Raw genomic sequence first — 72,089 nt, forward strand, 5'->3', positions numbered from 1 at the left:
TAAGTTTAAGAATTGCAAGGACTCTTCTAAGTAGTACTTTTAGTATCACATAATCAGTTGTAGCAGATAATAGAATATCATTGGATTATTGTTTATCTCTTGTATGCAGGCAAATTTTGTGATGGCTGTAAGAGAACTCATTAAGACACCTTATGGGTTCACCTTGCTCTGTAGCATCTTTTTTCCCAGCTTAGTAGGCTACCCTGCTGGTGATAGAATGGCACCCCATATTCAGGTTTTGGTCCTATATTTAAGAGACATCCTGGACCCCAAATCTTGTTTGCTTCATGTCTACTCAGCATTATTCAGTAGATGTTTTTCAGCAGCCTTGCCACAAATACTATGTTTCAATTTCACCTTTTTACCATATTTTTTTCTAGTAAATTTGCCAACAGTAACAGAGCCTGAAGTGATTCACAGAGTGTATCACAGAGCACCACCATGAGGTCTGTCAAACTGTTCTGTTTTAATGATGGATCTGGCTTTGGAAAACAAAGAATGATCTTCCCCTTAGTTGCTGTCATTGATGTCACACTATATTACTTCCATCCCATAGTTCAGGGGATACTATTAGTTTCCTAATCTGCACAGTCTCAACTTGATAAGGAGCCTCCATAAGCATAATCTTGACCTTTTCCTCTAATTTTTATTCTTTCTACATTTCTTCCTGTAACTATTTCAACAGCTGTTCAATTTTCAAATACAGTAGTAACTCAGCGTCCTTTTTGTCTTCTATTTCATTTTTTAGGTCTTGCTCCTTTGTATTATTATTTTTCCTGTCCTGATAAGCAGCTTCTTAGCAGGTACCTAGACCTTTTAAAATAATTCCTTTCCCTTTTCCATCCTTTATGTGCCCATTGTCCACTTTTGCCTGTTCTTCCTCAGCTTCCCAATCATACCAGTTATCACAAGTACATTTTTCTGAAAATTTGGGATTCAAGTTAATTTCATTACTCCATAAATAATCTGTGATATTACTTGCCATACTTTTGACAATCCCAATTTGTTGCAGATGAATGAAAGGTTCATCACCTAAAAGACCAAAGCAGTAATATGTTTTGTTGAGGTAAAATAATAATTTGACAGAGTTCAATACATCTGACAGAGTTCAATATATTCAATGGAATTTGAGAAAATTTATCACTGTTTTACCAAGTTTCAATTAAGTTTCACAGTGAGGCCCACCTTATTAATTACTGCATGGAAGAAACACACAAAGGCATTGAATTAGAGTCTAGTTTCACACAGAGACCAGAGATGCAAAGGATAAGGAAAACCATTCCTTTGAGTCATGAGGCTCAAAATGGATCCCATTGCTTTCTCAACTCCTTAAACAGCCTAGGTTCAGCTAGGTCCAATCTTAGTCACAGATTTGGACAACGGTTTATATATCTGTACAAAGTTTATACTAATTATTATTGAGTAGATTCATAGATTAGTAATGTTTCATTAGTATTAATTCAGTGTTATCAGTTACTTACAAAGATCTGTTGTGAGTAAAGGTATTTTTCCATCTTGGACAAGGAAGATCTCTTATTTTCATGTAAGAAAACTCAAACATTATGAGTCGTCCCTACTCAAGGGGAGAGTAGTTGGTATGCTGCATTTCAGGGAGAGCTCAAAACTGTGCTTATCCTGATGGGAATATTTATAGAGTGAAGTAGTTGGCTGCTAGTCACTAATATAGACACATTAGATGTCTTTATTTTAGCTCTACACTCTAGTTTTGTACTTTGGTTGTCTTTCGTTTTAAGGGCTTCAAAGCCAGATTTCAAAATATTTTTCCAAGGCACTTGACTCCTTTGTACGCGAGACAGGAGCTTTCCAGCTCACAGGTTCACCACAGGGTGTGAGGTTTGCTTCTCCTTAGTCAGCCTGAATAAAAATACAACAAGGGGTCAAGTGCATCTGTCACAAACTCTCACACTGCTCATGGACTAAAAGAGTTGCACTGATTAATCACTGGAGTGCCTGGGCATCCTGTGGGTCACGCCACTGTTCAAATCAAGATAAATATCAACAGTAAAAGTGAAACTCAAGAAGAAGGTGGGTAACTGAGCAACTGGAAACCAACAGGAGGCTGTATGCCTGGTTGGTTCTTCAATGGTTGCTGAGAGATCTGCTCTGAAATTATTAGCTTCAGGTAGGAATAATGTTTCTCTGGCATGTGCAGTTGCTGCACTGGTTGCTCAGAAACTTTTTTAGGGGAAGTGAGACGAAGCCTCCTTTCTCAGTATTCTGAGACTTACTTCTTTTACTTACATGGTATTAAGTCAGAAAATGTATTCTTCATTTTTATAACTTATATAATCCTGATCTCCTTTCTGTTTGGTAAATGCTACTATTCCTCTGCAGGACATATCAGACCACTAGTACTTCCAAGTTCACAATGAACATGATGCTCATATTTCTGTTGGCATTTTAGAGTTGAGTTAATTAACATTTTTATAGGAGCAATAATTAACATTTTATGAGCTGGATTCCCTCATCCCTTGAACCTACTTTGGCTTCACTTCATACTGGAACATATAAGAAGGTTATGTTGCAAAATGCTAATGTTCAATTTGGGTTTAAGGGCAAAATGCACTTCATAAATGCTGCTGAATTGCAGTAATAGCAAGAGCTCCATTTGAAGGAAAAGAAATGGCAGGAAGCCCTTAGCACCAATCCAAAATGCTAAGTTAACACTGAATAATAATTATTCTATGAATGTTATTCTGTTTGCTGTCATGTTGGCTAATATTGTCTTAGTGATATGACAGTCCCTCAGCTATCTGAATCAGTGTTATTTTATATTTAGTTTGTAAGCAAATAGGGGCAGGCCTCTGTGGTCTCCTGACACTTCTAGCAAAATGGAGTTTTGAGTAAAGTGCCAGAGTGCTATGCCAGGTCAAAATTTTAATCATAATAATTGATCTGTCAGAATATTTGAAGAGATGTCTGGGAAAGCAGCAAGTTTTAATGCTGTACCTAGGTAAGTTTCTCTCAGTAGCACTCCAAAGTTTATCCTTTCAGTCTGCAATAGCATTGTTGACAACTGCAGACAAAGAGATCCAGATTTCAAGAAATAATACCAGCAGGAATATTAGTGCCTTTTAAGACATAGTTACTTGCATTGTAGAGAAAATGCAATTAATTTGGTTTCTGTTGTGTTTGCTTCAGTTTCTGTAGTATCTATAGTGGATTTCTGTAAAGTGTTCCACTAATTAAATAAGAGCAATTATTGTCATTAGTTCTATTATTAAAGAATGTAACTCAGATGAAATACTATATTATCCAAGTGCAGCCATGGTGTGTTCTTGTACTAGTTTTGGCTAGGACAGAGTTAATTTTGTCACAGTTACTATGGGGCGGGGGGATGGAGCCTGGATCCATATGGGTATGTCTAGGCTATTTATTATATATCATGCACATCATCTCTGGGAGACATGACTTCTAGTGGAAGAAAAAGGGAACATTATGTGGAATCACCACCATTTTTGTTCTTTTTTTTATCTGGGGAGAAAAGTGGAGTAAAGAGTGGTGGGGTGATGTCATGAAGATGGTCCAACTTGGAAGGTTTGGTAATCACAGTTTTTCCTTGTTTCAGGCTTGGGGGAGAAGTATGAGTACAGATAATTTTTCTGACATTATTCATCATTGTCTTGAGGGAATAAAACACTGGCTGTGATAACCGCCACCATTTTCTCCTTTGTCTTGGGAAATCATGTGTTGCTGGCTGCAGTAGCATTGGATCAGTTGGAATTGCATGGGCATTTTTTTCATTAAATCACCCTCTTTTAAACACTGATGTTATTAGTATTGTTGATGTTAGTGTTTGTTTTCTTAACTCAGTACTGTTTTTCTAATAAATCATTATCTCAACCCATAATCTCTGCCTTTTTGTCCCTTTCTCATTGGAGGGACAGGGGGAGGCAAGTGGCCACTTGGAGCTTAATTTCCAGCTGGTTTTAAAAAACAACTATTCTTAATGTTTTTGTGAACCAAGTGACATATTTTATTAAGATTTCAGTTCACAGATATGTGTACTTATAGCTACACTCTATCAAATATTCTTCTTTATAAAAACAGCATTCCATTGCCAATCCTTTTAGTTCTGTGGATTTTGGTTTACTTGTGAGGAGTTATCTGATCTATGTTTTGTTCAATATACCTTTCATTGCTGAATAAGAGACATATCTCATTAAGGAAAAATCTTATTTTTTCAACTTTGAGATTTTAAAAATAATTTAAATTAAACTCATGAAAATTTAACCTGTTAAAGATTTATCTACTGAAGATTTAAGTCTTTGCTCTTACATTTTGCAGAAAATCTAGAGTAGTACTGGAGTCTTGCTCAGCTACATCGAGTTTTGCATCAGATGTCTCTTGCAATCTGTTTTACCTGTCTCCTGATATTGTTTGAAGTAGTAGGAATACTGCGTGTCTAGAAAAATGTGCAGACTGTGGCATAGTGGAAAACAAGTGTTGTCTGTATTATGTGCTGGAGAGATCACATAGGATGCAGCATGATGCCATTTAATATGTGTGGTTTACGACATTTTCTTGGCTCCAGCTGTCTAGGACAAATGTTCTCTTTCAAAATCCCCTTTACTTAAGAAACCCCAAGGGGGCTAGATGGGACAGCAAAGAAAAGCAAATGCAATATATGTCCTTATTTCTAGTCAAAATGTTGTGGAATGAAAATCAATCTAGTTTCTGCAGCATTACGTCATGTGCAAACATTGGATAATTTGTCAGCTGAAAATAAAATAGTTAGGTAACAGGTGTGATTATTGGTGGCACCGGGGCAAATTATTTACTCAAAAACATTGACAAGTAATTGAATATTTCAAAAGTCTAGTTCTTTAATCTTCACCTGAGTTGTAATGCTATCTTAAGAGGTAAATTTTTAATGCTATACCTAATGTCTACACCTACAGACATATAGCATCAGAAGCAAATGCAAAAATGCTGATAAAACAGAAAAGAATGTATTTTGAAAAAGAAAGTTAAACTGTTTTTCACAATAGAGAGAAAATAAAAGTCACAAATAATTTAAAAAAAGTTCAAGGGGGAAAAAGTCATCCTTTTCTAATGAGGTCTAATGAATTTTTTAGCTGTCCTTTGCGGCTTAAGATAACAAACTTAATGATGTGCCAGCAAGTAATGACAAAAATGGAAATACAGTCGTTTTTCTACATATTCTTATGAGAGAAAAGAGAAGTAAAGCTGTGTTTATGTAGGTTGAAGGTATCAAAACACACCTGTTTTGTGATTGTAAAATCCAGGAGCAATTGAAAATATATGCCTTACATAGTTTCTTGTTCTGATTTAATATTTCAGCACTGTTCCAATACTTAGCACAAACAAAATCAATTTGCTTATCATTAAAATCTTGATAGACTTCCTCTGGGAAGGTAACTATTTTTCTAAGAGAGTAAACACTAATACCAGAACTGGCCTAAATGCCCAGCTGTTCACAGTCAGACATTTATAATGGTTCTAAAAATATTTTGTCTCCTGCAACTTGAATAACAGATTACAGAAGGTATGATGTATAAAGAATTTCAGCATTTTGGCTGGGCAAATTGGCTTTCTTCTCTTCCATCTCCACCTGGTGATTATATTTTGAGCTGCATATATAGTGATTGTTGAGAGATCAGCATTTCCTCAGATATTTATGTGCCAGTTTAATGGCACAAGAGGTTGACTGGTACAAGAGGGTTGGGCAACCAGTTGCTATTTTGACTGCTATACAAGTTAGCCAAATTTAAAGGGATTATAGGGTGTAGAGATAAGTGGATCTACTAAACATGTTTGAAAGTGCACCATCCATGTGAAATCAGTTCTGTTGTCACTCACCACAGAGAAGGACTACATCTAGGATACCTGACAACAGAAGAAGCCAATCACAAGACATCTTCAGGTGTAATGTCTGGAGGCATGACCAGGTATGTATAAATTAGGTAGAAAGTCTGTAATGGATATGGACCTTAATCTCTTATTTTCCCCATTTCAAGTTGAATCTTCTCTTATGAGTGCAGAATGGCAGTCTTGTCGTTGTTGGATTCACTGCTAATGTCAACATAGTAGGAGCTATAAATTGATTAACAATGTCTCTTTCAATCAGCAGAAGAATAAAGCCTACTGCAAGAAGTGTATAACCTGCCAAACTTATTCCTGTGTTTTCAGTCCATTTAAATAGGTCAAAAATATGGTCATCATACAGTTTTCAGACAACCATAAAAGGATCCTCTGGAAGTCATCTAGCCCAAACTCCTTTCCAGCTTTCCAACATTAGAGAAGTTCAGCTGTGGTTACATCCCTCCAAGTCTTGGAAATCTGCAGGATGGGCATTCTTCACCTCTGAAATGTGCTCAATGCTATATTATGCTGCTTGTAAGGAAATTTTTACCTATGTTTCCTTAACAAGCCAATGTGCTGTTTGTGGCCATTGCTACTTGCAGACTGGCTTGAGGAAAAAAGCTGTAATGTGCACTCCCTGTGGTGAATGATTTTCCATAGTCTGTGGTGTGTGAACTGCCAACTGAGAGTCTTTGTCCTAAGTCAGGAGCAAAGCTGCACTGGGCTGAACAGAAACTCAAGTTGCAACATCCAATTGTGTTCATCAAAACTGTGGTAAGGTCTGGAGAAGCTCACCAGGCATACAGACTGACTGGTCAGCAGTGGATTTCTTTATGGTATGTCCTGTCGGCTCCAGTGATGTTTCTGATGTGTAATGTGAAGATCAGATAGAAGTGTAATTTTCTCTCTAACCAAAGAATATATCATAAGTTTTCTTCACATCATATTTTCATATTTTTAATGCACTGATTCATGAGCCAAGAGGGGGAGTGCAAAGAACAAATACCATACAGACACATAGCAGGGACACAGTGAAAGTCAGATTACACCTTTGCACAGACAGATTCAGATTTTATATTGATGAGGATTAGTTTGAAGTGTCCTGTAGAACACATGTGTTATGTTTTGTAGGACTCATGCTTAAGACATTCCTAGAATCAATGGTGAAAATATTGTGTTTGTTCATAATTGCCATATACTTATATTATGGGGTAGAATTTAGTTTAGCTGGTATTGTAAGGCCATACTAACTTTGAAAAAGAAAATGCATTTTTGTAGATATAAAAATACATTGCACATATGGGTTTGTACATTGTCAGCAGTTTTTGTTGCCAAACCTAATTTGCTAGATTTATTGTACAACTTGGTGTTTACATAAGAAATATATATATATATATATATATATATATATATATATATATATATATAATATATATGTATTTGTAATATGTTGCTTTGCCTATGAATCTGATCATCTGTCTGTCATTTCACTGTAGTATTCTGTGTATTGCAAAGATCAACTGGTAAGAACTGTGTCTTTTTAGTTCTACCCCATGGTAAGTCTGTAAACAGAATGTCCTTTAATCTAAAAATTGCTTGTAAAGTTTAGGTGAGAAACCACATATCCTTGGTTTTATAGATGTATTTTTGAATGTGTCCTGGACTTAGTATTCTTCTAAATGGAGTGTGTATTCAGCAAGTACATGTTTATTATGTAGTTGGCTATTGCCTTGGCAGCTAAGAAAGCTTTCTCTTTTGTCTCTTTATGGGTGCTAGACCAATACCAGAAGTACTTTTGCTCACTTCATTAAATCTAGATAGACCTTAATGGTTTTTAAAGCCATGCCCCCAGTAAAGTAATGATATTTCACTGCATTTTCTACCTTATTGCCAGTTAACTGTAGAATAAACTGACTGTTCTTACCTCTATGTAAAATTATGCTTTTTAATTTGAAAGTAGTTTTAATCTTTAGATAAATTCCTTGATAAAATGAAATTAAATAAAATAAATCATGGTAGAAACACAAAAAATATTAACTTAATGGTAATAACATTTTTTATGATTTGTTTTGCTTCTTCCTTGCAAAGAAATGGAGATAGTATACTGAATCCTTAACAAAGGATAATATTAATGGGAAAGAAGACACGTAGCCATATTAGTGATTTTGTTTTTAAGGAGGAAAAGCCCTCACTTTTTCTCCTGCTGATTATTGTACTATTTGAACCACGTGGACTAAGAAGAAATAATGAATGTTTTCTGCTTCAATAATACCTTTCTGAAGGGTATTGTGGACATATTGCAAGGACTACTGTCACATAGAGCTTTATCAAAATAACTAAAAAATTCATGTTTAGTAAACTCCAGATATCTGAAGAAAATTAACTCTTGACTTATTTCTTTCACAGGCTATGCAGACTGGCAGATTTGCATGAATTACAGGATTCTTCAAGAGGTGAGTTCTTGCATTACAGAGCATAGCAATAGGAAAATTATTCTTGTGGTATCATACAGACTTATTTGTGCTTCAAAATAATCCAAGTACCTATTTCTTCAAAGGCAAGGACTGTCTTACATGATAAATGAAATAATTGCTGAAAGTAAGGGAAGGAGGGATCCTAATTGGACACTGAAAAATTGACTTGTTAAATTGAACTTTTCTGGAAGTGCTCCCTTAAACTAAGAAGTGACCTGTTAGGATTGACATGAAAAACCTGATACCTAATTATTTGTCTTTGCTAAGTTGCTCATTTAGGCAAAAATAAAATCTATCTTTAGAAACTTTTTTAAGTCTTAGAGTAATCATTACTATCTGTAATAGTTTTAGTGCAACAGACAATTTAAAATACTGCTGCATACATAGGAATCTTGGATTTCATTAATAACTCAGAATCTCTCTGACTGTTACAGAAATGAGTCCAAAGCAACCAGCTGCTTGTGCAGTGTGGTTTTATGACTTTTTTTAATGTGCTCTTGCAGTGGCAGTGTTTTGTTTATAAGTATAGAGGTTGAAGCTTTTCCTTCTTTCTTGAGTAGCATTTCACCATAAACTGGGATTGCTTGACCCCAAATAGAAATTATGATGAAAGTAAATGCACTGCATAGGCTACACCATTTCCCTGCCATCGTGTAGAATATGTAGATCATGAATGCAAAAAACAACCAAACTTGTTTTTCTTTCCCTTGTGAGGTAACTGAGCAATTCTGGTATGATCCCTGGTATGACATCGAAGTGTCATAAGTGGGAGTGACTTCCCTGACACACACTGAACAAAATCCTGGATGTATATGAAGATCATATAAACTGTTCTACTATCTTTGTTCAACCATCCAAGAACCCGGATATTTATCCTGGCATACATTAGAGCATCAAATCCTCAAGAAATATTGTAGTGGTTAAAAAAATAATTAAGTAAAAAAAAATATGCTGCTGGCAATTGTAGCATGGCTATGAGAACAAAGTTGTAGGGTGGTAAGAAATAGTGCATCATTTTTAATGACTTAGTTTAGAAGAGCTGAATTTATAATCCATCCATCTCCAAAAATCTTAACACAAACTCTCAATAAACCTTGCTTTTCTTATTATCCTTCTGAAATTGTTCTTGTTTATTTGCTGAGCAGTACAACTTTTATACTACTTTCCATTGATAACAGAATAGAAAGTAAACCAAAATTACAGTCCTATTAACCTTCTAAGGCTATAATAATCAATATGACTTATGCCTGTAAATTCTTGGGTTTTGGCCCGAAAAACCTTTCTACATTAATTCATCTCTTTACTCTCATGAGACAAATTGATAGTTACTGCTGTTATTTTTAAAAAATGCTAGAAGACTTTAGCTATTGCTTTGAAACAGTGATAATTTAGGGAAAAAAAAGAATATTCAATGCAGAATAAACAAATCTTTAAAATATACAAATGGATGCCAGTGCTATGCCTTTGTTGGATCCCTGAAACATTCTGTCTGGAAACGTATTTAGCATGTTGCTATCTACTGCTGTTTACCAATGTAGGGCTCTTTTAACTGCATTTCCTACTCTGCCTTCATTTTTCTTTTTTCAACATTTATAATTTATGAGTCATTAAAGATGTTGTTTGGTGTAGGTGCAGCACAGAACAGATTAACTGCAGCTGTAAAACACAAGTTTTGGCAGTGTCAATCAAATTATGCTTTCTGCATAGTAATGTGAGTTTTAGGGGTATCTATGAGAAATTGTTTAACTCATTACCTCTGTGAATGCCAATAGCACTATAACTAAGATACAGGTAATTGTGATGAAAATCAGAGCTTTGATTCTCATTAGTTGTCAAGAAACTGGCTCTGACTGTATAGGTTATATGTATTTGGTGACAAAACTCTTTTCAAACTCCAGCTATTTTTTTGATACTGAAAGTATTCAGAGCTGAGAATTATCAGAATACTTTTTCAATTATGCACAACACCAGCTCATCAAAATCAAGGCCATTTTCTACCCACAAATAGTTTATAATCGAATACTTCTTAAGCTAAAGGTGTTTTGGTAGAGGAAAGAGTGGAGCAGAAGACAGCGGAAGTGGACAATTACCTCTTTGGGGTGACCCTGATTGCATCTGTTCCTGAGCAGGAGCAGAAACTTGCATCTAAACCAACTGATTCTCAAGTAACCATTTGTTAGCCCATGCTTGCATCTATTACTTTTCATTGACTGTGGCAGCAGCTCTCTGGCAACAGAGCACAGGCAAGACTTTCCCAGGCATTTTCCTGGGGAAGGCTGTGAGAAGATCAGAGAATAGAATGAGAAACAATTGTTATGTCCACTTGTTGCGCCCACTGTTGTGCACACATGGAATGTGTTATGGAGATTTGTTTACCAAAGGATGATTTCTTAATTGGACAGTGGATGTTGTTTGGATTGACTGACCAATTAGGTCAAAGTTGTATTGGACTGGTGGTAAGGGATACTGGGTTTCTTATTAAGTATAGTACAATATAGTATAAGATGATATAATAAAGCAATTGTTCAGCCTTCTGCAATCAGGGAGTCAATGCTAATTATTCCCCAGCTGGGGGCCTGTGGCGACAACCGACCTTGTTGAAAACACTCACTTTTGTCAATCATGTCTATACAGAGGTTCAGTGAGTAACATTTAAAGCTGATCAGGTTAAATCAGGTACCTCAAGGACTGCTACCCTTTTCCTCTGTTCTGTGTGCACTTATCCAGCACATCACTGAGGATATTACCATTTTAGTGTTTAGAATCTCTTGTTTTCCCTGTTTTCTGATATGTCAAACAGCATATGCCTTTTTTTCCTTACCCTGAAAAGAAATAAACTAAAACATATACAATCACTAAATGACAGAGTTTTTGGTTCTTGGAGAAGTTAGGAGGGGATTCAGCAGAACTGCCACAATGGATTTCCAGAGGGCAGACTTTGGCCTTTTTAGAAGGCTGATTGAGAGTCTCTTGGGAGGCAGCCCTGAAGGGCAAAGAGTCCCGGAACACTAGATATGCCTCAAAAAGGTACAGGACCTAACTTAAAGGTACAGGAGCAGGTTGTCCTCTTGTGCTGAAAGATGAGCTGTAGAGGAAGAAGACCAGACTGGCTGAAAAGAGAGCTTTGGCTGAAACCTGGGGTAAAAAGAGGAAAGAAGTGAGGAAGGGGCAGGCAACTCAAGAGAGCTATAGGATTGTCATGAGGTTATGCAGGTAAAAAGTTAGAATAGTCAAAGCTCTACTAGAACTTAATCCTGATACTACAGTAAAAGACACTATAAATTTTTGTAAATTCATCAGGAACAAAATGAGTGATAAAGAGAATCTACATCTTCTACTAGATGCAAGGGGAAATGTATTGACCATGGCTGAGGAATAGGCTGAGGTACTTCATGCCTTCTTTACCTCAGTCTGTAATAATAAGACCAATTCTCAGACTATTCAGTATCCTGAGATGGAAGGCAAGGAAGGGAGTAAATGAAGCTTCCATAATCCAAGGGAAAGTGGTTTGGGACCTGCTAAAACTCTTGGACAAACACAAGCCTATGGGATTGGATGGGATCCACCCATGCATACTGATGGAACTGATAAAAGCGCTCACTGATCATTTACCAGCAGTCCTGGCTAGCCAGGAAGGTCCTAGATGATGGAAGGCTAGCCAATGTGGCACCCATCTACAAGAAGAGTCACAAGGAGGATCCAGGGACCTACCGGCCTGTCAGTCTGACCTCAGTGCCAGGGAAAGTCACAGAGCAGATCATCTTGAGTGCAATAATGCACCCCATGCAGGACAACGAGAAGATACGACTCAGCCAGCATGGGCCTGAAAGAGAGGTGCTGCTGACCAACATGATCTCCTTCTGTTACAAGATAATCCGTTTAGTGGATGAGGGAAGGGTGGTGGATGTCTACTTGGACTTCTGTAATACCTTTGACACTCTTGCCCACAGCATTCTCCTGGAGAAACTGTCTGCTCAGGGGTTGGACAGGTGCACTGTTTGCTGGGTTAAAAACTGGCTGGATGGCCAGGCTCAAAGAGCGGTGATGAATGGTGATACATTCACCTGACAGCTCATCAATAGTGGTGTTCTCCAGGGCTCAGTATTGGGGCCAGCCCTTTAATATCTTTGGCAAACATCTGGATGAGTAGATCAAGTGCATCTATAGTATATTTGCAGACAACACCAAATTGGGTGTGAGTGTTGATCTGCTGGAGGGTAGGAAGGCTCTACAGATGTATCTGGACAGGATGGATCAATGGCTGAGGCCAATTGAATGAGATTCAACAAGGCCAAAGAGCAGATCCTGCCCTTCGGTCGCAACAACACCCTGCAGTGCTACAGGCTGGGGGCAGAGTGGCTAGAAATCAGCCCATTGGAAAAGGACCTTTGGGCGTGTCCTAGATTGCAAGGCAAGATGTATTCTATTTGCCATCTGTTAGAGGGGTGGCTGTTGTCTTCTGTTAATTGGGCAGTTTTCTTTATCTCTTCCACAAACGAATCCTCCCCCCAGGGAGACATCTGCTGTTAATGGCCTATTGAATGTCACTGCATGACTGATTAGTTACAGCATCCTATTGTGCGATGCTCTGCCCAGAGGGAGGAGCCAAGCATTCCTAACTGGATAGAATCTGAGTTTTTGGGACACCAGACTCAGTCTTTTCCGCTGGATTCCCAAGAGGAACAGCTGGGTTTTTCCACTGGATCTTCAAAGGAAGATTATACCCTTCTACAGGATCACTGCTCCGACAGAACCACATATGCCACTCCAGGAGGACTGCAGCCATTCCAATTTGGACTGCTACCAACACCCTGACCAAAAAGGTGTCAGGTTGTATTCTGACTCTGTCAGTGGTTTTTCTTTTGTATTATTGCATGTATTTTGTTTTCTTTTACCCTTTTCCTAATAAATTGTATTTCTGACTTGGAATCTCTTACTGGTTTTGCTTTCAAACCAGAAAAGGGCGCTTGTTGAAAACTATCTGAACATGATTCAGGGTGTGCCCAGATGGCCAAGAAGGCCAACTGCATCCCAGTTTGTATCAAAAACAGTGCAGCCATCAGGACAAGGATAATGATTTTACCTTTGTGCTTGGCACTGGTGAGGCTGAAACTAAAAACCTGTGTTCAGTTTTGAGCCCTTCACTGTAAGAAAGGTTTGAGGTTCTGGAGCATGTCCTGAGAAGGACAACGGAGCTGGTGAAGCGCTGGAGCACGCGTCTTATGAGGAGGGGCTGAAGGAGCTGGGGTTGTTTCACCTCTAGAAAAGGAGGCTCGGAGACGACATTATCAATCTCTAAAACTGCCTGAAAGGAGACTGTAGCCAGGTGGGGTTCGGTCTCTTCTCCCAGGTAACAAGTGGTGGGACCAGTAGAAACAGCCACACATTGTACAATTGAAGGTTTAGATTGGAGAGTAGCAAAAATTTTTTAGTGAAAAATGTTGTCAGGCATTAGTGCAGACTGCACAGGGAAGTGGTGAAAAAAACATCCCCAGAGGTATTTAAGGGGCATGGTTTAGAGGTAGACTTTGAAAGACTGGGTTAACAATTGGACTCGATGTACTTAAGGGTATTTTCCTACCTACATGATTCTATGATTCTCTTCATGACTAATATGCCAGTTTTTTTAAATACAGGAAGCAAAGGCCCATGAGTTTCAAGCAAGAAGAAAAACTTTTCCTTTTCTTAATGATTATATTATGACACACTGTTAAAAATGTATGAAGAGATTCAGATTAAAACTTGCTTTTGCCAATCCAGTAGCATCTATGCAAAAATTGCTAGCAATAAAAATATTTCTTAAGACGGAGCTCTCAATATATCTCTTTTATGTCCTTTATAAGTGTAGAGTCCTTCATTGTACCATATAAAAATACCATAAATATCCCTAATTTATTTTGCATGTTCCTTTCCTCTTTTACATATTAGTTCTTTATAAATTACTTCCTCAGTCATAATACTAGGGGGAAAAAATCCCCCAAACCTGCCAACATATAAAGCGGCAACTAAATAAGCCAAGGCAAAAGATTACTTTTTTCATTGTCTCATGAAGTTCATATTGTAATTTAAGCAAAAAAAAAAATTAAAATCACTCCTTAAAATAAAGTTTTAGCAGAATATCAGTGGGAACCTGTATTTTGCCAGCTGTGCTCTCTCTAAATCAATCTCTTGAGTCATTACAGAGGTGATGAAGATTCCTGCCTCTATCTTTATACACTGCCCTTTCTTCAAAAGTGCAGCAGAGATGGGACTAGACCAGGGCTGGGGCTTTGTGATCCACCTGACCTTGGTCCCTGTAGAGGGACACGAATGTCACAGTCACAGCCCTACCAAATTAATGCAGCCAAGGCATTGAGCTGATGCTGTCAGTGACCATTGTAATGATCCAGAGGGGAAAATTGTCACAAAATCTGAGTGCAAAAATGTGGAGCCACCTACTCATGAAGACAGTGTATCTCAGCCCTCTCAGTAAAAGGCTGAAAAGTGAGATACGGTCCTTTGACCTTATTTTTTTCTAAGTGTTATGATCTCTCTCTGGTTCAATGCTTTCCTAAATCCTTCTTAAGTTTTTAATAACTTCTGCATTTCCTTCTTTTCAACTGCAGAGTATTTTCTTTGGCATGTAAATATATCTCTCAAAATTCAAGCACAGAAAGTCATGCATCAGGTGGTCCATGAATTGTGCATTAGCCTTGTGCATGCTGAAGTTGTTGGCAAACTGTTGATTTATTATTTATTGAAGTAATAATGGCCAGCAGTTTTAAATAGACCTTCAATTTGCATTGCTTTGTGTGCCTTGGAAAAAAAAATCTTTGCCAAATTGCTGTAATGTATTTTAAACATATCTTCCTATGTATCCTGTATTTCATATGGAAAAAAATTAATAATACGGATGTATAAAAAGTTCGTACAGTATATTCCAGTTTCCTTGATGAGAGACTAGTTCCTTTGTAATTGTTGTGAAGGATTCCATTTTATTGTATTTATTTTCAGTAAAATTGATCTTTCTACTAATTTTTCATTTTTTCTGATCCTTAAGCATCCTAATTATCCTTTTCTGCTAATAGAAGTTGTTTCTTTTCTTGTTTTATGCTATCTATTTCATCCTACTTACTTTTTTATTACTTTTGAACAAACTATAGCACACACAGTTTGCCATCTGTTATGATATTTTTCTTCAAAAAACTATTTTTCTTTACAATGTGCTAAGTGGTCTTGCATTCTGCTGTGAATCTTCCATTATTTTATGTATCTGCTTCAAGCCTGAGAAAAAGGTTGGTTCATGCTCCATCTTTCCATTGCCCTCCTCCCTCCTCTCTCCTTTCCTCTTTTGCCTCCCCCCCTGCCTATTGTTTTATTTAATTTTATTTTGTATCTTATTATGGTTTATATTTCAATTATTAATCTCTTTGTAATTCAACCCCATGTTTTCTCACTTTTTCACTTCTGATTCTTAGCCTTGTCCATCTTGGATGGCGGGGGGAACTGAATGAAAGGCTGTGTAGTGCTTAGCTGTTTTCTGGGGTTGCACAGAGGCATGAAGAAATTGTGCTCCCTTTTCAGCTATTCAGCTAAACTAATTTGTCTGCCATGTTTTCAACCCTCTTGAGAACCTGGAATATGAGGCAGAACAAGGCTAGTGGGCAAATCTTCAAATTCTTATACCCATCCAGTATTTTCCATTCTTTGAATGGGATTAGAAGCTGACCTGCAGCGATTTTTATTAAGAAAAGGACAAAACAAAATCTAAAGCCCAAAACATTTCCAAGATAAAAACTTGAATGGCAGATATAGCTTTTTCTCTTACTACAGATTTTTTCCAAGGTCTCCACTTTCTCTAATTTAGGGAAAACCTTGAAATGCCACACCTAATTCTACATTTTTCATTACATTAAATATATATGCTCTTGTATGTTTTTAGTCCAAATTCATGTATACCAAAGAATACAGGACTGAGTTCTATATGCAAACACCGTGAAGCATGACTCAAAGCCAGTGATCAACGCCTGTAAGTCTACTCTCAAGGAGGACCATAACCTCTCTTCTATTGCAAATTAGGGAGTCACATAACTTAGAAAATATTAATTTTAGTTGTGTCTTGAGTAAGAAAATATTGCATTGCTTTTATTCAGGACAGTTGTCTTTCTAAGTAACATAGCATCTGTAGCCAGCTGACTTGCACAAATGTTTGGACACAAAACGCAACGATAAAAAAGCAGCCTGCAGGATGGATTTGTAACTATTCTTGACTCACTAGAAGGTTTTAAAGAATACAGAATGAGGAAATTAGCCATTTTTTTTGTTGATAATCTAACTGCTATGGACAACTAATACTAATTTTTTGTAGTTTTTACTGGATATTCCAGCAGATCATGGCATCCACTGAAGTGGTAGCGAACTAGGCTCCATGGCTATTGGGAAAAGTATAATTTATTATCCAAATTTTACAGATGGGAAGGCTGAAATGTGGACTGCCAACAGCAACTGTCTCTTTCCGTGTTGTAGCCAAGAACAGAGCTCATACCTTTTTAGTCACATCTGTGCTTTCACCTGCACACAGAGTGATGGGAATGTCAAGTTCCTGTAATTGATTTAAGTGACATGTTTTTAAATATTGGTCATGGTGGACCTCAGCCTCTCTATACTGACTAAATAGGTTCTTCTTCATCTAGGGGCATCGAGAGTGTCTGTAGTTGTTGCTGAAAAACTGAACAAAAGACATGGATATATTCATTCTTGTGAGAATAATCACAGCTGTCAAAATTTTTTAAGACTTTTCAGGAAACATTTAAATTAAGTTTTTTTCTGAGCATTATGATTATCAAACACTTTGTCATTTAAAGTTGATCAGTGAAGTAGCTGCTTCCTTGAACTTGCCCCTTAATAGAGACCGGGGCTATAAAAAATTCCTCCCTTTACCTCTCTCCTCTGGGAGAGGTAAATGGGGGACATCTATCCACATAGACAAAGCTCTGGTGAGCAAATTATATTACAGCGTGCAATCACAAGGTGGCATGAATCAATTTATGGGCACTTCAGTATTTTAGTTTGTTCCATCTGTTCAGTACACAAATTACAAATTCAGACACAAACACTGTTTAGAGGCATATCATAAAAAGTTAGCTAAAAGTGATTTGTATCACTGTATACTATATGTGCTTTATTCTGCGCACCATGCACCTGTTACATTTGATGGTTGTTTCAGACCCAAAATGCAGCCAAGCGGTGATTTTTATGTAGCTGTTTATTGTAATAAGTGCAGTAATAATTTTGATGTTTTGTGTGGTTATACAATGACATTTGGGTACTGAAAGACAGAAATGTAAAGTGGGACTACATTGACACTATCTTGAAAATATCCAAGGCCTAGCTAATTCTGTATAAATGCATTTAAAAATCTTGTAACTATTACTCCCAATATTTTCAGGAATAATTTTTAAAATAATTCTTAAATTAATAAATTATCAAATTAAAAAATTAAGCAGAGTGTGAGGCATGGGGGAGGGGGTGGGCATGTTAAGAGTTACAGTGTTTCATGAAGACAGAGGTAAGTGCAATTTGTACTTTAATACACAGGTACAAATATCTGCCAGGAGCACTCCAGCACTCCAGAAAAAATATTTTTTTCTCCCTCAAGATCTGTTATTTTGTCCTTCATTAACAACACCCTGGAAAACAAAGAAGCAATTCTTAGAAAAGAGCTTGTAATTCACATCTCTAACTCTTATCACTCCTAGATAATTTATTTAAACAATAGTTAGGAAGATTTTGTTCCTCCCTTCTATCTATTCCACTCAGTCAGTAGAATCTTGACCTAACAGACACAACACAAAATGGTTAATAAAATCTATTTCTTAAACCCTGCTCCTCCTGTACACAAATATACCTGTGTCCTTTAACAGAGCAAAGGTGTGTGCTAGACATATTTGTCAAGGAAAGGATCTGGACATTTAATCCCAGAGGGAGGGGTTCACCTTTCAGTAAGGTACCTGCATAAAGTACCTGAACTCTGTAGAGAGGCTGGATTTGTAAAGCATATGTCTTGCTTTTCAGTAGGCATGCTGGATCACGTCCAGATGTGTTAACACCTTCCTGTAGCTATGGCAGGGGCTTCAGATACCCAGTGTAAGACTGTGCTGAAGGGCACAAGCACTGAAGAGCCTGGACAACAGAAGTACATTTTACTTAGTGGTGGATGTCTAAGTTGGCTGACTTTTACATTGGAAAGTCCACGAGGGAGGCAATATTGCCCTTCTCTTGCAAAACTGATGTGATGTGCCCACTTTTCTTCTGCCTAGCCCTGCACCAGGCTTTCAAACATATGACTTCCACCCCTTGAGTGAAAGTCTCTAATTCTAGCCTATTACATATTTCACAATGCTGTTTGTTAGATGTTTTCAACTGAGGACATTCCCAGGGTTAGTAAATGTTGAAATATTTCACATCTAAACTGAAAACACTAACTTCAGAGGATGGAAGTGGTACAACCACTTCACATGACTCTTTTAAAAGTTACCAAGCAAGTCAAATGTTGAATTTGTTACTTCCCATCTTCTGCTTCAGAAATATGCTATCATTGATGTGTCCCTTCAAAAATCTGGAGAATTTTTTTTTTGAAGAGCACTAAACTCCAGCTAATGTTGCATCCCCTACTCATTTTTTCTAAAACTTGCTCAGGGGGAGATAGCATTTTGTGACTGATTATTTAGCCTGTTGCAAAACACATTACTATTTATAGTTTGTGGTATAACTGCAAAGAAATTCAAATATCAATTTAAAGATATGCTTGCCATATTATGGAGACATATTTTTACAAGTCCACGGGTTGACCTATTATATGGTCATCCAAGTCTGCAATAAATAAATACATCTCATTCTAAGAAATTTCTCTTTATCTTGGAAAGAAAAAAACCCCAACAGTTATTTGATTTACTGTATTCAGATTAGCTAAACTAGAAGTGTCCCAAACATTAAAACAGATTTTCATATGAAATGAGAAAATTTCTGTTGGAAACCTTCAAAATTCCATTTACAATTTGATATTATTTATAATTAATTGAAATAATCTCTGTATCAACGACCAGGAGTTGGTATACAAGGTACTTTGATTTTGATCATAAGTATTTATCTGGAGCTATGCGTTAAAAGGCAAAACAACAACAAAAAATGCTTGATGTAGATAGAAATAAGCTGAGAAATGTTTTCGTATGTCAGAAAGGTTTTATAGAGATTAAGAAAAAGAGAAATCATCTAAATGAGAGCATACTGAAATAAGGATGGCAAAAAAAAAAAAAAAACCCTAGTGTGTAAGAACTTCAGAGAAGTACCTAATGCATTTTTTAATTTTCATTTTTTTATTTGCATTTTCTGCACTGGCACCTCTATAGATAACCTGAATTTCCAAAGAGCCAGAGCACTTCAGCAGGAAATACTCATTGTCTAGAGCTGTTCAAAGCCATATAAGCATGGTACATCTTGAATTATTCACTTCCTTCACTCTTTTGCAAATTGTAGCCAACAGCTGACTTCACACTTGTGTTTTATACAGAATTCTTCTATCCTCATTCTCTCAACAACAGCAAATGAGAAAATGTCTTGAAATGGAGAAAAAGGGCAGAACAATTTCTGGAAACTTCCAGAGCAAAAAAATGTGCTTCATTTCTAGTATTCTACTGTTCATAGCTTAAAGATGCTGAATCAAAGGTCACAAAGAAACTGGTTCATCCCATCTAAGTGTAGACATTTATTCTCAAAGGAATAAATTTTCTAAATAAAGCACAACAGTCACTTAAGAAGTGAAATTTAACCTGTGCACCAAATCCCCAAACAAATAGCGTGGAAAAGCCTATGGAGTTTTTTTTAACGATAACATAGTGGAAGTTGAAGATAGAGCTGCAGATGGCTGTCAGGACTGTGCACAGGTGCCTGTGCAGTGTGCATTCTCATCATTTCCTTGGTTGGGTCAGGTGTTTGCCAGCTGTTCTCCACACAAATGAAGAAATGGGTTGACTTGAGACAGGGTCACTGATTGAATTTCTGACTGGCTTCCTGAGGAACTATGGTTACAGGGGGCACTTGAAGTGGGAATTTGAAACAGTTCTGTAGATTCCCCTAGTCAGTTCCTGCTGTCCACAAGCCAATTGACAGGCATGATTTATATGCTTAAGCATGCTGATTAACATCCTGAGTGGAGGACCTGGCTGTTGCAGCAACTTCCCCAGGCAGTTCTTGCTGTAGAATTATGCAGATCATACACAAGAAAGCTATTTGTCAAAACTTTCAGAAACTGTTTTTGCACTTGCAGACATGTTCACATAGAACAATCTTCGGCACACAAAAAAATTTTTTTTTTTTTTTTTTTTTTTTTTAGTTTAGGTTAATTAATAGAAATGTATCATGCATTCCCTGGAGTGGTCACATAGGATCACAGCTCAGCTTGCTTATAAACATTTAGTAGCACTAACAGAAGTCACTTCTGGTATGGCTAAGGACCCTTAAAATGGACTCCCATCACCACCTGGACAGACTGACCAGGAGATAAAATTCCCCACTTGAGTACCATCTCATGCTAGATGTCCCAACAAAATATTTGGATTTTTTGCTGGTGGGTGTTTTGTTTTTGTTGTTTCATTTGGTTTAGTTTTTTTTGCAATTTTGTGGGTTTTTTTTGTTGTTGTTATTGTTTGGTTTGGTTTAGTTCTTTTGCTGTTTTGTGGGTTTTTTTTTTTTTTTTTTTTTTTTTTTTTTGTGGTAGATTTTATTTGAACAGTCTATCTGCAATTGCCTGTGGAATAGTATATTTTTCTGACCTTCTTCCAAATTCTGATTGGCATAAATCACAATCATTCATCTTATGTTTTGCTTATGCTTTCCTTTCTATAGGGAAGAGGTCTATACTTGGAGCAAGTGTAGAGGAATTTCTGACAGAAAGAGGTCACAATCTGGATGTTCATGATTTATATGTTTAAAGTGAAGGTTGAGCTACCCCAGCCTAGGCCTCAGATGTGGGCCTCGGTGAGGCCTTGAAGCCGGTGGCGCAGTTAAGAATAAGTTTGTGGCACAGTCAGAAATTATGTTAAGGTATAACACAATGTACTGAGCTATCTAGGTGTGAATTAGTATAGGTCTGCAGTGTGAAACTTTAGCCACCTTAAGACAGGAACAAACAATGTTTGCTTGCCAGTGAGAGTGTGCTCACGATTGTAAACTATCTGGAAGTGTATATAAACTACTGTCTATAAACAATAAACGGAGAACGTATGATTAGCCACATTGGTTAAGATCTGTGTTTGTTCCTGTCCAGCTCACCTTTTTTTGTTAGTCCCTGCTTTAAGCTAGCAGTCGTGGTGGTCTTCAATGAGTATTGATGTGTTGTGATGCACATGGAGAGAGGAAGATGAAACACCTGCACAGGGTGGCTCAGACAGGTGGACAAACAGCTCGCTTAATAAGATTACGACAGGAAGGCTCCTACCCTTAAGGGAGCAGATCACATATTTGGGATGGGACGGGGATGGGCTGGTGGGAGAAATAGTGACTTTGATTGATAATGAGTTGAAAAAAACCCAAAATTGTCCATCCCCTTGGGTCAGTAAAATTTGGTTTTGCCTCCTGCCAGCAGAGCATGGAGCATGGACCAGCAGTGTCTAGATCAGAATGCCTCATCAAAGTGGCTGAAATTATGTGATTTGGACCAATGCCTTATTTAACCTAAGGTCATGTCCCATCCTAAGGCAAATCTTCCCTCTTTACAACCTAGCAGTTTGTGGCAGGGAAATATGAAGATCCTTTGCCTACATAATATTGATAGAAATATTCAGAGAAATATTCAGATACCAAAAGAGGACACTTTGTGTAGGAAAGGACTAATCAAATTAAGATAAGAGATTCACAAACATTTTCGCAAAGAATAATGCAAATGTTGTGTATATTTTTTATACATTGTCCAAGATCTATCAAAATTTCAAGGATTCCAAAGTGTAAAGAACTCTGGAGCAAATGTTAATGTAATAAGAAGCTCAGTAGAAGATGTGCTTGAGTGTTTGTGGTTTAATTTGTCAGTCCACATCATCCTACTTTCAAATATTTAAAAATTCCAAGATAGGAGAAAAACAAATTCATATGACTAAAAGTAGTCAATAGTGAACTGTCAAAGCTGACATTTCATGGACAATCATAAGATGGTGCTTATATTAATAAATTACTTGGGAGATTTTTACTTATCAAAAATATCCACAGAAATCAGAATTTATTATTTAATCATATGCAAAGAGAAGATAAGTGCTACATTTAAACTGTAATATAGTTTGACTAGCTCTAAAATAAAACCTGTTATCTACGAGGATTTGTATAAGATTAATTGTGGAAAAAAAAAAAAAAAAACAAGGAAGAAAAATCTCTTAGAGCAACTGAATTTATTGTAGGCAAAAGACAAGTAGAGCTGCAGGTCAAATGTTGTACTAATGCCCAGTCTGGCCCCAGTGTCATAATTTCAGTAGTCAAATACTCTTTATTTATACCATGCCTCTTTTGCACTAGTCTCATGCATACTAAATATTTACAATTCAGTTCTCCATTTATGGCTTTACATTGGCAACAGCTTTTTAAAATATTTAATAAACTACTCTACTTAGCAGTTTATATGCCATTTGGGAATATGGCAAGAGAATTTCTGGCAAGTTATACCACCTCCTATGGTGCTTCTTCATTGCAGAATAAACCAGACTGTTATTACTCCAGTCAGTATTATAATCTTATATGACATCGGAGAGCACATTGAACCATGCTGCTCATATCTGTGGATTCCCTGTTCTGATATACTTGTGCATAGTATAGAAAATGGCTGTATAGTTCATACTATTCTTTTTCTTAAGCAAATATAGATCCTGTTTATATTAGAATATATAAGATTTAGATTTACACCTGAACAGTATCTTTAAAACAAAATTCAACAACATTTCAGTGTAGATTCTTGAGTCTTAGTTTTGTATGCAGAACCTTGAGCTTTAAAAATTGTAGAGACATTATTAATTGAGCAATTACAATAATAAATTTTGACTAGAAGGAAGCACTTGCTAGACTCTTGAATTCTGTTAGATTGCTCTTTCCAAATGATTTCTTTTCTAGAGCTGCAGCATGAATTGAAACATGGAAAGTGACAGAGCACCATATGCAGTAATCTAAAAATGTAAAGGCACCTGTCCTCTGCCTTTCTGTGGAGAACAGCTGAATTTTAAGAACAGAAAATAATCCTGTTCTCAATACTTGCTAATTGGCTGAGCATTTGAATGCTGGTCCACAGGAAGAAAGGAAAAAAAAAAGGTAGGGATGAGAAAGACTGTGCAGAAAAGGCATATGCAAATCAACTACAGCTTTTAATTTGCTGGAAGTAGAAATTTTAATGCTCATGAAGTATCAGCTCTACAGCATTCTAACAGATCTTTCAGCTGTAAATTCCATTTGCCATGAAATCAATTCAAAGTTCAATATTTTACTTGCAAAAGCCAAATCACAGCAGAACTTTGTTGTCCTCTGCTTACTTGGGAGGGGAAGGCCTGAGACTGCAAAAAATTTGTGCCTACCAGGCTGTGGAGGAAGGAGTTTTCAAATGTAGAGAAATAATGAAAATCAGAATCATAGACTTTTAAAAATTAAATTTAGCCATTTTTAAAAGCTTTAAAAAGCTTAATTTAGCCAAGCTTGTGCATGTTAAATGTTGGACATCTTTTGCATCTGAAAGATTATTTTGCTTCTGGCTCCTTTTAATAAGTCATGATGAATGTTTAATGATGTTTCTTAAAAATATCCACATTAACTAACCATGACCCCTTATCTAGGGCAAGAAAAGAGAACACTTAAGTTAATGACCCAACGCCTGGGGAACCCTATATTCTTTAAAGTACAGAACAAGTAAGGACATTTATAGATCTGGCGGGAGATAATAAAAAGTGCCCGATTTACATTGAAAGTCAACAGCAGTCCTCTTCAGACCTCTAAAAACCTCTCCATTTGTCAAGTAATGGGAGTGCACACAGGTTATGTCATAAAGTTAAGTGCACAGATAAAGGCATTTGGGAGGAGAAAAAAGTATCCTGTACTCTTCCTAGACAAACTTTGACTTAAATGAATACTTTTTTGGTTCTATATATAAAATGCTCCACCAGGTGTGAACAGAGCAATCTAAGATTGCTCCATTTGTGTCCCGAGAACACATGTAACATGATTAATTACTGCTGTGTTTCACTGCAGTTTTAGCTTCCCAGTCTGGTCTTTGTGCAAAACAAAAGCTGGTAGTTTTGTGGGGAGAGATAAAAACATGGGATTTTTTCTTTAGGGTTACAGGCAGCCTTTCCTATCCTGAGGCACTGTTGTCCTCACCCTGTATTCCTCACCCTTGTCTTCAGGCGCTTCATGAAGAGGTCCAAACTAAAAGCCTCATTGCCCTATGACTGTTGTCTATGGGCACTGGAGAGAGAGAGGCTCCTCTGTGGGCACTGCAGCCCACAGGTGAGCTGTAACACCTTTTGTGTATGTCTATCACTCTGGCTTATTCATGGAGGACTATTGCGGCGATGGCCATGGGAATAACTAAGTTTGATGTATGATGTAGGGTGACACTGGACCTGCCTGGATGATTATGGATGACTACTTCCTCTCCTGGATGACTATGGAGAAAGGTAGGAGAGAGTAACTGATTCAACTTCCTGCTGAACTTTTGGCTTTTACATGCTCAAAACATGAGTTTAAGGAAAATTTACTTTAAAGAATAATACTGTAACTCTGCTTCTTGTTGTAAAGCACTGAATAAAACTAATGTTTATTCAACCTTTAATGTTTATCAACATTTTCTATTTTCTTTTCTGCTTATTCCTTATGAAACAATCTGTGATTCTGTGATTCTAAACTCATTCCATTTTTTGTCTTGAAGACAGATGTGTATTATTGCTAGTTCCCTTTCCAACAACTTTTTTTTTTTTTTTGTCTATTTCTTCATTACTGATACATTTTAAGATTCAAGTTAACTTATTTAGGAAGTTCTTTGTGATTTCTAAATGCTTTTGAAATTTTTGGGAGATATCAATACCCTATAAAAATATCAAAGCCACAAATATGGTCAAGAGTATTTAACCTATCTCACAATAACTTTGCTCATGAAGGGCAATGAGAAATATATATAAAGCAATTGAGGGATTTCTCTTCATCTTTACGATCCTGATAAGGTCTATAAATCCATTAATGTACAAGTTCAACAGCCTATTTTAATTACAATGCATTGAATGGTAGCTTAGCAGGACAGAATACTTTCTTTAAGAGATATATACAAGGTTTTCAGGTTTTTTCTCATCCAGAAAACAGATGTTTCCAGACAGAAACAGAATGTTGAGTTTCATTAGAGACCCATGCAATAACTAAGCTGTTTCAAATAAGTAATTCACAACCAAATAGACTGTGTGTCTCTTGTCTTGGCAATGAGACATTTGGGGAAATAATTTCAGAAGTATCTTTGAAAACAGAGAAAAAATCAGGACACTCTGTTTTGCCAGGACAGTTACTCCCCTTCTAATAGTTCATTAGAAGTTAATTACAGGTTCACTATTCAGACCAATTGGAATTCATTGAAAACTTTGTCAAAGCATTTTCTTCTTAATGATAAGACAATATAAAGTTTGTTTTTCATAGACATGAAATTTCAAAGCCAGGTCTCAAAAATATTTACTGCTTTTATTCTAGCAATTGACCTCAACACATTATTCATGCACACACTTGCTCATATGTTAGGGTATATGCTAACACACATGTATATGATATATCTCTGTCTAAATACGTATACCACATGTGGACCCTCTTCAGGGTTTAGAGCTATGGTTATATTCAATAATTTATTACTCTCTATTTAAATGAGTTAAAAAACTGTAACTTGATACTTAGTTTTTGACATAGAGTACTACATCCAGCTCTGGGGTCCCCAGCACAAGAAGGACATGGACCTGTTGAAGCAGTTGCAGAGCAGGGCCACAAAGGTAATCAGGGGGCTGAAGCACCTCTCATATGAAGAAAGGCTGAGAAAGTTGGGAACGTTCAGCCTGGGAAAGACAAGACTCAGGGAAGAACTTAGGGAAAAGGGAAATGGCTTTAAACTGAGAGTGGGTTAAGATTGGATATTAGGAAGAAATTCTTTACTCTGAGGGTGAGGCACTGTAACAGGTTGCCCAGAGAAATTGTGGATGTCCCATACCTGGAAGTATTCAAGGCCAGGTAGGATGGGGCTTTGAGCAATGTACTTTAGTGGAAGGCATCCCTGCCTATGGCTAGGGATTTAGAAATATATGGTCTTTAAGGTCCCTTCCAACCCAAACCATTCTATGTCTACGTTTCTGGTTGGTTTTAACATTCATTAAGGTCAGCTCACAGTTATTGTTCTAATACTAGCTGGCATCCATGCAATTTAGCATTTCTTTTAATAAGGCCTTTTTGAATTTTCAGGATTTTCTTTGTCTCTTTCCTCCCTGTTTTCTATTCTGTTGAAGAAAACATGGATATGATGATATCAATGAACTTGAATGATGCAAAGTTGAAAAACCTGTAAGAGAAGCTCTGGTGAGTCAGACTAAAACATCATTCCTTTTCTTTGGTACTTATCTCTGACAGTGGCCATACAGAGATGACCAAAAAAAAGTTAAAAAAAGAGGGCAAGGATGTAGCAAAAAAATTTCTAAATGCTTTCTCAGCCTTCCTGTACATGTCTCCATATGGTCATACATTTAATAATTTCCAATAGTTTTAATTTCTCTGAATCCACCCATCTGCCTGTTACCCATGCACAAATTTAGCAACTATTATATTGGTGTCAAAAGACTACCAGATTCATTTTACATTAAGTTATAAATATTTTGCAGTTATATTCAGCCCTTCCCTGTAGACAGTCTGTAATTTCCTTCTCAAGGGCAACTAGATAGAATGTCACATTCTTGAAAGTCTAATATATTATGTAGATAATCAACATGTTCTTTAGAAAGCAGCCAGAGTTAAGTAAACAGGTTATGTTAAGATACCCTGAGGTGATCAATTACAAGGTTATTTTCTGAAATGTAATGGGTTTGAAATTTTTCAACAGTTTTAATGTATTTATGTGACTTACAAAATTCAGTTTCAAGATTTCTATTCATTTAGAGGTATTTAGCATAATTTCATCCATTCCATTTACTTACATTTAAAAGAATACATATGTAAGTTGCCAGTACACTTTGAAACTAGTCCAAATTCAATTAGATGGTGAATAATGTAATTATATCATTTAACTATTGCTGTTTTGTTCCTTTGGGTCCTTTTTTCTGCTCATCTACTTTTCAGCCTAGAAATTAAACACATTCTCACTCTTTTTCATGTGAATACACTAGACAAAGTTAAAGAGTGGGATGTAACATATTGATAAATTTATGGAAATGAGAGGAAAAAATTATAGAATTGCCTGGGGAAATCTAAAGAGAATATAAATGGAGTTTAGATTAGTACAATATACATATTAATAAGTCAGAATAAGGTATCCATTTATATAATTCCAATGCCTTCAATCCATTTCTGAAGTTGGTCCCTGGTGAGGAGGCTTAATTTAAGCATAGAAATGCTCTCCAAGTTCCTGAACTCAAAGAGAATGCAATTAACATCACTTGCCAAACGAGCCCATTGCTATTTTTGAGACTGTTGGCAAAAACAAAGGAGCTTTCCTGAATCTTTGAGATCAGAACACACTGGAAAGTGTCCTGTCCATTGCTCCTTCCCACCAGAATTCTCAGTTACTGAGGATGTTTAGTGGCCAATGGCTTTTACATATAAACTATGAAGTGCATAACATATTTATTTATATGTAAAATATGAAGAAACAACATCAATTCTTATTTAAATAAAAATAACACACACCAAAATATGCAGTGAGAACTACTATTATAAAGTAATGGCCTAAAGTGTAACCAATGATGTTTCCATAATTATTTCCTATGCTAATGATAGATGAAAGTGTTGTTTCCTGTTTAATGATAACTATTGGAAAATTTTGACATTGCAATATTGACCTCCATGGCTACATTATCAAGATTTTTTCATTTAAATTAGAGACATAATTCCTCATATTGGGAAATGAGCAATGGAATAAATTTTTCATCTCTCTGTTCCCACTTTCAAACTAATTCATATCATTAGTGATTAAAAGTAAGTTTGTTCTGAGGTATTAATACCCTCTTTAAAAAGAAATATACAGCAGTTTCTTGAAAGCTGCTGAAAAAATTGAGAATGATTTTTTACATTAAATCACTTTCATATTGTTTATTTTTCTAGAATGTTTCTGACAGAAGTGCTACTGGCTTGAATGGAAGATGAGTTGTTATTCAAAACGTTTTTGTAAATAAAGTTTAAGCTAACTATAGATGAGAGCAGTCACTTTTCCTCTGTGATACAATTGTTGTTTTTTCAGGTTATCTGAGATTTGAATCATTTGATCAAGTAGCAGAAATAGTACAGAAATGGTTAAGTGGTGACCTAGGTTCAGATAATCTCCAGTTTAGCCATCTATCATGCAGTATCTCCACAGAGCTACTTCTCTTCTTTTCTCTTCAATTTCCTTTAAAGTGAGAGGAAAAATATATTTAATTTTAGCAGAGACATCACCACGAGGTCAAGGTAAAAATGTGAACTAGCCTAAGTATAATAAATAGTTATATGTATAGACCTGCCTTTATTCATCCAGGCATATTATTACAGGCACTATTGAAATGGTTGGTTTGTAATGTTTGCCAGATTAAAATCTTATTTGCATAATGTGTTTAAAATGTTATACTCAATATTTGGAAAGAAGTCAATATTTGTTGCAGGTTGATTTGCACAAATGAGATAAAATTAAATTAAATTGGTTAAAAGACTTACTATCCTATAGCATAAAGTTTCTGCACATCCTCAGCAATACCATGTGAACTGGTAATAATCAAGAATCTCAGAAAAAGTGTCAAGGACAGTATAGATATAGCTTAAAGCTTACGCATTTTCTGTAACAGTGATTCCTTTTCTTCATGCTTAATATATACTGGAGGATTAAGGGTGTTTGCAGACTGTCTTTGCATTAATTATGTTGATGTCCTTCATGTCATTATGAACCATCATGTAATTTTTCCTGCGCAGTACTCTCTCTTTTTGAAAACTATCTCTTGGACAACATTTTGCAATTTGTTTTTATTTTTTCACTGAAGACAGAATTGGTAAGATTGGGAGTGATCCATCTCCCTGCTGCAGGGTCATCCTACAGCACATTTCACAGAATCATATCCAGTCAGTTTCTGAAGGTCTCCAGTAAGGAAGATTCCACAACCTCTCTGAGAATCTTATGCCAGTACTCGGTCACCTGCACAGTAAAGAAGTAAAATAATCTTCACATTCAGGTGGAACTTCCCCATGCATCAGTTTCTGCCTGTTGCCTCTTGTCTTGTTGTTTGGCACCACAGATTTTCACTTAGTTTACCTCCTTTGTTATGTCTGAAGTGAGAAAATTCTTTCTGTCCCCAGCTGTTTATGTTGAAGAATCTGACTTCCACCTTGCATTTGACTCAATTTGTAGAAATACTTGAAAGTAGCACTTTCCGACATGTTTATTTATTTATTTTCACCAACCAGAATATTGTTTAATCAAACTGCTGGAGCTAATGACTTTGAAACGAAGCAAAGAAGATCCAAGAAATGTAAAAGTTTGATGCACTTGAATACTAGTGAAATGAAATGAAGGTTAGTGTCTTTGAAAATATGTACAGGTACTTCCTTCTCTTTTTTCTTTTATTATTTTTCTGGTTTTCTTTTCCTTTGTTTGTTTGTTTGGTTGGTTTTTTGGGTATTGTTTTGTGTTTCTTTGTTTTCTTTGTTTTTAGTAATCTTAAAATTGGTAAATTTTAAGGCTAGTAGGTTTTGTTCTTTTTTTTAACAATGTAAAACTATTGTTTCTTTGTAATTTTTTTGTATAACTTCAAAATACTCCTCTCTGTCTTTGAAAGCGTGGAACAAGCTTATTGTTATATTACTGCCCAAGTGCCAAACTTACTTGGCTGACATGTCTTTGTGTTTCTTATGCTATTAAAAATCTATCCTTAATTGCATTAGGCTATTTTAAGAGAAGTAATGTAAATACTTTTAAACAGTAATTTGCTGCATTTAAAATGTGCTCCTGTTACATGTCAAAATGTTGGGTTCTATCCATATTTGTGGTAAAGAAATTGCAATAAAAACTGTAGAAACAATCCCAGCATTAACAGTAATAGATTGCTTTCTTAGGGAACTATTTCGGGATTCCTGGAACTAGCTCATCTTCCTCATTGGTACAGTGAGGCTTTGCCACATCCTGAAGTCAGATGGCTCTTACTTCTTGCCAAAGTGTCAGATGGTGCTGTGCTTTGAGTCTTGAAGTGGTGTTGAGGGGAGAACACAGCTTTTATTGCAGCTCAGACCTACACATTAACAGAAGATGATGTTAGTTAGGTATCTTTCAGCTGTTTATAGGTAAGCCTTTTTTTCTTTTTTGTAGGGAACAAGTAGGTACTGTTTGTCTGAATTGACATTAATATAAATGAAAGTTGTCAAAACATGCTGACGGAATTTATAAAGGTCCTTTCATTATTAAGCACACACCTACCCACCTCAAATGTGCATTGAGAAGCTTCTGATAAGAAGCTGTAGTAGCACAGGGGTGGAAGAATGATTTAAAATGACAGGTGTAATAAGGTTCTTAGTGCTGAAGGGAATGATTATTTTGATGGCTAAGCTTGAAATCATAGCATAATCTGTGTAAGAAACTCTCACTGAAAATCTGTTCTATCCTTCTTTGGACTGAGTAGTCTGCAGACGAAGACTGAGTGGACCAGTGCTGTTGCTGTGCCATGAAGCTGTACCATTACTACCCTTTAAAAAGCTAGCTCAGGTTCTTGAAACAGAATGGCCACATTAGAATAAATGTCCCCAGGCTGTTTTGTCCTGCTGAGAAGCAGGATTTAGGGCCTGGACAGAGCATGGTTACAGCTTCCACGACTTCATTTATCTCCTTCAGCTCCACTGAAATGTGCCAAATAAATGTCCAGCTGTCCAATTCTATAAGAAAACTGGCCTTATCCTTAAAAAAGGAATTTTAAATGTATTTACTGTGTAATTCACTGTTGAAAAATATCCCCACAGTATATGAACCACAGCTGGTTGAGGATCATGTTGAATTTCATTTTGAAAACATTGATTTATCAAATGGATCTGGTTAGGGTTAAAGGAGGAAAAAATATATGACTTCAAGATTCTTTTCATTCATCATGACAGCTTCTTTCCTTTTTCTATGCAGCTTGAAGGCCCTATTGCCAGTGATCCCTGAAAAGCTATTGAAGTGTTTTTTCTTTATTATCATTTTCATATTATCATTCTTTATTGTCATTGCCTCAATGCTAAGAACCTGGAGCTAACCAATAGAAATGAAATTACTTATTTTGGATTTTTGGCAGATAAACCACAAAATGCTAGTGCACCTTTTTCTGGCAAGAGCACTTGTTGATGCATGCAAACAAGGTCTGTTATAATGAGCTGCTGGCCAAGAGTAGGCATCAGATTTTAATCTTAAGACTTATGTCCTTTTGAGCATATGGTGCTTAACGAGTATCTTTCACAGCCCAACTAGTAATGAGAACTAATCTAAAATGAGCTAGCAGCAAACTGCTACAGACCAAATAGGAGAGTCATATTCCATATTTTCAGTGTAGAGTTAATTGCATTTCTAAAATTTAAAGTGCATTGTTGACATTTCAAGAGGTGGATACAAACCACTGGAATGTCATAAACCAAAAAAAGCCAGGAGGGGTCAAACAGTAGAAGGTTTTGGCATAATAAACATTACCATTATGCTTTTGTTTATATCACACTTCACTTGTACTCATCCATATCATGACCACTGCAGCCTAATCAAAAATCTGTTTCTAATATGTTCTGGAAGCCCTTAAAACATTTGCATCTTGCATGTATTATACCACTGCAGTTCAAATGTGAAGGCTGAATGGAATGAAATAAGTTAATGTCTGGATCTTAGATGAATATTTAAACCACTCCACATACAGAGAGAAAGAAATGATGAAGGAAAGGGAAAAAATGAAGAATTAATTGCTATACATACTAAAGCTGAGCAAATTCCACATAATTGAATCTGTTTCAAAAAAGTAGGAATACCTGACACCTGAGTTGCATGGATAACATATTTTACCCAAGTGCTGTTGGCACAGATTCTTGTCACAACATTGTTCAAAGGGAAGACCTGGCATATAGTCAAAATTTAGACCCAAAGTACTGGAAAATTAGGAAAAAGTCATCTTGACATTAAACATTCAAACATAGATATAGACATTCAGTATAAAATACTAAATATTTGCAGGAACGTATGCTTCATCATTGTGTTCCAGTTGCAGACCAGGTGTGGTACTGCCTTCTCCACTGACTGCTAACAGCAGCTGAGAGCCCTGCTCTTAAAAGATTTTATCTTGATAGTTATGAGGAATAGAAGTATTTCTTCTATGCCAGGATTGCAAAAAACATCATAGAACCAATAAAGGCATACTTAGGCAAACCACAGAAATGACAGCACTTGTATAAATATACAGTGACGATCTGGATTTGTTTGCATGGCAAACACCTAATGCCTTGGGGAAGGGGAAGAAATACACACACACACACACACACACACACACATATATTTTATAAATATATAATCTTTTTGTTCCACATAGGTTCCACTCTGTAAAATTTCTGTCTTCCTACTAGAACTTAAATTATTTCTAGATCAATTTCTGGTGAAACTAATTTCTAGGTTTATTGTGGTTTGGTTTTTTTCATCTTTGACAGACTTTAAAAAAAGGAGATTCAGATATAGTAATTTTGTGTTTTATGAAATTGCATAATAAAAACATTAAAAAACATTTTCAGCAACTTGCTTTCTAAAATGCAGGCCCAACTGCAATTATTGTGGTTATTTCATGCTGCTGGGACAAAAAAGAAAATAAGAAATGATTAATACTGGTGATACATGCTAGATGAAAATAAAGGATGACAGAAAGGGGGATGAACTAGATATGTATCATATTATGCCTGTCTCCATGGAAATCATATGTTCTTTGTATTTAAAAATATATGCACAAATATTTTATGTTACATACTGTTTAGCTAGTTACTTTAGAAGGGTAACATTTAGGTAGCTCAAATTTTTCTTTTAGTATCTGGTTTAGGCTCTTTGAGTCTAGTTGCCAGTAGAAGATATTACACTTTAAAAAAATTAGCTGTAACCTTGTTAAAGCCATAGAAATATTTGTGCTCCTGTAAGTAGCTGAACTACACCTAGGACTTAAATATGTGTATTTAGTGAATACCTGCCCTGGCACAACTTCAGGCCAATTCCTCTTGTTTTGTCATTAGTTGCCTGGGAAAAGAAGTAGATCACCACCTAGCTACAGCCCCCTTTCAGGTGGTTGTGGAAAGTGGTAAGATCATTCCTGGCCCTCTTTTTCTCCAGGCCAAACAACCCTAGTTCCCACAGCTGCTTGTCATGGGACTTGTGCTGCAGACCTTTCACCAGCTCCATTGCCCTTCTCTGGACTTGCTTCAGCACCTCAATGTCCTTCTTATAGTTGGGGGCCCAAAACTCAATGCAGGATTTGAGGTGTTTTGTGTCCCAATTGGACAAGGTCCTCTGACCTTAACCAAATAGCATGGGGTTGTTCTGTTGTCCTTTGGAGGTTTCTTTTATCATTTTTATTCATGCAAATATATTTTAATTTGGATGCATTCCAGGAAGGCAATTAAAGTACTGCATAACTTTTGGTGTATTTTAATTTGTTCTTCAAAGCAGCATTTGCTGATGTGGACTAATCAGCTTTTATGTGCCAGTGAAAGCACAGAACATGATGACAGATGGTAAGCCAGAAAATTTAATGTAGCTAAATATCCACTGTCATTGTTAACCTACACAGTGACAACTTTGCTGTCATTTTGTACAGCATATGAGAGTTTTCCTTCAGCTATAGCTAAGTGATCAAGATTTACAGGACTGACTGTATCATGGTGCATTTGAACATGAAATATCCAACTGATATATCAATGAGATAGTCCTGATGAATGCTACGAATTCAATTAGGCAAGACATAAGGTTTGTGGCAATGTCACTATGAATATCTATTTGCTTAATCAGTGTATCTGTCTTTCCTTACACTCTCATAATGTCCATCCATAGCCATTTATTCACATTAAACTTGTGGGAGATATTTCAGGTGTCTAATTAATACTGTAGGGGGAAAAGAATCAAGCAAGTTCTGCTGATATTTCTGTTCAATATTTTAAGGGATCTACAAAAGACACAATAAATAAGTTTTATTTGAACTAAGAAATATGTGCCTAAGAATCTTTTCAAGCAATTGAGCTCTTCGTATCAGGAACATCAAAGGAGAAATACACTTCAAATTAATGTTCCTCCATAAAACCAGAATTTAATGCAACTGCAAAGGTTTTAAACTCTGAGATCTTTTTAGACCTCTGCCGTATAAAGAGAATTCTACAGTAAGAATTTAAATAACAGAAATTTTATTTTTAAAATAATACTTTTTATTGGGATGTTTTAATTGTATTTTAGTTTATGCATTACATAACTTATCATGTCAGCAATAGGGAAACACTGACTTGTCAATATTTACTAGAAAGAAAGTATTAAGATTTAGGGTGGGAGAGTGGGAAAGAGGAGTGTGGTATGAATTCAAAACAAAGCTAGTTTGAACACCTGTCTTCCACTCAAATTACCAGTTTTACTCCGGATATATGGTTCCTAAACAGGCAATCACATTTGGCACATTGAAACTGAAAACAGTTTTTGGTAATTGATGGTAAAGTTTCTTCTTAGGTGAAGCTTCATATCTTGCATAAATAAACTTTTCACAGGGCATTGTAGAGAACTTCTTATCTCCACTGAATGTGCTGAGATTATTTTATTATTAGTGAATATTTGATATGTTTTGTGCTTTTTGATCAACTCCTTCTCTCTGATAATGTTTTTCCAAATGCTTTCTAGCCCAAACCCATAAGAAAAAAAAAGGTTTTTCAAAGAAATCACACATACATGAAAGCAAGTTAAATAAATGAATGGCTTGCCATTGTTACGAGCTGAAAAATTTTCAATGAAAATTGTTTTTATGTATCCTAATGTCTTTTAAAACCCAAAAAAGTTTAGGCCAAAATTGGTACATAAATTATTAAGTACATATTGAGGTAAACAGTATTCAGGCAACAGCCTAATCTTCTCTCTTTATTCTGAGCAGCTGATGAAAATACAAGCAAGAACAACATCAGCTAAAGTCCCCTCCCATTAATACCAAATGGTTCTCTGATTTTCATATTGACTGATTTTTGTGCAGCAGTCTAGGGGAAATATACATTATTTATGCTACTTAATTGCAGAACTGACTCCACATGAAATAAAAGGAACAGAAAAGGAGCATTTTGCAGACTTTGATTTTAAACTGTGCTCTTCCAGCTTAAGTGTCCACAATAAGGTCTCTCTCATTGTCATGTATAAAATATCTTCATGGCTTCTTCATGGAGATATTCTTGGCTTTTCTTTAAATATGGCCCTATCATAGGGCTCACATGGCTCAGATGGCAATCCTGTATTTAAGAATTTATTGTCAGAAAATTTCCTGACTGGAAGATTTCAATCTCTTGTGTGTTGACCTAAGAACAGCTGACTTATTCCTCATCACCTAGTTTGCGCTCTTCCTTTTTATTAAACTCCAGCTGTCTGTTGTACTTCTGCACGTTCAGCTATATGTGTCCAACAGCTATATCCAAAAAATACAGAGCAGCTCTAATTCTCACATTCAGGACTGAATGCCTGTATTGTCCTATTCCCTAGGCACTACTGGATTGCCACAGCACTTTTTATGCTTTGCTTAATGCATGTTTTGTTTGTTTTTAAATACGTGCTATTTTCTGGAGGGTTCTTTTTTACAGTTCACAGTAGGGCGCACACACAATTCACACACACAAACCCAATGTAGCCAGTCAACAGTAAAAGAGAAAACCTACATGGTAGTAGCTAATTGCAAAGTAAAATATAAAAAGAAATTCCAAAATATATCAAACAGATTGTCTGAATGTATGAAACATTGTCTTCTCCTTCTTCATTCTGTGATGTATTACAGGTCTATCAAAAATATTGCATTGGACAGGAAGGAGAAGCCATCCAAAGATTTGTACAAATGTCATATTTAGAAATTGTATTCTACCCCCTTAAGGGTCTTCACATTTTCCTGATAAAATGATAAAAGAGTCACAAATAATGCCTTGCTTTTACTTATGAGGACCGATTGTTTTCTCCAAAATTACAAGGCTCGCAGGATGGAAGACGCTGCAGAAAACCCAGCAAAAGAGGAAGAATCTCTGATGAGCAGAGCTGGATGGAAAAAAAATAGAGAAGCAGTATAGGCTGTGTATTGAAATAAAGACTGATTTGATATTTAAACAAGATCTAGAGCTGAACATCTTTTTCATGTGTTCAGCCTGCTGTTGTGCTTACCAGAATGCTGCTTGCTGAGAAAGATCACATCCAGATTTACAGCTCAACAGTCTGATACCTCTTTCCTTGGAGTTCATTTCAGCCACCAGCCCCATAACAGTGCCAATAATCTCTTACAGTAAATCAGTAACAATATCTAGATGAGGATGCATGTTTGAGCCTAGTGAGTCTGGAGTTTTATTACATGAGATCATTTTACTGATTATTCTTGTTTTTCACCAAGATTTTAGATTTTGTGTCAGTTCATTGAACCCATGTGCCTCATCCTCACTTCTGCCACCCTTCCGCATCATTTGCTTAACTTTACCTCCTCCTGATCTTATATTCTTCTGCATGATACAGTATTCTTGACCATGAGTGTTGCATCACGGTTTGGGGTTTAGTTTAGGGGTTCTGATCTGTTAGCTAGCTGTGTTCTGTGTACCCCCATGCACCCCCTGTGTTTGTTCCCCATTCCCCGCCCTGCCATGGCTGTTCACTCTGGGTCCCCGGCTGTTAGAGCCACTCCTGTGACCACGCCCCGTCCTGCCCTGGCCGTGTCCCTGTCGGGTGCCGTGGTCCATGTCATCGCCACAGCACCTGCCTCCATTGGGCGGGAGGGTCCCTGCTCTCCTCACTCTCTCCCCTATATAATCCCGCGCCTCAGAGTGCTCAAGGCCGTGTTTCCTCACACGCAAGCTGGGAGTGGGTCACGGCGCCTTGGCACAGCTCCCCGCGGCAATAAAAGACTTTCAGCCTTCCAAGCATGGGGAAACATGGACGTTCCTTCACTCTTTACTGGTGTCTCTTGCTCGCAGTGGCGAGAATCCGCTGGCACCCGCACCCGGACTGCAGCACAGAGCCGAGTCTGGAACATGCGGTGATCCTGCGTCCCAGAGGGAGGCGGCACTGCTCTAGGTGGCGGAGCTGCCTGGGGGCCGGAAAAACACAGAGAGACACCGCGCATCAGCCCAACTCCATCTTCTTTTTTATTTTGATTTTGCAGCTAGAACAACTATTTACTTATTTTCTTTCATTTCAAACTAGGTGCAATTGTAAACTATTTTTAACCTCCATGCTTCTTCCTCTGAATTACTTCCTACAATCATATAATATAAAATACGTCTCTGAAAGACAGATCTGTTGACTTCAGAGAACTTTATAATGTCTTAATCATTCCAACACTTGAAAATTGCAACAAGGTTTCAAAAAAATCTTGAAAACAACCTAAGTTTTATAAAAGAAATATCCTTTGTTTTCCTTGCAAATTATTTTGGAATGCCATAACTATAAGAAGCAATGAGGGCATCAAAATATTACCAGGTACTATATGCATCAAAATTTCTTCTATATTAATACTGTCAAAATTATTGAGCAGTGATATGTCAGTTTGGAGGGTTAATCAAAGACTTATTTTTGAAGTTCATCATAAGACTGGAGAAAAATGTTTTTCCTTCATTCTGATGGTAGTCTCTTTCTGGATAGTTCTAAATCATCTCTGCTCAAGGTTGGTCTTTAAAAGCCACATGTCACAATAACATCATCCTGGGCCCCATTTCCCTGCTATTGCAAGCCAACAGAAAACATTTTTTATGAAAGTGCAAGAACAATGTCAAAATATCATTGTCCTTGTATTTACTGAGAATTCAGTTTTCCCTCCACTTTGGAAAAAATAATGGAGAAGTGACTATACCTAAGGATTATCAGAAACATCAGACATAAGGATTTTTCTCAAGGACCAATTTTTAATAACAAATTGGATTTTGTGTTGAACATGTGGGTACCATTTTCCTCAAAAAGGAAAAAGGTGGCAGGAAGTTTTCTCCCCTTATATAGAAACAGTTGACTTTAGTTTTAAATTCAGTGGATCTTTTTGTACGTGTTTGCTACAGTCCAGAAAAAGATATATTATCAAACACTAGTACTCCAGCTTTTAAAGAAAGGCAATAAATATACAGCTTTTTGAAGAAATAAAAATGTTTTCCTCTTTATCATCCAAAAATAACAACTCAGATTAAAGACATGAGGGCACTTGACCTGAACTTTTTTTGTTCCTTATGACTTTTGGTTTTTACAGGTTACTTAATCAGCTACAACTTGAAAAATCAATATCTTCATATTTTACCTTAGCTACCCAGTGCTTAACTCTATATATCTTCCTGTCAGATAGAGGTCTGTGAAGGTGATAAAGAATCTTGAACTTGAATTAGTACATTTCACAATGTAGATGTGCGATAAAAAAAAATGTCACTATAGGTCAATCAGTCTCCTGCAGAGAAGTGAACTGCATTTAATTTTGGATTTGCAAGATCTTGAGCTGACCAGTGTGGTGGGAGAACCTAGCCCATTTCCACATATTTGTACTTGAATGAAGAAAGATGACAAAAATAAGAAGACAGTGTTTACTGAACTTTGTTGCAGCTAGACTTTTATTTTAGATAAGTGAATAGCGATTCAAAAGTAATGAAAAAGTAATGATTAAGGTATGTGAAGAGACTTGTAAGATTGTGTATCTTTCCCTGCATCTTTCCCTCTATCCTGCTGTATTACAAAGACAGTAGCAATGGGCAGTAAAGAGAAAATACGCCAAAACAACTTCTCAGAGTACTCTGCAATTTCTACAGCTGTATTTTTGTGTACAGTTTTTTATATATGTCTGGTAAACTAAAAATAATCTGTGTTACATTGTGAAAGTATGAGTATTGTTTTTAATTAAATATATATGACTGCCACAAACTCAGGATCAATAAAATGAGATCTGAATGTTCAAACTTAATCTCAAAAATCTATCAGTTGAAAGGGATAAGGAAACTTGTTTCCAATGCTAGCACATGAAACAATAGCCGATATGGGTATCTGAGGAATATCATAGAATATATTAATATAGATGTATAACTATAGTTATGTTGCTACAAAGTGTGTTAAGGGCCATAAAAAGCTAGCAATTCTTTAGAGAGATAATTATTTAACTCAGTTATTCTTTAGGTAGAAGTTTGATATAAATACAAATTATTTGTTTGTGTCTTACTTTGCAAGTTTGAATAGAATCTGCCAATAGGACTTTTATTTCCCAAAAAGTACTTTTCTGCTAAAGAACTTTATATTTGTTCTCATCACTGCAGTAAAGCCTCCCTTATTCTGAATAGTGATCAGCAATCTTATCCAAACCATTAATCATTAAATGTGAGAGCCTTTTCATATATCTACTATGGCTTTCTCAGTCTCTGTGATTTAGTAAATACAGATCTCTTAGTAAATTAAGCACCTCTGAATAGTCAGTTTCAATCAAAAGAATCACCATTTCTTTGTGGATATGTAAATCATATACCCAGCTCTCACAGTAGAAGCCTGAAGTAGTGGCCAGATATAATAGAGTATTTAATATATTCATGCTTGTTTATCTTAAGCTCAGTATTAACTGAAAGATTTGTTAATGTTTATCCCTTCAAAAAAGTGGTCATTTTATTAATTTCCTGACTAGTGATTTAGTTTGCAATAGATTTAGAAAGATTTTAGTTGAACAAACACACCACCCCTTCAATGGTTATTCATACAAGCTAGCTTAAAGATGACGCTACCCGTGGCATTCTCATCAGATTTTACATTGACTGAAACTGCCTACAGCTATAAATTTAAATCTGTAAATGTAGAGGTACTCATGTAAAAGGCAATTATTCACAATGTTAATTTGAGGTATAGTTGCTGCTAATTTTCCTTTTCGGGTACCAAGAAAAACTAGATTTTAATTTTCAAAATAGTAAGTATTTAATTTTTTCTGTGAATATTCCAGGTAAATGGTTGACATCTCACTTTCTCCTGTGCTAATATGCAATGGTTGATAATTAGTTTTCAGAACTGATAAAGCATTTTCTTGGAAGGAAGGGGAGGGAGAATCTGTTCCTTTGCTGCATAACCAGAGATTTATTATTGATAGATAAACTCCACACAAATGGTGCCACTCCAAACACAGAGTTTATAACATCCAGGTCCCATATACAGTCTCTTTTCCACAAATAGTCAGAAACTGGATCTCAACTGTAGTATTGTTTTGCTCATTATCATAATTACAAATATTTTGTCCAATCTGGAGTACATATACAGACTGATAGTATATTTCAGGATGAAAATATTCTTCTTGTGTTAATCTTGAAAAAGTATCTCTTGAGAGGTTTTATTGAATATTAATATCTGCTGATCTCTCAAATTTTTTTTCTGTATATTTTTATGTCTGTATTGGTCGAAATCTTTAAAAAGCCTATAAGATTTTAGCTATAATTTTAGAAGTAATGGAGAACTTTAGTCTTGTGAGTCACACAGCTATAATTACTAATTCTAAAGTATTTGTTGTTCAAAACTTATTTCTCAAAAATATTTAAGTATTTACCTTAAATTTCTGATAAATTTTCCATCTCTACCTTTTCTATTCAATTATCATGAACTGACATTTCTAAATCCTAGAACAAAAATTAGAACCAGCTTTGTGCTCAGGCCAAGTGACTAAGAGCTTTACAGAGTCTTCCATCACCTGAAAACCTAAATATGAAAACATATTTAAAAAAACATTCAGGTTGTATCATAAGCCTGCTTTAACAGCATGTTGCTCTGTTAGTACTTTGGCAAGAGATTGTTCTTCTCATCTAATTTTAGATGCAGTTCCACATTATACAGATGTTGCACTTTTGTTTTCCTCTCAAAAGCACATTTGAGGGCTTTTTATTTTTGATAGGGATTTTTTTTAAGGAAAACCTCTTTTTCCTAGCAAGCCACCAACAGGTGTTACTGTGGAAATGCAGTCAAATGAGATTCCTGCTATTTTAAAAATATTTTTACAAGCGAATTGTGCCTTTTCATTACTCAATCAGTTCTTCTAAATGACATTTTTATAGCTATTTATTTATATTCCAGGTTTATATGCTCATCCATTTAAATTTTGTCTGTATTTTTTTTAAATTTCAATTATAAATTATTACCATTTTAATACAATCTAAGACAGAAAAATAGCAAAATATTAGCATTTTTATCTAATAACCTCAAACTGTTTTGTAACATTAATGAATGCTAGTAGTATTTTCTAAAACAGATAATCCTTGTCATTTCAAACAATTTAGCAAACTGGAAAGTAAATGTACAGTAGGATTAAGTAACTTCCCCAGGATTAAACAAAGAGTTACACAGCTATTTTCTTGCAAGCAAGATGAGCACAGCTAGATATATTTCCTCTGGTATTTGGGGGGAGCAATTTATATCTCATGTGAATACAGGCTTGATGGACTGTGGGGTTTTTTGTCTACATTCTTTAATGGGTATTTGTAAACCACAGGTGGTTGGTAGACTGCAGGCTGGGATCCATGACTTCAGGGTTTTTTTACACCATAGGTCGTGGAACAACTGAAGGTTGCATTTACTGATAGAAATTTGAATCCCCTGTCTGGGACACTGAAGAACAGAGTAGCAGCCATGAAAACAGACCTGGATCTGTCCCTGTTGAGCAGGTTTATAGAGGGTGCTGAGGTATGGTGTGTACACAACTGGAAATGTGAGGATTTGACAAAAACTACACCACGTGTATCTACACTGGGTACAGTCCTTGGACAGTCCTTGGACTGAGGAGAAGAGGTGTGTTATCCCTCTTAGAGCTCTTTCTCTGAGAGCACCCAAAGTGCTCATTAAACTCTCACTGTGCACCAGTGAAATGCAACAAAACTACAGCAAAGTCTTGTGGTTTATTAGTACATTTACACTGCTTCCTGATTTAGACATCTCCATGGGCTACCTTATAAAGATGCTCCAGTGACCAAGTCCTAAATATACTTGTGCAAAAAACCCCAACCCAAAACCACACCATGCCCCCTCCAAACCCACAAACAAACAAAAGCTACAAGTTAGTTTTTGGATTATTTTGTTGTCTTTCCTTCTATATGTAATTTTTTTTTCTTTGAGATATTCATTGTAATGCATAATTTTTTTTTTTTTTTGTTTAAAAAATATTTGAATCAAGGGGGAAGCTAAGTGAGAATGTTTATTTTTGCAGTATCTACTAGAAACACACAATAAATAGAAAATAGAAGCACATGGATGGATGGATGGATGGATGGATGGATGGATGGACATTTTGATTTTGTTTAGCTCTCATTATGGCACCTGATGCTTGGCAAAGTGAAATTATGGAGGACATGATAATTATTTTGATAGGAGGAATTATCTAGTTTCTATTTATGTTATAATCTTTCCAAAGATTCATGGGCCAGCATTCTCCTATGGACTGAAATCAAGATCCAACTTACTTTATCTTTGAAATCTAAACACGTGGGGTTTTTTCTATTCATTTTTTTGCCATTGTTCTGAAAAAAGGAACATCCAAAGTAACAAATGTGTCAATACAGAAGAACTTTAATGAGGATACATGTTATTAGGAAATATCATTTTGTGCCTCAGGAAATTATTGTGATAGTGATAATATCTTTCAGAAATGGATACTGATGAAAGCAAAAAAAAAAAAAAAAAAAAAGGAATTTTCTAATGGCTGTAGGACAGAGAAATCCCATACTGAAATGGAGATGTCTATCTCCCAGTCTCCTGCACTTACTGTCTGGCAGAACTGGCCAAGCTGCAGCACCCTTTGCTTAGTAGAGGTATACAGTCAGGTGAACGTGTATGCTACCTTCCCAAGCTCCTCGCTTTATATCACTTTGCAGCCTTTAAAATGTGTGCCAGCTGTTAAAGAAGGAAAAAAAGCAGCAAAAATTTTGAACTACTATCTTTCTTCTTAGTAGTATTTGCATACTAATTCTGACTTCTACTCTTTACTTTCTTGTAAAAAACAAGCTTGTATATGTCTTGGGACTTGATCAAAAGCATCTGGAGTAGCTATCAACAGATGGAAAACATGTAAGGATAATTCTTCTGACGGCTTTTCATCATTACCTTTGTCTTAATTTTTTGTAGTTTAAGAGAATCGTAAGCATATTTAACTGTGAGAGACTGCAAGTCAAGTCAAAAAAAGAGGTTGTATATGAGAGCAAAAGCCAGAGGTTTTCTTGAAAGAGAAGTTGAATTATTTCTGCCTTCTGGTGCTCGGGCAGGGGATGCCTAGGACTGAAAAGATGGATGACTAGACACAGGCATTGCAATGGACAGAATCTATTATGCAAACCAGGCAGACTTTGCTACAGAAAGGTAAGAATTCTTGGTGTATTGCCATGAACCCCTTGAGCATTATGACTTGCCAGTGCAGGGAGAGTAGATCTGTGAAAATAAGTGATTTTTTAATCTATGAATCATCAGAATATTCTAATGCAAGTCAAAAAGACTGCATAAATGTAGCACATTTCTTGAATATACAGTGTATATTATATGAGTTGCTCAGTTAATTAAATCTGACCAAGCTGCTTCAGGCTTTATATAGATTCTGTTTTAAACATAACCCTCGGATATAGTCAATCTAACCTCAAGTATGAAATACTTCATAGAGGACCCTCATCACCCTAAGCTATTCCTCTAATCAGTGTGCTTCCATATTATGAGACTGATGGCCTGAATTACCTGGAGGACATGCTTACTTCTCTCTTCTGGCTCTAGAGAGACCCTGTAGAAGCTAGGCATCTCAGTTAAATGCCTACAGTTAGATGAAAGCAACTTAAACTCGAATGTGCCAAAAATTTGCATATACGTAATGATGCTCAGTATATAGCTGACTCTACATCCTATCCAGACATTTTTTAAGATGGGGGACAGGGTAGGTTTTCTGTACCTTTATACAGAGCAAAATAAGATGCCCTCTCAGATTTCACAATGATAATCTATATTTGCCCATGAGTCAGTTTATATCAGAAATTAATGTCTAAATGATGGAAGCAGATGGTTTTTTTTATTTTCATGGTATGGTTTAGCACTGATTAAAACTGTGTTATATATGTCTTTGGATTAAGATCTTCACATGGCAATATTTCCTTATTTGATGTTTCTCAAAAATTGCCAATCTAAAATTTTTTATTCCAACACTTTCATTTCCTTGAGAGGAGGATTTGTAATCTTCTTCTACTACCAGCCTTTTCCACTCTCCTAAGTAATTTCTCCTTGTCTTCAAGATGTCAAAGAACAGTTCAAGCTGTGTCTTATTTTTGGAGGCTTAATCCATTTTGGACAGCTTCTTGAAGAACTGTTAGCCAGTTTCTGTGGTACTGGCCAGAAGTAAACTGTTTTGAAAATTATTATATAATTTCAGCACTTAGAGCTCCAGTTCAACTCTAAAATTAGAAATTTGACAAAACTTCAAATTTCTTTCTATTTTAATTGAAATAACTTCTTTTTTTCCATACTCTAGTGCTACAACCTAGGCAAAATGAAGCCATGAGCTTATGGTCACGTAAGTTGTCCCTTTTGCCTCACTCTTTTGGAAAAAAAGTGGAGGTAGAGGATGATAGTGAGAAGGGAGAGAGAGAAATAAAATCCATGGAAGCTACTATTAGACTGTTTTACAGATGGATGTTAATTGTTTTAAGAGCTACCTCAAGCATATTAAACTAGAATATAACTAAAGTCCTGACAATTAATGATTCTCAATATATGTGAAAAGAGAGACACACAGTAATGAAATTAGAATCTAATTAGATCCTTAATTGTTATATTTCTTGAAATTACTTGAAAATGTGTGAACTCAAAAGGAATAAGACAAGAGGCATCAGTAATTGCAACTGTACTTTAGAGTGGTCTTGTTTTGATGTGAAAAATTCTAGGGTGGAGTGAAAGAAGAGGGGAAAAAAGAAGAAAAAAGTATAAAAATGGTTCCTCAATTTTTTTGTTTTCTAATACCTAAAAATATTATTTCATCATATATTAATATTAATAATATTGTTATTTTATAATATTTATAATGTATTATAACACAACAATATATTATAATTGCATTACATATTAGTATACAATACTATAATGTTATTAACATAATGTATTATTATGGAATAAAAGTATATAATAATAAAGACAATGTTAATAACATAAATAAAATTAGTAATTAAAAAAAAAAAAATACATTGGTAAACTTAATTTCTAAGTAAAATTTAAAAGATTTTTCAGACTGTCAATTTTTTTTAAAAAAAACCCTGCACATTTGAAAAAGACAGTTGTAATTCTGCAGCAGAGACCAATAAAGACTCTTTACTTTCTGTGTGAACATCAATCAAAACTTGTTTCTAATCACATAATTGGGTAGTTCCCATTAAATCATGCTGACCCTTTTCTGCATTAGCAAGGGACCACCAGCCCTTAAGATCTATTTAGCTTCATTTTGAAATTTATGTGTTTGCACTTAAATGAATAACTTGGATTACTTCAAGATTTCATAATTAGTAAAAAGACCTTGGAATTTTTTCTTTTTTAGCTGGTTTCATAGATATTGCTTAGATCCCTTTTAAAAGAACCTTTTAGACTTTAAATAAATAAATAAATAAAATTGGGATAATAAGACCTCTGAAAGTGTTTATTCAAAACAATAATTTAACTTGTGAATCAATTCAGGACACTGACAATGAAAATATCATGAAACACACTGGGGAGGGCTGCTGCTAATTTTTTATTTCTGTGGTATCACTGTGAAAAAAGACTGCTTGAGAAAATAACAGAACCATTGGACATGTAACGGGAGAAAAGAAAAACTGAAATACATAAAACTGAAATGGGAATTTCTTAATGTTGGCTTACCAAAATTTCAGAAATGTGAGGAAAAAAACCCTCCAGAAATCTAATATTTTTGCAGCAGAGAAGAACTTGATTCTCCTGCAAATTTCCCTCACAGAGGTTTCTTTCCCAGATGGGTTAGTTCACTCTTCTGCTCTGTTGACTGAAATGTCACTTTCATTTGGCCTTCTTTAGACTATGTAGTAATTATACAAACAATTTAGAAATACTGGCATATTTATTGGTTTCAATTCCATTCAAAATATGGAATTGAAACAGTTAATAGGATCATAATTTTGTTTCAGTAATAGCAACGTGTTGAATCAATTACTAGAAAAAATCTATAATTTTTGATATATTATGGGCTGTGTTGCATAAAAAGTAAAGAAAATGTTTGAATTTTTTGAAATATATCTTTAAAGAATATTTATCTTTGAAAGTATAATTTAAAACTTCACCTTACCAAAACACCAAAATATGGGTTTTACCAACCTTTTTCTGGTGAAGAAAACATCTTACCATTTTAAATTCTCTCATGAATTGTTTTTTTTGGATTGTTTTAATGTGTTTCAATCTGTCATAAAGCCTGATTTGCAGATGCTGCAGCCTGCTAAAATGAATGATTTCTGTCTTAGCAAAGCAGTAAAAAAGGTACTGAAGAGCAGTGAGAACTCTATCATGACGAAATGTTCAAGTCAGAAAGGTATGGATTAGACAGGGTCTTTTACAAGAGTGGCTTGACTACATCACTATCTGGGAGATACCTAAGACGTGAATCGTCAATTTCCATTAAGTTATTAAATCTAGAGGCAATTGATCTCAGTCACTTTCCTGTGGCTACTTTCAGAATGATTCACTGACAGTAGTTTAATTAGTGGTATGTTAAGCTTCTAGGATTCTCTGAGTTCAGGGCAATATCATGCATTTCTTTCATGAACTTCACTGTCAGTACAGAATAAAATAAGTGAATCAAGATTTTTTTTTTCTCCGTGACAATGATATAATCTTTCAATTTATAGAGAAAGAATTTGGACACATTTACCTTTAGTCAAAGTAATTACAGTGTTTATTGGTATAACATTAGAAACATTACAGTTATTTCACTATATGAAATAAACATATATCTTTTGTGTTGTTTGTGCTTCCTGGTAAGGACATGGTGTCCATGGCTAGGATTAGGCCAAAAAGAAACTGAAAAGTCTTTGGACAGCAGCTGTAATTTACACATTTCATTTTCAATCTTTGAAAAGACAACATTATGAACATTATTGGTGTACCTTAAAAATGGCAAACTGTGGACAAAAACATAGCTCTAATTCTACTGATACAATCTTCCAACATCAGATTTTTCATATTCTTCTGTAAATGTGTGTGGAAATTTTGAGAAAGATAATGAGAAGTAAAATAAAGCCTTTAAAACACTTTCTCCCTCACCCCTCCCTTCTTCCCAGGTCTACTTCCTCCCCCAGCAGTACAAAGAGACAGGGAATGGGGGTTATGGTCAGTTCATCACAGGTTCTTTCCTCCACTGTTTAGGGAGAGGACTTATTACCCTGCTGCCCTGCAGGGTCTTCCATGTGCAAGAGCTCTCCATGAACTTTTCCTACATGAGTCCATACCATGGGCAACAGTCCCTCACAAACTGCTGAAGTGTGGGGACTGCAGTCTTCCATGGGGTGTGGGAGGAGGTCTCAGAAGAGATCTACCGGGATTACCATGGGAAACTACTGTGGTGTAGGGGCATGGTAATAAGATTCCCGCCGTTCCCTATGTCCATCATTTGGTGTACCCTCCCCAGTTAATGTCAGTTAAGCAATGGTACCATCCCAGGTTCTGGAAAGTTCTTTGTTCTAAGTTCTGTTATTGGTTCCCTCCTTGTAACCACTCCTTCCCTTATCTCCCATTGGTTTGTACTATCCCTATCCCTCCCACAAGATCTTGCCCCATTGGAGGTATCTACCCCGACCCCACCTCCTCTATCTCGGATATAACCCCTATCCCCTCCTTCGGGGGGGTCTCCAAGGGCTCTGGTCACCCAGACCTCGGAGTCCAGGCACTCAGGGTAGCTCCCCTCTCAAGAGGTTGTCTCCCTTTGATCCTTTTACCTTTTCCTGCCTTTTCCTGCCCTGAATAAACCTCTGAGAACTGCAGCGCTCCGTGTGCCGACCCGTCTATTTGGTGGATTGGAGCTTTAGTCATCTGGGGCTCCTGCAGACCTGCGACCGGTGGGCTCCCCCGTGGGACCTAGGTCCGGGACACCACAATGGGGTGCAGTCCTTCAAGGATAGGCTGTTACAGCAGATGCCCCTCTCTCCATGGACCTTACACAAAGTTACAGCCTCATCTCATTTTCCAGCATGAATGTCCTCTATGGGGTGTGGTTAGATTTCTGCATCCCCATTGATCTCCAACGGCTGCAGGGGCACAGCTGCCTCACCATGGTCTTCATCATGGGCTAAAGTGGAATCACACCTCAGGTGCCTGGAGCACCTGCTCCTCCTCCTTCTCCACTGACCTCGGTGTCTGCAGAGTTGTCTCTCATATGTTCTCACCCAGCTCTTCTCTGGCCGCAATTACAACTTCGCAAAAACTTTGTTTTTTCTTTCTTCTTATGTCTGTTATCACATTTCTGTTGCCACTTCTTCTAATTGGCCCTGCCTCGACCCGTGGCACATCCATCTTTGGTCCTGACACAGATTGGATCTGTCAGACAAGGGGGAAGCTTCTGGCAGCGTCTCACAGAAGCCACTCCTGTATTGCCTGCTACCAAAACCCAGGCCATGCAAACACAATACACAATCCAAACTTAATTTAACCTTAGATGAAACAACATTTTCACCTCTAAGATTTTTTCCATAATCAATATTTTCCATGGGAAATATGTAATCTATTAATAGAACATGAAATGAAGCAATACATATGAAATCCATGCAAAGTCTGATTAATGCATTTACCATGTAAACAAAAAGGTGACAAAAGAAGAGAAGATAATAAATGTGTGACAGAAATGGTCAGCTCCAACAATCAGTGTGATTCTTTCAACTTCATTTGATTTTTGGGTTTCATTGTAGACTTAACACCCAAATACTTAAAAAAGCACAAATTATGTTTCTGATAAATCAGGGAAATTTTTAAAATAACTTAAAATATATTCTTTCATTACATCTTTTGAAAAGAAGGAAGAATGAAAGAAAGGACATCTGGAAGAACATTTTTTTTTCTTTTAGAGAAACTTGTAACATGGTGAAACACTTGAATTTTGAAAGAGAGAAAACTGCTCGGATAAAGAAAAAAGTCCTGAACTGTGAGAACTGTGGAAAATGAATATGTGTATTCAATGTCTGTCATTAACAGTGCAGCTCTAGACATAGACAAATCTCTTGTCTAGATTTTACCTAAAAAATTCTGCTGTGTTAAGAAAGCTTCAGAAAATAACACATGCATTTGACCCATACTGATTATTCTTGGTTTTTTATTGGCTAAACAATGTTAAGGCCCTCAAAGTTTGCTTTGCAGCAGTAGGTACCTGTATTTCTATTCACAGTCTCATTAGAGTCAAGGCATAATTTAGCTTCAGAAAAGCTGGTGCAATGGGTTATGTTGTATCTTAAATTGCTGTGATTGCAGTCTAATATAAACTCATAGAAAACAACAGGGATTATGGCTTTCATTCTCTAATCAAAGACATTTGACACATCTGGCACTGATTATTATATCAGCATATATAATTATATTTTCTTGAAGTTAAGTGAAAAACTGTACCAGAATTACTATGCCACAGTCATAAAAATGCATTTTTCTATTTTCTTAATGGAAGTCACCTTGTACATGATAAGAATAGGAGTAAATTACCAATTGATTTTTTAAGTTTTTTCTACAAAAAAGAGACTGATCCTGTAAAATCATCTGCTGGGAACCACATAATACAGTAGCAGTACTTATAACAATATTTCTGAAATGAAAGATTTCATACTTTTGAGAAATATTTCCTTAATTCTCTCAACTTGCCAAGACCCAAATACAGAGCAGAATGTGTAATAAAAATGAAAATTAGATCTGTAAAACAATAAGGAGCACAAAAACCATAAAACACTGAGAATTGATAGCTTTGTTGAAACAGCTCCACTCTTATCACTTCCATTGCATGAACATTTTTTATCCTGTGAGGAATTCTCCGCAGGGAATGCTAAGAAACAACAAATTGGTGAAGACCAGAATAATTGTAAGAATGCAATGAGGAATGTGATATATATGGGAAATTTTTAAGTTGAAAAGAAAAATATATATGCATATATATATAAATATACACACATATATACATATAAATATACACACACATATATATACATACATATATATACATACATAGATACACACACACACACATATATATATACATACATAGATACACACACACACACACACATATATATATATATACATATATATACACATATATATACATATATGTGTATATGTAACTCTTCAGACCAGAAAAATAAAGAACTTGTCAAGGTATGTCCACTTCCAAATCTCTTGTTTCCCTCAGATTCCTTCCCAAGACAACAGTTCAGTCTCCTTTCATGGCTAAATAAGACAAATTCTGGGCAGCTATTAAAAGGCTCTACTGTTTGAGACAAAGCCCAGTCAAAATAATGTGCTACCATGTATCAGACACAGAAAATTCTTTGATGTGACAATATAATTTTAAAGATTAAGATTATTGAGAGCTTCTGTTTGTGCTCACATTCTTGGCTCTTATGGGTGACTGCAGAGCTACAAATAAAAGGCATCTGTTTAAAAAGTACAGCTTCAATGCAGTTTAATAAAAACATATCTAGAAAGTTATCAAGGAAGCATTCTGAAGAGACTGGGAAAAGTGTATATCAAATTAGGTTAGCTTGAACAGTTTAAAAGTATTGTCAAATGTTCAGGCTAGACAGTAACTCAGAGCAGTGAAAGGTGAGAGAGGCAGCATCAAACTGCAGCACAGCTTAAAGAGCAAGCAGTTTAGTTGTTTAGATCTACTAAGTTCTAAGAGGATTGGACCACCACGCTGGTTTGCTTTTCATTTCCATCCCTACCCAGTGAGAAGGCACATGTGGTGTACTGAAGGGACCTACCCATTTTTCAAGACATTCTTTCCACATCAGCAATTCATCCAAGAATACACTGTAGGGCAGGACTAATGTGTTTGCACTTCAGCCCAGGTAGAACAGGTAAATTGAACTTTGCCAGATTTTGATGTTCTCAAGAGAGAACCAATAGTGACCCTAATTCAGAAGTATGTCACTATAGTTCAAAAACTAGCCTGACTGGTATAAACTTACTTTGACTTTGAAATGGCAATGAAGGAAGAGGAAAATGAACCCTTTCTGTAGGAAATTAAGCTCACACTTATCAATAGTTGATCACTCCATTATGAGAAAGGGAGTTTTTTTACTCAAGGAAATAAAAATTTTTGGTTTTGATAACCATTTTATTTGTCTAAAGGAAGAGCACTAGACCATGTACCCTGAGCTACTTTGTCCATTTTATGAAGTAAATGCATCCTCATTGGATGTAATTATCTAAATATATGAAATGATAGAACAAAATATCTTTAACTTTACAAGCATGAGAGATCCCACTTTGGACATTCAAGATAAAGGTTCATGAAACCTAAAAAGCTAAGTGAGTAATGAAATAATGTGGCATGGGTATATGAAAACCTCAAATACTTTGCAGGACATGTCCTTAATTTCCAGTGCTGAAGACAGTTATAACCCAAATATTCTAGCATTCTTTCATTTTGATGTAGAAGAATTTTGACTGTTGGGATTTTCTGGCCTTGACTTTAAATGTATAATGATTTTATGGCAACAGTTTGTTTGTTTTTTTTTTTTTTTCCTTGCTGTGGTAATAGTAAAACCTGTTTGAGCTGTCCAAAGTACTTCTCAACAATTCTGTTTACTTCCCTCTATGAAAATCATGAAATCATAGAATGGTTTGGATTGGAAGGGACCTTAGAGACTATCTAATTCCTACCTGCCAGAATGGGCCAGAACACCTTTCACTAGACCAGGTTGCTCAAAGTCCCATCCAACTTGGCCTTGAACTCTTCCAGGGATAGGACATTCACACCTTCTCTGGGCAACATATTTAATTGCCCAGCCACCCTCACAAAAAAGCACTCATTTTTAATATCTAATCTAAGCCTACGCATGTTCATTTTAAAACAATTCCCCCTTTTTCTATCACTACATGCTCTTGTAAAAAGTCCTTCTCCAGCTCTCTTTTAGGCCCCTCTTCACATACTGGAAGGCTCCTACAATGTCTTTCTTGAGCCTTTTCTTCTCCAGGCTGAATAACCCCAAATTCTTGCAGCCTGTTTTCATAGCAGAGGTGCTCCAGACCTCTCTGATCATCAACATGGTTCCTAAGTGTTCTTGTGTATGGATACAGAAATATATGCCCACGGCTGCGTATTGCTTTTCTCGGCCCCGGTCAGCTCTCGAACGCCCAGCTTGGGCGTCTCAGCTTTTCGTCGGGGCCGGGGCTCGCCGCAGTTCCCGGGCGCTTTTGCTGCCGCGCTCCGGGGTGGGCTGTTGGCCGCGCTTCGCCGTTGGCACGAGGGAAGAAACAAAGAGGCAGGGAATTCATCCAAATCTGTCCGCGTGGCGGCTGGATGCTTTATTGGCTGCGAGAGCTGCGGTGGAAAAGCTGCAGCTGCTCCCAGCTTCGCACGGACGCAAATGGCCTCGAGCATGCCGAGGAGTGGGGTGAAATAGGGGAGGGATAGGGTGGACGGGGAGCCCTCTCGCCCAGTGGGTACAGACATCGCGGTGATGACGTGTACTACAACGACCAATGGGAACACGGCAGGGGCGGACACGAGACTTTGGGGTGAGTGGGACCGCGAGAACGGGGAGACGGGCACAGAAACCACAGGAGTAGGGGAAAACCCGGGGGATGCACGAGGGTACAGAGAACTGGAAAACTAACAAAGAAAAAACCCATAATTTGAACCCAAACCCAGGATGCAACATATGCCCAAATAAAAACTCATGTAGTTTTTTCCTGGAACACAGATGTCATATAAACTTGGAAAGTGTGTTTGTATTATGACAAAGGAAAAAGCTTCAAAATTGATTGATGCCTAAGATAAAGAGAAAATAGCAGAACATGCTGTGAGTAGGCACAATGTATCCTTACACATACATTTAGGCAAACAGTAAATACCAGAACAGCTTGCAATAACTAAAAAAGCCTGAGTTACTTCAGTGCTTAATCTTCCTTCACATGCAGCCTTTTACTGTGGTCTGTACATGCTGTGTGGTAACTTTAACCTCTATTAATATATTTTTCAACCTATACCACATGAAGTTTCCAATACTGTACTTCCTCACAGAGTGCCTTTACTGTTCCTTATTTCTGACTTTATTGTGAGCCATAAAATGTATATGATGCTTCTTCAGAGATGCCAGTCATGTAGCCATGGGACTTCTTTCAGTAAAAACTTTTTCATCCCTCTGCAAAATGTAGTTTCTGTATTTTCTGAATGTGTTGCCTAAATGTGTGTAGGTGCCAATCAACTTAGAAACCCAAAGAAATACATTCCCTTTTTCATAAACTTTCTTGCCAATAGGAAAGTGTGCAGTGTGTATTTTCTGACCATTACAAATTTCAGAATAATTTCAATGACCATGCCAATAAGGATTTCCCTGTATGTTAAACACCATATGATTTCAGGACATCTTCTGGTGCCTTCTCTGGCATTCATTTTCTTTCCTATCAGAACCTCAGATGATCAGAACATCAAGAGTAAAGTCTGCCTACTGGAACAAAGGTTATGTTGCTATGCATAATCTACCTGCACCCATCTCGGAGCATGTGTCAATATCTCAGCATGAGAACCATGTGTATCTCACCCTGCCCATGTACCTCAGTGCATATGCCTCTCATTGTCCTCCTGCAGGCATTTTCTGCTTAGAAAAAAGTACTGGGAAAGTTTACACTAGGGATTAAAAAATCAATAAGAGGCAACCCTTAATTTTGTTGGTACACTTTCTGTTGCATATTCATAGTTGCAATTTATTCATTAATTAGAGACAATTTTCAGTTGCTAAAGAATTCTAGACAACTGCAATACTGCTGATGATGGAGTTTGCTGATACCTTGATCCTGAAGTTGATGTTTAGTCAATGAGGTCTTATAAGCCTTTCAGGCACCAAATGCTGTTCATGCTCTTCTGGTTTCTTATGACATCTTACCATTTCACTGATTTACAGAAAATCATTTTGTCAAGCCCTCCACATTTAGACAGTTAACATCCAATATATCCTGAGCTTTCTGGGGTGAGAATGCATCCTTCCATACCCTTGTTTTTGGAGATCTGTATCATGCATCATCATGTAAATTGCTTGCTTGGACTAATAATATGGTATAAAATTATATTTCATACTGGTCTGTTGTAAAATGCAGCCGAACCCAATGGGAAGAAATTATGATGTCCAACTCTATTTCAGAAGGCTGAATGATTTCTTTATTATAACTAGGCTATAATACATTAAAATACTGTATAAAAGAAGATACTACAACTACATGCTACTTTCTCTAACTACTCTAACTCACTCAACTCGTGACCCTCTGTGGAGAGTCCAGACACAGGTGGATCTGATTGGCCATCAGACTCAAACAATCCTCACCAGAATCCAACCGAGCAATCACCCCAGGTAAACAATTCTCCAAACACGTTCCACATGAGAAAAACAAGGAGCAGAAATAGAAACTGTTTTCTCTTTCTTTCTCTCTGTGCACCTCTATGAAAAATCCTGAGAGAGAGAGAAATGTGCTTGCCACAGTGGTCTATCAGAAAGAAACATTGACATACAAACATTTTCTCTGCTTTGCATCATGCCATGAAAGATAAAAGGATTATATAAATATTTTCCTTTCTTTACATCCCCCATTTCAACATCAAAACACTAGTCCAAAGAAGTGGGAATAGGAGAAAGTATAGAAAAGCTTTTAGTTCTCGACACCTTAAAGTGAGAGGATTAAGTGAGTTTTCCCTTGCCACCTCATTATCATCACAACCTCTTTTAGACTCTGTCAGGTACTTATGTGCATAGGTTGTCCTACGCTGGAGCCAGTCCTTATCTTCTAACATAGCATTAATTTTAATTTTATCAGATGTTTGGGATTTCAGATCTCTCTTTGATCTCTAAAACAACATTTTTTTGAAGAGGTGATAAAACTAATGAATTGCAAATCACTTTTCATAGTTCTGAGATTTTAGTACAGGTATTAGGAAGGATAACACAATACTCCACAGGAAGTTGAAGCTTTTTGAAAATCACTGTGAAGCTTCTTATTATGAATAATGTTCCTAGAAAATACCCAATTGTGTGAGAAATTAGTGTTTACATTCAGATGCACTTGAAAATATTACGAAAATATTTATTTCTAACATTGCAATGTTTCTTTACAATGTTTCTGTACAAGAAATGTAAACTTATAGGCTGTAAGGACACTGTAGGACCTACTGTCCTTGTCCCTTAGGGCTCCCTAATCCTGCCCATGGCCTAGGATCCCATTTCACCCCTCTCAGGACATGAGCTCTTGCCTCAGTGACACCACAGCAGGGCCAGTTTCCAGCTCATTGCAGCTCTGACCTTAGTGGCTGTGGGCCCCTCAGAGCCAGGACCACTTGTGGGCCCCCATCCCAGCCTACCCTGACTGGTTCCCATCCCAGTGATGTGCTCTGTGCCTGGTGCTGGGGTTGCCCCAGTGTCCTCATACTGCCCTGCTCCTGGCTAGGCTGGTATGTTGGTACCTGGCCCTTGTGGCACCCTGACCATATACTTTCATTGGCTTTAAAATTTTTCACTCAACTTTTTCAGTCAACTTTAAAATTTTTCACTCAAATTTTCAGTCAACTTTTTAGATGAGCAGCTGAAAATGTTTTAAGAGAAGAATGAAAAAACAGAGGCAGCATGTTCAAGGGGAGAGAAAAAAACATTTTTAATTTTTCCATTGTTACCAGACCTACAAAAACATCTTGGAAACATGAATATTAAAAGCTCGGTTTTCAGATGGGAGGGGATATCGTGCAGCACAGATGGAGATCTCTGCAGAGATCTTCTGTAAAGAAATAAGCTGTTGTGTCGTGTTTTACATGTGTTAACAGAATACTTTACTGATTCACTATGCACTGTCTCCACAGACTGCTTTCTGAATTAGCTCTTCTTTACAGTGCTTCTTCAAAATCATTTCTGATTTTTTCTCAGTTACTTGAACATACTTTGTAAAGCTCAGACTGATCGCATTGCTATTTTTCTTAATGATGATTAAGGCAGTTCCGGAGTATTTTTATTTAGTGGCATGGTAATGCTTTCATGTCTTCATTGTTATCTTTAAATAAAATTTCAGTGTTCCAAGTACAACACAGAACAATACCATGACAAATTTGACTTTTCCTTGATATGGTGTTCAAGATTTCATTTTGATTTTTTTTATTCAGAAATTCACACCAGATTTTATATTATCCCAAAAATTCAGTCTCCATTATTTCTGTTTCTGGTGCTGTAAATCAGTCTAAGCAATGTTAAGATTAATCTTTATAAATAAATTTATATTTTTTCATCACTTTTGGCTTTCAGTTTTCACTATTTTTTTCTCAGAATGAGAGAAGCAGGTCTTGAGTACATAACCTGGTCATTAAATCCATAGAAAAAAAGATAAAATATTCTTAGAACCCATCAAAAGCAATAGAGGCACAACTTTTTTTTTTTTTTTTAATGTCTATCACTGTAATCATGTTTTCATGTCCCCTCAAATGCATTTAGACAACCAGTGACAGGTCCCCAAACAGCATTTCATTAATGCAGATCAAACATTGTGGTGTTCAAACCAAACTAAAAAAAGCTGTCCATCTGATTAAGGTGAGACACACCTGACTGTGCAGACTCCGTCTCTTAATTTCCCTGCTATCTCTTGTGTCCTTTGGGCAGCAACACTCAGGCAGGGTTCAAAGGGTGCCTGTGCTGAAATTTTTTCCACCAACCTGTCTGCTATAAATTCACTTGCTTCTTCTAAGGACCACACACCTCTCTGCAGCAGTGGGCATTGGAGAAAAGTGGGAAATGGAAACAAGAGGCTTCATGAGCGGATTGTTCAACTCCATCATCACAATGAGTGCTTTACAAATGCACTCAGCATTTCAGTGGTGCTGCAGAGAGACAGAGAACAGAGTAATGTCTGCAAATATCTGATGAGCTCATATGAGGTTGCTCATGATAGAAGGTCATGCTGTTCCTCAGAAATCCTATAGCCACTGAGATTTTGACTCTGCCCAATTAAGAGGTGCAAAAAATAACTCTTCAAACACTCTGATTTGACTTATGAGAACAAAACCAAAAGAGATAGACACCTCCATAAATGACACAAGTATAGAAAGACAGGAAAAAATATCATAGGGAAGCACTGGCCCCTCAGAGAAGACTGCCTCCTCTACATTGCTAATGGCAAGTCCTGTATAGCATTCATCATTTTTCCCCTCACTACAGACATGTCATGGTTACAGTAGTGAACAGCATCTATTTTACTTTCTGTTTCCTCCATTGTGTGCTGTTTCTTAAAGAAAAACAGGTCAAGAGCACTGCTGTAAACAGACACATATTGTTTCTCCCATAGGAACTATCAGGCATGCAGAGGGAGAAGAACATTCCATGGATAGTCTTGAGAACATACATTCCTTTCATCCTGGGACCAGAGGGACTTTGTGGGTTTATCAGAAAGCCATTAAGTATACTGAAATTACTCCTGGATGCAAATGCAGGAAAACATTATATAGTATTCTTATAGTTATTCCATATCACTTTTTTAATTTTTCTTTTTAAAAAGTTAAAAATTGTGTTTATACTTCAATCAGTCTGGTATTTTTAAAGTTTAAAGGCCTCTTACTCTTTTTGAATGTTTCTTGCATTAAAAGTACTAGAAACAACTCTGGAATGCTTTACTGACTTAAAATGCTGTCCAAGTTCTCAAAGCAAAAATGGAGCTGTAGCCCCAGTGCAAGACTACTTTGAATGAACCCAGGTGATTTTCTGCTATGTCCTTTGAAATGGTGCTGTTCCACTTGATCAGAACCATAATTCTTGATACATCCTTCTCAACACATCCTTCTCAGAGGTTTTTGCAGGGCACAAAGAAACTATAAAAAATTCAATTTTGCATCATTTTTCTTCCTGATATTTTTAGTATTGTAATAAGTCCCTCATTTCCTCCTAGTATTGTCCACCAGTCTTGTGTTTCAGAAGTTTATGCATAGGCCACCTCTTCCTTTGGTGTATGAGCAGCTACTCAGCATCTTCTATCTCTGTTGATCCTAGTGGATCAGTGGACTGATTTTTCTTACATACCTGCATCTTATACTCTCAGGAAAGTGTTGTAGGTTGGGTTGGTTTAGTCAGGGATTTTATTAATGTTTGCTAGACATGTTCCTTGTACCCCTATTTACCCTCACAATGGTTTGATCCAGGTTGTTTACTCCAAGAGTTCCTGCCGCACAAATCCACAGTTGCCTGTCAATCTTCTCACTCCTCCCAGGGTTTCTCCTTACATGGTTCTGTCAATCAGGGGTTGTCACTCCCTGTTGGGGTGTCAACCTTGTAACCACTCCCTGCTTCTTCATGAAAGTTCTGTGTCAATCACCCCACCTTTGCATTCCTATTTGTCCCAGAATGCAGTACCCACGTCTGTTATATTACCATTGATTGTGAAACCCTATCTCAGTTTAACCCTACAGGGCAAGCCAGGTTCCCACCCTGTCCACCCACTCCCTATTTAATCTGATGCAATCTTTTGTTCATGGCCATTTTGCTTTACAACGATCTGCCATTCGCTCAGACCATGCATGGGGGAATAAAGGTTCTCAGTTTCACAGGCAAAGTGTCCTTCTCTCTTCCCTTCGCTTCCTCTCCAAGTGAAGCTACCAAAGCTGCTAACCCACGCCGGTATAGTCCACAACCCTGGAGTGCCCGTAAATGTAGTGGCTATGGCCTCACAAAGAAGTGCTAGCCAGCGCTTTAGCTGCTTGAGGTCGTAACAAGCAAACGCCGCAGGAAAGGATTGTTCAAAGTTAGTCACCCTTATTGACCATCCATGTCACAACTGTGGGACAGTCCCAGTCCCAGAAGGACTCTTCACTTTCACTTATGTCTGCTACTTCCTTCTGGACCTTTGAGAGTAGTAGATTTTAAGAGAGGTATATATTTTGGAGATTGCAATAGTATAACAGGCTTTCCAGAACATATCCCAGAGAGTTCCCAGACTTCAGGTTTCTGCTACTAACCTTTGAGATTTCCAGAGATCTAATGTCTTGTGTTTGGAAGGACTCATCAGAAATGAAGACTGAAAGAGAAAGGAAAAGATTGCAGTATTTTGTGAAAAGAGGAAATGATTTAGAGGTAATATCCAGGAATGCAGAGGATACACATAGGGGAGTGTGTATATGGAGGATGACAAGTGGGAGAGATTGTCTGCTGCATCCAGGCAACTATCAAACAGCAGTTGCAAGAGCAGAGAGTTAGATGTTGGATTTTTTTTTAGGCTGAGGTATGAGCTGAGGCTAAGCTGGTGTATGTTTGATACATGATTTTGGTGCCTGGAACAGGCCCTGGAAACTTGTAAAGGATGCTAGATTCTACATTAGTGTCATAGGTAGCCAAATTAATGGCATAGACCTTCTGGCACCTCACAATGTTCAGTCCCATAAGCTACTTTCAGCCTTCTAGAAATTCTCTCTTTTCAGAAGAAGTCATGTTTGGTCCAGCTCCTACTACTCTTTGGGGAAAATGATGACCACGGCTGTTCAATTGAAGATGACTTTCCTGAACTTGCACAGGGTCTGGTTTGTGTGGACTGGCTGCCCATGTATGAAGAGTGGTTGGTGAGTCTTCCAAAGATATGTTTACATGTTTTCATGGTTTCCACACCAACAATGGCATGCAAAAATATCATACTGTAAAGTTTCAGATTTGGGACAGTGTTTCTTGCTTCTGGCTTCATTCATAACATCTGGAAGCTGAAGCAATGTCAGAGGAATGTGGTTTATAGGACAATGTATGAACACCTCAGTGACTAAGGTGGGCACTCAAGACACCAGTTTCCAGTCTTCCCTCCTCCCCTATGTTCATGGCTCCTCCCTGATCTCTAGCCTATGCTCCAGCTTTCTCCTGCGTTTCTATAGTGGCAGAAGAAATATCCCCATCCCCCATCCTGATCAGTAAGCCTCATATTAGCACCTGCTGTACTCTTAGTAGCTATTGAAAAACAAACTGGATCAACTCTCTCAAGGACAAAGGCAAGTAAAAAGGGAATGAAAGTTTTTATATAGACAGTTTAAGTGCTACATTATCTGTGAACCTCAGGTTGGGTTTTACTGAGTGGGAGTAGGTTTGGCTGCCAGATTTATTTGGTCAAGGGACTGGGCTTGCAACTTTGTTCTGAAACAGCATTAAAACATAGTTTGGGTGAAGTTTCAGAAGGTAAAGGTCTATGGAAGAAATCTGTGAAAGAAATATCTTAAACAACTTAACCAGCACAGATTGTGATGAGATGTCTAAAGAAAGAGGACCTAACACCTAATTTACCTTCCTACACAAGTAGATTAGGCAAATTAAGGTAAAATGTACTCTTTAAAGTTACATCAGACTGATTAAGTCAAATAATTAATTATTACTAGATTATATAATCTCTTAAAACGTTGAGAGAATTTTCTCCACCATGTACAGGGTTTCTTGGTAATTAATAGATAGTTATGTTTACCAGAAAATATATGGCACAGCTGAAGATTAATTTTTTCCTGAGACTCTGAAAAAGTCTGACCTTCATGCCTTCCACACATGATGTCGTGGTTTGACAGGAAGTGAATTTTCTCAGGAAGCGGGGGTCAAACCAATCAGTGGTCAGGTTTGGATACTGATGCTTGGAGAGGAGAGTGTCACCATGGCAGATTTTTCTCCGGGCGGTTGCCATGTGTGACATGGAAACACAAAAGGTTGCAATTGCATTTCCTGGGGATCTGTGGTACAGGAGAGACTCCTCTCTCCCTTGATGAACTGAGAATTGATTATCTGAAGGGTGGTAACTTGATCAGGAATCCAGGGTTGTGTCTCACTGTGTTTTGGTGGAAATTAGGTGGGGGGAGGAGGAATGTTTTGGAAGATTTTCATCCTGAATTTTGTACGTGTCTTTTATTGTAGTTGTAGGGTAATAAATTTTTCTCCTTTATTTCTAAGCTTGAGCCTGCTCTGCTCTGTTCCTGATTGTATCTCACAGCACTCATTTGGGGAGGGTGTATTTTCATGGGGACACTGGCATTGCACCAGGATCAAACCATGACAATGGAAAATCTGAAGAGCCAACTAATTAGTAATCCAACCAGAAAGATAAAAATAGACACTTCTCTTAGGCTGGGTCCCTAAAGTAAAACTAAAGTGTGGCTGCCTTTAAATAAATAAATGCATACATACATAAAGAGACAAAAGCAAGAAGTTAGACTTACTGTATTAAGTAGCTTTGTATTTTATTTAGGTTTCCTTAGCTGAACCAAACTAGTTAAATATTTTCAATTCAGGGAATTGCCTTATTGCTAAACTGTTACATAATGTTCCTGCTAACTTATGAGCTTGAACTATAAAACTTTGTGGAATTGAATGGTATACGCTTACCCTTCCAGCATAGTTTGGGTTTTTGCTAAAATTTCTGTCAACATAATTTTACACTCAAAAGTTTTACAATATCTTTTTTTCTCTGTATTTCCATCTCTTCATTTACTCATCCATTATTTCGCCAGTTTTTGCAAATGTATTTTGCAGTTATTCATTAATGGCCAGTTGTGGAGCCTTTCCCTTCTGAGGAGGCTGTAATCTGATCTTAAGACTCTTCCCATGGGACACCTGATAAAAGCTCATGGCCCTGGGTCTGCTCTCTGCTCTCTGGGCTTTGCTTAGGCTCCTGGGCCTCCACCCCCTGCTCCCCCTGGCATGGTAGGGGCAGGGGGGAAATAAAATCAACTCCCCTGCTAAACAACAGAAACTTGTCTCTTCTGTTTTCCCTGCTGTCGGTGGTGGCCTCCCTGGATCATGATTGCGTCACTGCTGCTACATGCTGCTACAAATGGTGGAGAATGCGGGCAGCCAGTGAGAACCTCGACCAGCGCCCCTGTGAGTCACCTGCAGATTGATACACCCTGCAGGACCCCCATTTTCCATGGAGGCAAAAAGCTTATGGGGAAGGGAATTTCCAATAAGGACACCAGCACACTGGGACCAAGAGATGGGACTAACATCTACCATCACTCAGCGAGAGGCTTATGAACAGTTTTCTTATGGGAGGAAGTTTTAAGAGCTACAAGCAGCTACTCTGCCTGCAAAAGGACTATTAGACAGACTCTTGTCAACTTTCCCAACACGTCTGCTGCAGCTTATGGATGGTAAAACCCTGGAGGGTACTTATGGACGGTTATGGACGATTGCATGCAGCGTGTCAATGCCCTAGATGTGTGGTCCCCTCTCCTGTGAACCCCCATGTTTTTCAGTTTCTGTGAAGCTGCCTGTACCTTTCCTTACCCTTTGTTCCTAAGAGCACGGCAAATAGTGAAAATGCCACAATGGCTCAGAGTTGCTACCGTCTTCTCCATCACTTTCTGCCTGTCTGCCACCCCCTCCCCCCTTTTTCCCTGAAGGAGGATAAGGTCAGAAACCATCCAGAGCTGATGTGGGAGTGCTACCGTCCTCCCGCCGCCCTTTGTCCTCTTTCACCCCCATCTCTTCCCATATTCCCCATTCCCTGCCAGGGAAGGCACTGGCCACGCCGTCCCGGGCGCTCCTTCTCAAAATGGCGCTACCACGTGGTTTTGAGCTCCCCTCTTTCCCGCAGAGTCCTTCTTTTCCGGTCCCATGCCTGCCCTTCCCCCTCCCCTTCCTGCCGCGGCTGCAGCGGCTCCGCCCCCAGCCCCCAAGGCTGTGTGAGGCGAGGCAGGGCTGGTGAGCCCTGAGAGGGCCGGGCCCCGCTGTGCCTGCAGGAGACGCGAGGCAGAGGCGGCGTGGTGGAGCGGGGCAGCCTCGGGAAGGGCAGAGGCCTGCCGTGTGCTGCAAGCTGTCCCACGGCTGCTTTCACCCTTCCTTGCTTCACAGTCATCATCATCAAAATCCAACAGAGAAACACCTACAACACCAGTACCAAAGCCGAGCTTAAACACTAAGGACTGTGCCCCTTGTGAAAGAGGAGACCAAGAACAGCACCCCTTTTGGTGAGAAGATCAAAAGCCAAAGGAGAATGAACTATTAACCCACTAAGCAAAAATGCATTTATTTAATTCAGTGTCATCATTTCTGTTACTTTATTTGTTGTAATGAAGTCTCAAATGCTTTTCTGTTACTGTTAATTCAGCTTAATAATGTTCATTTTAGTTTTGTAAACCACTAAGTCATATTCCTGAGAATCCCCTTGTTTTAACCAATCTATTAACAGAGGAATTGTGGAGCTTTCCCATTCTGAGGAGGCTGTACTCTGATATTAAGACTCCTCCCATGGGACACCTGATAAAACCCCACGGCCCTGGATCTGCTCCCTCTCTGCTCTCGGCCTCTCTGGGCTTTGCTCAGGCTCCTGGGCCTCCGCCCCCTGCTCCCCCTGGCATGGTGGGAATGGGGGTTGAGGATAAAATTGATTCTCCTGCTAAACAACAGAGACTTGTCTCATCTGTCTTGTCTTGTCTTTCCTGCTGCCGGTAGTGGCCTCCCTGGATCACTATCGCATCACTGCTGCTACAGGCTTCTACAGCCAGTGATTTAAATATCTATAGATATCTGTTTCTTACCTTTAAGGGGATGATTTGCTGAAAGAAAGATTATCTTATCCAGCCATTTGCCAATTTTTTTTTCTTTATTCAAACCCCATTTGTACTGACTGGTCTGAATCTTACTTTCTCGTGGGGTTCACTATTTTACCCAGACACATAAGATTGTGGCTTCTCAAACATGAGACAGCAATTTAAACCTTTGATGAACAAACTGTTCAACATACAACTTCATCACTCATTTAGCGATGATCCAAATAACATCTGAATTTATTTTAGATAGAAAACTTGTTTATATATTTGTTCCCTTAAAAGATAGATGTAGTATTCGAGGTCCATCATCTGATGATGCTTAAATATGACTGTGTGCTATGCTACCAAATGCCAAATATGCACTTCAAATACAATTTTTCTGATAGTCTGTAACAAAACAACATACATTTTTGGTGAACTTAAAAAATTGTATTGCAAAAACACATTATCATTGAAGTGACATTCAAGTCTATCACACGACTTCAAAGACAAGTCTAACTGGAGGATATATTTGACTGTACAGTAAGGAAAAACAGATATGGTAAAATAAACAAGCCTTGTCACATTACATTTTCCACAAATAAATCACAATAACGAGGGCTTGTCTTTCCTGTTCTCACAGCCAGGAAAATGTTCACTTAGAGACATAGTCATCAACAGTGAATACATAAATAAATATATAAATGCATAAACATTTTCTTTTTGATTTGTGTAAGAACAAGGAGGATTTTCCATACCTGCAGTAATCTGTTTCACTGTAATGAAATTCACTCTGACTCGCTGAGTTGGTGGAAAGAATAAAAGTTATTATTTCAGCTACTATGCTTAGAAAGTGTCCTGTTTCTGTGATAAAATAGAGCCAGATGATACCAGTAGTTTTATACTTATGCAACAGTAGGTAAGCTCTACAAAATTTGGTAAGACATCTTTGCTGTAAGCTGAAAAAGATGAGTTTATGTTCACATGTTTTCCCTTATTTTTAAAATGTAGTTCTCAGCAAATTATTAGACGTACAATGTTTCCTTTCTACTTTTCTTAACTGGAAATCCACTTGTATATTCTTTTAAAAGCTAATTTTCAGAGTGCAGTTTAGTCACAGATATACTGCAGCTAGCTGACCTAATTCTGCTCTCACCCACAACAGAATTAAACCTTTAAAAAAAATAGTTTCAGTATTATGTTTTTTTCTTAATAATATTTCCATTCATGAAGATCAGTTAATAAGTCAATGATATTGAATGAAATCCATGAGATAATATTATTACTTATTTTCTGCACGACCAAGTGTAAAAATGCTCCTGGTTTTTTGACACATATCTATAAATTCAATTGAGATGGAGACACATCACAGGTTTCACTAGCACAGAATCACTGAAAACTCAAGAGTTGGAAGGGACCCACAAGGATCATCAAGTTGAACTCTGAAGTGAAATACTCAGCAATTAATTTTCTGTAGATTATATGTTGCCTTCTCCCTGTGGGCATACATCATACCACAGAGGTAGTTGGTCTTCACCTTCCAGCCACAAACAGAGCCAAAGGAGGTGGGAGTTGAAGATAAGGGAGATATTCTTAAAAAGAGGCATAATTGTTTCAGGGATTTAAAATCTGTATAACGTACTTACCCACATGAGCAAATACAGTTATATCAACTGCTTTTTTGTGACTTATTCTCTCAGAAATCTCCTTTTGCTCTCAAAAAAAAAAAAAATTGAAAAAGATCCACTTTTATTTTCCCTTATTGTAGTCTTTTACTAATTTTGTCCTAATCAGGATAAGAAATGTATGTGTCATTTTTCAGGCTGACAAAGAAAAGTCAGTGATAGATTCCAGAAAAGCTGCAGATGTTTGAATTTGACAAAAATATATTTTTTTATTAGTAATAATGGTTTGTTTCTTTGTTTGTTTTTAATTTTAATATGGATAATGCATTTTGTGGGATTTTTTAAATGGAATAAAACACAGCTGAATTATTTACTTAATAGAAAATATAATTTCTTGAGTGGTCAGGTATAATTTTGTCAGCATTATTCTCTCCTTGAATAGAGCTCTGGAAACTAGAGAACTTACAAATATTTTCTGACATATGTTGCTGTTTATCTGTACTAATTGTCAGCATTCTGGATGATGGTTTAGAAATAGGCATCATTACAGCTTCTGCAGATTTTATTTATTCAATGTCTGAAGAAGGGATTTGAAATTTAAATGGAAGTTTTTGTATTGCCCAAGAGTAAGACTATTATAGTTAGCAATCAAAAAAATAGTAAGCTAGATCTGAGTTCCTTTCTTTCCCATGGACTCACTTCAGGACATATCTACACTTAGGAATAGTTCCTCTTTCAGCTTTCCTCCAAAAAATCTAAGCAATCCAAACCCATCTGGTCTCTTCCTGCATGAGTCAGTTAATAATACATATAAATTTATAGGTCTTATAGAAATAAAAAGTAGAGATGCCTGAACTCTCTTCAGGTTTGTTAATTGCTATGAGTTAATTTTATAGTTTCTGCTTTTTAGTATGAAAAAGAAAGTTTATTATATTCTTTTTTGACTTTTCCTTTTTTTTTAGGAATTCAATATGCCTTTATCCTGGTAATTCAGGCAATGTTATAATGCAAATAAAGAAAATCAACCTTTTAAAAAGATTTAAATTTAAACAAACATACATGGATGGTATCTATTTAAGCAGAGGAACACAATTTGCTGTGCATGAGTTACCAAGTAAGTAAGAAAGGTCTTTTGCTAGTATTTGTGTATATTATAATGTACAAACAGTTCATTTCTTTTCTTTTCAAATGGATGTAATAAAAATTACCCTTGAAGGTTGCCTGGGGTTTTCACATTCCTGGCATCAGAATTTGTCCAGCTAGAGCTGTAATAAAAAGGAAAGCTTATTATTAATTTTCTTGCAAATGAAGATCAATTGCAAATTACTAAATTACTGAAGATTACACTATAATGTACTTTAATTGCTATACTGACTTTTTGCAAGATACATAATAAGAAATGTTAATGTATAGGTTCTCTAAATAAGAGTTTGTATTCCCAAACCAGAAATTCCCAGATGCTTGTGTCTACTAATGGTAAACACAAATCTATATTGCCTATGAAATCACCACAGTAATAAGATTAATTTTAACTCTCTCAAAAAGGATGAAGACAATATAACAGTACACTAAAAATTACTCTTATTTCTAATATTTGAAAGCATTCTTATTTTTGGTTCTGAAAATGCATTAGCTGTTACTCACTCCTATTTTTAAATATGCACACTGGATTGGAAATAACTAATATTTGCTAGCAGTAGGACAACACTTGTGTTCCTCCACAGATTTTGATTTGCTTACTATTTGTGGAGTAGGGTAGCTCAGCCTAACTATCCCAATCTGCTTTCAAATTCAGAATTCAGATGAAAACATTTTTAAGTCCTTAATCTACTTTGATAGAGGAATATTCACGGTTTTGCAGTAACATCTTTCTTCTCACATGTCAGTAGGAAAGTACTTAGGCTGGAAAGCTATCCCTTGAAATCTCTATTAGGAAGGGAGGTAGTCCTAGAGGCCCTAATTTAAACTAGGGCATTACTAAACTAAATGATGAACAAAATTTCTAGCCACAAATGGCACTGACCAAGAGAACTGTCACTTTATGGTCCCTGTAGTATTTTTTAATTCTTAAAAAGTTCTGTCCCTATAGAGTTTCAGTACATTCAATGTGTGTTCAATAAAATAGTGAAAAGCAATAAGAAGTGTATGATGGAATCCCATTATTTCAATATTCTTGAATTCAGATGAGTGAATAAAATGAGTCAATTGGTATTTATTGCAAGATTATTTAATAATTAAACTTGAAAATGCATTTCAAGTTCTAACTAACTTTTTGTCTTATTCTAAATTAGATATTTTCAAGTTTGAGAAAAATAATTCAGTAGTATACCCCCAAACCTCTAGTAACAATAACACTGATATAATACAAATTTAATGATTCTAAAAATGGTGCAAACATGTTGGATTTGCAATAATGTGGTTCCAACAAAATTTTTTTGTCTTTCAAGAGAGGAAAATTAATTTTCTTCACTTTTTTATGTTAATGTGTAAGAAAAACAATTGCAAGGATGAATAAATTTCTATTCTCTTTGTGATATGGTGTGCCTTTTAACATGTATTTAAAGAGCTACCCAAACAATGTTAGCCTGTCGTGCATTCAGAAACACAGATAAGTATTAAAAATGAAGTAAGTTAATTTTTTTTTCCCAGTAAGCCTTTGCTAAAAGAAAGTTTGCCTTGCCATATACTATAGTCAGATACTATTGCTACTAGTAACATAAGCAACATGAAAAAGAAAATGTTTGAACGCCCCTTACTAACAAACACCAGTCAGAATGTAGTCTCTGACCAACAATGTGTCTAGGAGTTCAGATGGTCAATAAATCATAAAAATGTAGAGTAAGTTTGAAGATAAAATTCTTGAACAATAGTCAAACAAAAAAATAAATATTTTTTTTTAATGTAAAGATTTCAAACAATTCTGCAAGTGCTTAGATTTTTATATGTCATTGTAATATTCCACAGGGAGCTAGAGTTTATGTTTCTTCTCCCCTACAGACTTGGTTTTCCATTAGCATATTTTCTATGCTATAGCACCTCTCTCCATTAAAGAAGGCAAAAAATAATTTTAAAAGCCCTGTAATGAAAAATACGGATTTTGTACAGAGTAAAGATTCTAATATAGTCTGTGTAGTTTCCATAAAATAAAAAAATTAACACTAGAGAATTGCTGCAAGTTTAAGATTTCAGGATAATGACAACTTTTCCAGGGAAAGACAGTGATCAATTGTTAGAAAGCCAGCTTTGGTGTGGTGAAGCAAAACACCAGGCCAAACCCAAGGTAACCAGAAAAGGCTAATTAAAAACTTCAATCAATCCTAGTAAACAACAACACTTAGCTGTTTCCTACGTATTTCAGTTCTAAACACTATTTGATTTACTATGGAATAAAAAAGCCAAAACCAGGACATTTAGAGGAACCATACTCTAGGCTGCAGTAGGAGAGAAGCTGCTGTATTTCTGCATCAGGTCCATAACAACTTTGGGGATGATGGAGAGGAGGCTGCCCAAGAACTTGGTCTTTGTGGTAGACAGGTGTAGGGATTCACACAAAGAAAGTTAATCAAAGCAAAGACGCTTCCGGTTTTTGTCTTTCTTCTTGAAATATATGATTTCATTCACACATTTGTTTACATAAGATTACTTTGTTATTAAATTTATGAAAAAATGCAGATAAAATATTTTGAATGCACTTGAGTTATAATGCAACAAAAAGGAAAGACTCTATTAATGAATTCTAGCAATTAAATTATAATTTATGAAACTTCTTTCTATTATAGTAACTTATTCAGCAGATGATCTCTGGGGTGCAGTAGAGGAACTTTGAACATGCTCAAAATGGTAGGTGATGTAATGTTGTGCTGGTTTGGGCTAGGGTAGAGTTAATTCTCTTAGTAACTGCTATGGGACTGGGTTTTGGGTTTGTTCTGTATTTGATAATACAGAAACATTTGCATTACTGCTGAGCAGCACTTACACTGAGTTAAGGTATTTTCTGCTCTTCACCCTGCTTCACCAGTGAAGAGGCTGGGGGTCCTCAAGAAGTTGGGAGGGCACTCAGCCAGGACAGCTGACACCAACTGACCAAAGGCAAATTCTATATGGACTCATACTCAACTAGGGGGACAAGAAGAAGGAAGAGGGTGATGTTCAGAGTGATGGTGTTTGTTTTCCTAAATCATAGTTATGGTTATGTGTGATGGAGTGCCTCTTTCCTGGGAATGGCTGAACACCTGTCTCCCATGGGAAGTGGTGAATTAATTCCTTGTTTGATTTGATTGTCTATATGGCTTTTGCTTTCCTTAATAAACTGTTTTAAACTCAACCCACAAAGACAATTCTTTTGCTATTCTCTTCCCAAACCCAGTGAGGGGAAGGAGAGTACTCAGCTGCACGAGTCTGTTTCTGGCTAGTGTTAAGCCCCAACAAAGATATACCAATAATATTTGGAAGAAAAAAAATACAAATATGTAACTGAAAAATTCAATATATTTGAAACAGATCCACAGCATGCTGAAGTGAATATTTTCTGCCAAAAATTGTGTTTGGTCTTGTTGTGTTTCTTAATATGCTTTTATATTCCTGTGGTAAACAAATCCTTTTCTAAAGCCTGTTTGAACAGTCTACATAAAACACTGAAAACCAAAACAGATAATTGTAGTTTAAACAATGGAAGAGTATATGTTCATGTTTGTTTCCTTATCTTTATGCAAAGTACATATTTCTGTCATAACTTATTAATACACAAAAAGCCATCCTGAGCTGTATTTATCTGGCTTGACTGGATAGAAGTATACAAAATCTGAAGTAAAGATGTTTATAATGCATTCTACCATATGTGTGTTTTTCATAATAGAAAATAGCAAGGCACTCACTCATCATTGGTAACCCAGGATGACTTTTTTTTTTTTTTTTTTTTTATGTCTTGACTCTTATTTTACATATTTTACTACGTTAAAAGTAGATTTTGGAGAGTATCCTATACCACATATAATGAGTTAGATGAACAACTGCTGTTACAGCCAAAAATCTGACTGGATTATTTCTTTGTGTAGAAGACTGATAATATGACCTTAGAAAGGACTTAAAAGAGCTTTAAAAACCCCTGCACTTACAAAACAGAATAGAACACTTATTATGGGTAGCAGTTTCTTAGAAAGGTTCTCTTTAGCCATTAATAACAGAATTAGTGAATAAATATATATGTGTGTATATATACCTCATATCTCCTCTGTGGTATCTGGTAGAAGGTAGGAAAGATGGTAGAGGTAGAAACCCCATGTTGTCTTCCAGCCAGAGGTGTTGAGAAGATGCAGTAGCTCTAAGATCACACACTAAGATAGCTGGAAAAGCAGAGTGAATGGATAAAGTAAAATCCTGATAAAATCTATAATTGTGATGAACTAATGGCAGACTTTACAAAGTCATTTGGCTTCTTTCTTTTCATAGAAATGTAAAAGCATTGCATATATTCCATCAAATGAGTAAGAAAACTTGTTCCTTGATGCTGTGCTTGTATTGCTATCAATAGCAAAAGCAAAATTTATTGCAGCACTAATTGCTTTATTACCACAACACTGATAATTTTGGCAGTCAGAGAAAACTTATTTTTTGATGGAACAATTAATCTCTGCCTTGGATTCTATACATTCTTCTTAGCCTGGATGTCTGAGATTAAAGTAAGGTTAGGTAAAGGATTACTGCCCCCAGTTATAGACTACTACAGCCTTCCTGTGGTAAGTTCCCTCTACACAACTTGCACATAAATATTGAAAAATCCACTATTTCCAATGCAGCCCACTCTCCACTGATACTATTGCTGATTGTTATTGCATGCATAAATATTACCTCCTGTTTCAAATGTTGCCACACAATATCAAAAATATGATGGCATTTACATCTTTTTTCTCATGCATCTGTTCATCTCTTATAATAACCAAACATTCTAAATCTAAAGATGCCGTTGGCTTTCTCTTCAAAAGTCCATCAGGAATCACAGCCAGAAACTTAAATATCCAGGGATT

The 72,089-nt window shown here is 36.8% G+C and overlaps 1 long non-coding RNA gene across 1 annotated transcript; it reads left to right on the forward strand.

Annotated features, from left to right (window-relative positions):
- The first annotated feature begins 23,819 nt into the window (after nt 1-23,819).
- Nucleotides 23,820-28,730, forward strand: LOC137479727 (uncharacterized). Its single transcript, XR_011002481.1, has 3 exons — nt 23,820-23,930; nt 24,725-24,827; nt 28,653-28,730. It is a non-coding gene; the product is annotated as an uncharacterized lncRNA (long non-coding RNA).
- The last annotated feature ends 43,359 nt before the right edge of the window (nt 28,731-72,089 follow it).

The sequence above is a fragment of the Anomalospiza imberbis genome, chromosome 1 (assembly GCF_031753505.1).
Source record: "Anomalospiza imberbis isolate Cuckoo-Finch-1a 21T00152 chromosome 1, ASM3175350v1, whole genome shotgun sequence".
In the NCBI taxonomy this organism is placed as follows: Eukaryota; Metazoa; Chordata; class Aves; order Passeriformes; family Viduidae; genus Anomalospiza; species Anomalospiza imberbis.